Source organism: Seriola dumerili, unplaced genomic scaffold, assembly GCF_002260705.1.
Source record: "Seriola dumerili isolate Sdu_G_001 unplaced genomic scaffold, Sdu_1.0 BDQW01000129.1, whole genome shotgun sequence".
Lineage (NCBI taxonomy): Eukaryota > Metazoa > Chordata > Actinopteri > Carangiformes > Carangidae > Seriola > Seriola dumerili.
Window position 1 is genome coordinate 542,924 of NW_019174384.1, and position 70,294 is coordinate 613,217.

Below are 70,294 nucleotides of genomic sequence, written 5' to 3' on the forward strand. Positions count from 1 at the left end.
GGGCCAGCCCTATAATCTGGAACGTCCCTGACAGATTGACTGACTGACTGAGTGATCATAGTTTCACCACTGGTCAGTGAATGCCTCGTCATTGAGTTGGAGTTTCTGGTGCGAACAAACTCAGTTGGGGGGGGTATTCACAGCCTGTGGTGTTGCCAACTTAGCGCATCGTCGCTAGATTTAGAGACTTTTTTTTCAAACAGAAGCAGAGGAACGCTTCCAATACACTGAGCCTCTCTTCCATTACAGCATATGACCTACTTTCACTACACGTATCATTATTACTAATTGAGGCAGAGGATTAACTAAACATAAGACACACTGAGCAGAGAGAGCAGGAGAGAGGGAGGGAGAGAGAGGAGTCATCGCTAACTGCTAAAGAAACTAGCTGATCTGAATAGCATGTAAACAACAGAAACACCTGCAACCAGAAATGAGACAATACGCTTACTGCAGCACAGCAATAAAAGTCCGGTTCAGACATGAAGGGTTTCTGTCCACTGAAACGCTAGAGGGCTTTTAATTTGAAATGTTGAGTTTGTATGATCATGTAATGTAGTAACTTTAACATGAATGACCGCTATGGCTGATTATGGCCCCTGAGTAAAGTCTGTTATGTTCTGGAGTTGAGGTAAATAAAGACTGAACCATGAGAGACAAAATAAGAAAGATATTCTGTCTCTTCTAACCTTCTCTCCGAGTGATCATTTTATAAGTAGATGCAGCTGAAATCACAGCTCAGTCTTTAATAGATGTGTTTGGTGATTTTATCAGACGACGTCGCAGTTATAAAATCCGGGTTTGACCAAAGGCGATTCAGACATGTACTAGGTTTTGACCTCGTCATGTTATTTAAATGAATAGTTCAACATTTTGGGAAATGTTAGATGAGAAGATCGATACCTCTTTCATGTCAGTATATAAAATATGAAACTGTAAGCTGAGTGGTATCGATCTTCTCATCTGACTGGAGGGTATTTCCCAAAACATCCAACCACCGTATTCATTTCGTGCACTTTCCCAAAATGCCCATCTGTATCCTTACATCATGTTTCTTTGTCGTCAAATTTAAAGGCTGAGATCTACAAGGAAGACTTTTTGACGGAGCGGAAGGACAGGGAGAAGCTTAAAGACAAGTATTTGGAGCTAGAGAATCGGTTCAGGAAAGCTCGCAGCGAGCTGCATGTCCTTAAATCACAGGTATGTAAGAATTCATGTTCTTCTATTCTGGCATGTTTGCTACTATAAATGACAATTTATAGACATTACTATATTTTCTCTGTTTTTACAGGTGACTCGGACTCAGCCTCCACAACCGGTGCTCGAATGTGTCTGCACTGCTCATCCACACTGGGAGGTCCAGCCAGTTAAACAGCACCGCATGCAGACACAGAGGCGATACACTCTTGATAACAAACTGTGAAATGAGCGTGTGTGTTATAATATTTTGCTGCACTTTATGGAAGTCTCTCTTCGAGTACGACGGCCGGATGAGAGCTCATCGTTCGCAGGGTGAGACTACAAAAGAACATCTGCGACTGTCTGCTGCACGCTCGTCTTCAGGTAGTTTTCATCATGACCGGAACGAGGTCGCCCCCCAGTCTGGGCCTGTTCGGTGACCTGCAGCGGGGACAGAAAGAAACCTCGTGAATCTCTGTATGCACATTTCCCAAGAGGACAAAAAGCAGCAAAGACTGACATAAAATACTCTACCTAGTGTTTACCAAGTTTGTTCTGTGCACCATGCACCAGTGTACTCACTTCCTGCTCCTGTGACACTGGTCCTGAGGGAGATATCAGTTATTGCACAACCCAAATAAAATTGACATGGATCATATTTATCAATGGTGCAAAAAGGTGTTTTGTTGCAGGTATTCCTTCAGTTTTAGCTCATCTGCACCTGAGGCATGTCAGAGGGGAAGTCAGGGGGAAAGTATACAGGAACTTTTATTTTGACAGTATATTTATGAATGTGTATTTTTCCTGTTTTCTTGTTTATTTATCATGAATAAAAACACTTGAATGGCACATGTGTTGAGTCTTTTGTACGGTTGAGTGAGTACAGAGTAAAACAGATGTGCTGTGAATTGTACTCTACTAAAAGAAGGAAACCGGGAATAAAATCAGCAATAGAGACAGAAACAAGCTGTAAAAAACAAAAACAAAAAAGAAGCTGATTGTGATTATTACTATCAGTACATGTTGAGCCATAGCCAGTGGGTTGCTGGTGTGCAGGGCTTCCACTCCACTCATGGCGACTGGACAAAGGACCTACAAAAGAAACATGTGCACAAGTCTTTATTCAATATCCTGGTTTAAACAGCTTCATCAGATCAGTATTTACAATCTACATTCTTTTCCCCTTCGTACTCACCATCATACACACACTGATGTGCTGATTGTGAGTTTGGATCTCCATTAAAGGGACTGACTGGAGACGGATATGATCTGATCCAGGAGGCCTCAGCTGCCAGGTGCATGTTCATCTCCAGTTCTTGTTAAAAACAGGAAGGGATGGTAGAAATCTAAGACCTCTAGTGACCTCTACTGGTGACCACGAGGAAGTGCAATAACTGACTTTTTTTTAGTTCTTAGATTTGTTCTCCATAACTAACATTAAATAAAAAAGTCTATAGACATAAAGACATTTTATTCACTTATTTCATGTTGTAAATTGTATTTTATCTCTTCTTTTATTATCAGTTTTCTTATGTTTGTTTTTGTTTGCTATAGCTTTTTAAATCTATTTGATTGTATCTTGCTGTTGATCTTTCTCACTTGATTGGTCCTTTTCTTGTGAACTTTGACCTGCAGTAACCTGTGTGAATAAATAAATAAAGTTTGATCGATTGATCGACAGCTCCACATCAGAACTTTCAACTGGCTCGTCTCTATATGATATATAAATAAAGTTCTGTTACTATAATTAATAAAACATGCTGAGTGTATTCAGGGGTTAATCCAAACGTGTTTGCTTATCCAGGGACGGATTATTCTTCCTGTTTTTCATTGATCAGTTACGGTTACAGTCGTCACACCGTGCAGCTGATCAATACCACCATAGTTTTCCACTGTCAGCTATTTAGCTGAATCACTGTGCGTGTGTCCTGATGTCTCCTGCAGGTATAACGTTTATACCATGTGCACCGTCTTCAGTTGAGCGTGTCCAGCTGAGGCTCGGGGGGGAATGTTATTAGTCAGAGCCAAAGAGAAACTGATGTTTGTAATAAATTAAACAACTGAAGAAAAAAAAAAATCCAGGCTTGGAACACAGCCTCTCTCAACAGTTCGCGTTATTGATAACCTACACCTGAATATTTTTTAATTATCCCCCCAAAAATTTGCCAAACTCAATCACAGGCACAACAACACCAGAGATGCAAAAACTGCAGCTTTAAGAAAAGTGTTTTCGCACCAAGCATGTGATACAGCATCAATCCTTTTGACTCCAGCACTGATACTCATAACAGGACTTTGTATTGGTGATGTTGTAACTAAGCATCATTTGCCAAACCAACGGCTGGAACAAGTTCAGTCCATTTTTAAATGGGTATCCAACGCTGCAGCTGATTCACACCAAAAGGAAAAAAGACCCGTCTCCGACTAGCACCAGTGTATACTCACATTTCAGGCATTTTTGTAGCAAACCGCAGAAGGCCCCTGTGGTGGCTGAGCAAACGAGATGCCTAAATACTCTTCCACCTGCCGCTCTGCAGCCTTCCACCCCTGTCCTCACACAATGCCAGTTTTTAGAGTCACTACAGGTCAACAACTCTCTGACACGAAGAGGCCCAGAGTGTTTTCAGCTCCACTTTCAAAATCCTAAACGTATGTATTAGCAGATCTGTGCGGAGATGTTCTAGTTTGAGTTTCATGTACCTGCCTGCTTGAGCACAGAAACACTACAGGAGAAGGTTTCCCACAGCAGCTGCTTCAGAGTCACATTCACCAGTATCTGTATTGTTATACAGAAACAGGAAGTACAACTGCAGCAGTGTTGACTCAGAAACAATCTTCAACCTCTCTCCCAAACATCTGCACGTTTCACCGCCAAAGAACAAACTACATACCTACCGTTTATGGAGAACAGGTTGATTTAAGCAAATAGCATGAAAGCAGGAAGTACTTTTTCCCTCTTTGTGCAGACTGCCCTCTGAACCGAGTCCTTAAAGGGGAACACAACCTTTTAAAAATCCATATATGGTATTTCTAGATATTCTCAGTTGCCTTTCTTGTGCAAACCTAAATCCTTTAAGACGGTAATGAGGGGTTGAGTAAAACACTCGCAGTTGTGGAAGCGGATTTTAGAAGAATTTTATTGGCACAGTTATAGCAGCAATGTGTTCTTGTTTATTTTCAACAATGGTCCCATAACAGTTTGTTTTCTATTCGGCTTCGGCTATCAGTAACCTTTACTTAAGAGAAATACTATGGACAAAATCTAAAACACGACGCTTTGAGCTCAGTTGAAGTGATTGTCAGTACAATTGCATAAAGTGCATATGCACACAACGTAAAGAAAGTGAAACCGAGTATATTCTAAATCACCAGATCTGCTGTGTTTGCTGCTCTGTAGCTACATTCTTAGTGGTTTAGTCTGAAGATACTTGCTGTTTATAAATAGATGCAGTAATGTATGGTTATGATTATGATTCAGGGCCTTAAGGTGATGATGAACTTTAAAATAAAATATATTACAATGCTTTAAAATGGTAACACAACTGTACCCAGTGCTCAGTGTTGTAGCATGTTGTTACGTTGCAAATTGTGATGTTGGCAAAAAAAAAAAAAAAAGAAAAAAAAAGAAGTAATATATTGAAATACTGTACTTCTCTGCCTTTTTACAGATAAATATGTTAAATACATTCTACTGAAGTATTTTCAAAGGACAGCATTAACAGTCACAAAGCGGATTTAAAAGAGACAAATTCTGGCCAGTATTGCACACCAGTTTTCAGCCGCCAAAACTCTGCCAACACCATAGCAGGAATATTAGAACATCCACTTGTCAGAGGACCAGTTCCAAGGACTCCACGCCTCAGTAGAAAGCGGGGTTCGTATGCTCGATGACACAGCGCCGGCAGTGGCGTCTGACAAACCGCAGAGCCTCTGGCGACACCTCGCAGTCCTGCACGTTGAGAAGCTGCAGCTCGCAGCAGTTGGCGGCGAGAGCTTTGAGTCCTCTGCCCGTTACGCTCTCGCAGGCTCTGAGACTCACTCGCCTCAGGCCTTGGCAGTACATAGCCAGCTGCTCCAGCCCGCTGTCGGACACCAGCGGGCATTTACCCACATCCAGAGACTTGAGTTTGGGGCAGCTCCTGGCCAAGTGGCTCAGGCCGTGGTCTGTCAGCCCCTCACAGCCCCTTGCGTTCAAGTAGCGCAGTCTCGGGCAGTAGCGAGCCACGTAGCGCATGCCCACGTCTGTAATGCGGGTGCAGTGGGCTACGCTCAGGTAGCGCAGGCAGCCCTCCAGTCGGGCGACTTCCCGCAGGCCGAAGTCCCCTACCAAGCGGCAGTCACTGAGACTAAGCTCCCTTATTGAAGGGCAGTGGAGAGCCAGGTGGCGCAAGGCTTCGTCTGTCAGTCTGGTGCAGCGGCGCAAATACAGATGCGTCAGGCGGGGGCAGTGGGAGGCGATAGTTCGCAAGCCCTCGTCCTCGAGGGAAAAGCAGTCGGTCATGTCTAGGTAGTGAATGGAAATCTGCTGGCCGTGCAGAGTGGACAGCTGGAGTGAGGCCTCCTGGGTAAGGCTGATACATGTCACCTTGGAGCAGCCTGGGGGAGGAGGAAGGAAAGGTCGTCAGCTCAAGATGATTTAGAAACGAAAGGATAAGTTTACAAATGTTCAAGTCTGTCTTTAAACAGCAAACCAGGTGTCCATACGAACACTGAAATCTTCCTGGCCTTATGTGTGCCTCTAATGTCCACACTCCTTGCTCTCCAGATGTTTAGCTGAAGCTAAGTTGAGGCTTTAGCACTGTTTGCCAAAGTTACAGCCTTTTTCAGTATCTGTCCAACTCAGGAAGGAAACACTGCCTGTGTTAATTTCTTACTAAAAGAGACTGTAACTGTAAGATAGATAAATAGATAGATAGATAAATAGATAGATAGATAGATAGATAGATAGATAGATAGATAGATAAAAGCCTGATATTAGCTTCAGATAAACTTTAGAAAAGCTAAACTGTGGATTTTGTCCCCTGATACTTTCAACAGAAGGATGTTGAGGAGGCTGATTTAAGTCATCGTCGGCCACTAGAGGGCACCAGAGTAAAACCTGCTGTGTCTGGCTACGTGCTTGAAGCATGAAAACATTTTGAGAGCAAGCAACTCCAAGAAAACCAAAACCTGTGGTCGTTCATCAGGATAAAAATCAAAGGCTGATGTCCTTCTTAGTTACAAAACAGATTTGATTTCATTATTTTTGGCCTTTCAAATAAAAACCGCAACTTTTTCAAAAGACCTATTTTTGCAACAAAGGGCTTACTTCCTGGTGCTAATGGTGCAGGCATCGCTCTGCCACCGGAGCCCTGTCCAAGTCAATGTTATTTGTGTCACTTCCTTAATGAAAGCAGCAGACCAGCCCTCTTACTCATGTTGAGGTAAGTTCTGCTTTCAGCTAAAGAAAGTCTTTCTTCTCCCACATGGGAGCTTAAGGTTGGCAGAGCTTCTCCCCGCTCCTCTAATGATTTTACCAGCTTTAGAAGAAATGAGACTGGGGAGGGCTGAGAGGAGGGATTCTTTGAGGTAAATCCACACGTGCGTGATGTAAGGTAGCAGCCACTCCTCAATAAGACTGCATAAACCTGCCTTTAGCCACCAATGAAAGACGGATCTTACAGAATATGACATGTAAGAAATGCTTCCTTTCTTTTTACCTGAGAGGTTCAGGTGTTCCAGGTTGGGGCAGCGGGACACCACCTCAAACACAGCCTCATTAGAGATGTTATAACAGCCAGCGACCTCCAGGCGACGGAGCTCCGGGCAGCACTGAGCCACCACGTGCAGCCCCCGGTCGGTGAGCCTCTTGCAGCCGTTCACCACCACCGTCTCCAGGGTCAGACACACGTTGGGGGTGTCCTGGCACAGCCGGTGGGTCAGGACCCTGATGGCGCGGTCAGCGTGGAGCAGCTCCCCCGTCAGCCGGACGGTGCCCCACAGCCTCGGATCCCACGCCAGGTTGTACCAGCGGCGGCACACGCGGGCGCAGCGGCACAGCTGATTGGTGGGGAGGTGGGAGAAGATCTGCAGAAGGGTGTGGTCGGGGAGGAGGTCGATGGGGGCGTGGTGGTGGGTTTTTGACTGGCGGGAGCGAGTGTGAGTGCCGGGCTGGGGGTGGACCACGGCGACCGTCTCGGCGGGGGCAGAGGAGGACGACGAGGAGTTGGTCTCATGGCCGTTGCTGGAGAGGGCGGGTGAGGAGAGAGAGGAGGACTTGGACGGGAGAATCAGACCGGGGCTGGGGGTGCTCAGAGTCCTGGTGCTGGAGTCTAAACCTGAAGAGAAGGAGGAGAAAGAGAGAAAGAGAAAAGAGAGAGAGAGACAAAGAGAGTTAATGCCTGAAGTCAGTAATAAAAACTTTTTTTTTTAAATGACAGTGATTCCCACTTTTTTTCTGTCCTGTGACCCTTTGAACCCGACGGACGTCTGCTCGTCCCGTCACATGTTGCACACGTCAGATTTTCACAAACAGACTTTGTGTTTCAAAAATCTGAAGCTTCGGAGTCTGATCTAATCCTGGTTCGTCGAGTGTGAGGCCCAGAAGCTTTCTGAGCTACAGGCCCGGTTCCACTGTGATCTCTAAGCAGTGTTGAGACTTTTACTGCGATCTCTACGACTTTCTCAGAACAATAACTGCTGCAAATACTGAGAACCTTTTTTTTTTTGCTCAATTTCCAAATCTGGCCAATCGGAAGCCAAGATCAGCGTCGTCCTGTTTCCACTTCTGTTAATGGAAAAATCCACTCTCAGATACATTGTTTAATATCATCAATCTGTGACATGAAGTGCATTCCAAGAATAATTTTGCAATGAATACTGTAACCTGACTCATGCACTTATATTTCCACAAGTAATTTCCTCCACTTCTTAGAATGACTTCTGACAACTAAAAACAGTCCTTCAGTGACTGTATTTAAATGTGTGGGTTTCACAGAATGGGGGGGGGGGGCGCTCATGGTGACGCTGCTGGTAAGACCGAGAGTAAGTGTTTCCATGCAATAAAAAACTAGCTTAGCATCTTAAAGAGATACTACTAGATTTAGTTTGCAACTCAGCAAAGTTTGGGGACTTGCAAGAGACAGAAATCAAGACTTTTAGACCAGGCAATTTACATTTCATTGCCCTGAAAGGCAAGTGAATTTTTTATTTTTTTTTTACCTAGATAATTTTTCTAATTTTATTTTTTTTATCTGTGGAAACAAAAACATTTTTTTTTTTTTTTTTTTTTGGGAAAAAAAAAAATTTTTTTTTTTTTTTTTTTTTTTTGCGGCAAGTGTAAAAAATATTTTGAGTTTTTTGAAAAATAATTCTGGCAAAAAAAATAAAACAAATAATAAATAAAAAATAATAATAAAAATCACTTTCCTTTCAGGGCTTCTCGTAGAAAATGCTCGATATTAATCACTTACATTAATTCCATGAATCTTTGCTGCATCTGTGCTAGAAATGAGATGATGTCACATTATATTTGACAGTTATTTATGGAAGGAAGAAGAAAAATACACAAAAAAGGCCACAAAAAGAAGTGCAGGGACCGTGGTGATGGTGCCATAGCCACAGCAGCTTTTATCATCAGTGAGAGGGAGTTTCCATCGGTCTCGTTATCATGTTTTTGGGGGTGTTTGGGGGAAAAAATGTGTCACGTTTATCTTCCAGGCGTTTGGGCAGCAGTCACAGGGCCTCTTCATCGAATGAACTCTGCAGCTTCAAAGCGAGCAGCTGAGGAGTCCGGTGCCGGGGCTAACAATGTACGGTTAGCCCTGTGTAAACACTGAGGCCCTCCCGACAGATGTGCGCTGATTGCCGACCATTGGCTGAAGACGCAGCTGTGAGAAGCGGTGGCTGGATCCCATCACTGTGGCGTGAGAGGACGGAGCCTCAGCCTTCACTGGATGAAGCGTTGGATCTGATTCCCGGGGTCGACCCATCACACTGGGACACTGAGTGCTCTCCTCTGATGCTATCTGTGTCCCGCGAACCCCCCCCCCTCAAAAAAATAAAACCAGTTCTTGAGGAGTTCATTTGGATTGATAGTCATCACTAAAAGCATTTCAAGTAGTCACGCGTATGATGTCACTTACAGCTGTCAAACTGTGAGTTCATAGGCTTTATGAGGTCTTATCATCTTTCAAAATAAAAGCATCCTGTTTTGAGACAGTAATAGTTCCGCGATGATACCGGAAAATTCTCTCGAGTGAATCGTACTCACAAAACACACTTACAGATGTGTCGGAAGGAATTGTGAAAGGCGATAAATTGTGGTCAAAGATTTTCACCTGACCATGTGGCATTAATGTCACACCTTTCCAAGAACCGAGGAACCTTTATGGGAACTCAGGAACCTATACAGAACCACTAACAAAAACACCACCACAAGAACCTGTTGAGGAACCTCACTTGCCTTTTACAGGAGGAATCTACTTCCAGTGTTGGTTTCTGGGCTGCAGTTCCCACATCGGTTCCTACAGTCGACACTTGAACCAATTCATCACCGACGAGAACTTTCCTAGGAACTCAGGAGCTTTACCTGCATCTCGACCGCAGGAACATTGTTCCAGTGGTTCCTGGATCTTGTCCAATCTTGGTTTTTAAGGGCTGAACTGGATTTTTAATTCCTGATTTTGTTCCATATTTCGAGAAATACTTGCAATTTAAAAGCCTGAGTCAACTTCAGGGTTTATTATCAGCTTGCATGGTTGTATTTTAATACATTATATTGTCATCTGGACTTTTGCAACCTGCGATTTCCATATTAACAGTGTATTAACTTACATTTCTAGTTGCAGTCATGTAGATTGAACCGTAATTGAATTGTGTTGGCTTCGGGGGCCAACAGGCAGCTGCTTCTACACAAGCGTATGTCAACATCTGCATGACAAATTGACAGCATCCTGCCTGTCATGTGGATTTGTGTGCTGAGACAGACAGCTGGGCAGCGACACCGTCCTTTTCCTTGCGGCCGTCCTGCAGGATCTGTATTCCAGACCTTCGGCTCAGTCCGCCTCTGATGACATCCACAGGCTCATCCTCCCGGGAACATGTCCTCCGATTCGCAGCTACTTTAAAAACGGCCTCCTGTGTGCCCTAAAAGTCTCACTCGCGTCCAAACTCGAGCAAAAATAAGGAAAGGCCGCTCGTCCAAGACGCAGCGAATCTGCAGCAAAACACATTTTATTCAGCTTTCGTGAGGTTGTGGGATTTAATCGTTCTTGTGGGAAACGATTGACCTCAGGTTTAATGCATCACATTCTTGTGGGTGGTCCGTCTATGATTAGTTCAACTATAAATGTGTAGGGTTCATTTCCTTGAGGTCATCTAGCTTATCTTGGCCCGCGTTACTCTCATTTGGATTTCTCTCATGATAATGCATTTTTTTTTTTTTTTTTTTTTTAGCTTAATACAAAGGATTTTATGGTCTGAGGCCATTATAAACACCTCATCTATTTCAAATTTCACACACCTGTGCAAATATGCCATGACAGTAGTGCTCCTTGGGTTTTTATGTTTATTCAAGTACATTATAAATATTGCAAGATTCCTGAGTTAATACCTAGTGTTTGTAGATTTATCCAACATGGCTGGAACCACACACTATGTGACGTAGAGCTATACAAACAAGTGGAAATCAGTATATTTCTGGCATCTGGTGCATGCAACTCCATTTTATTTAAGAAAAAAGATGATGTAACGGTTTTAAATTATGGCCAAAAGTCACTAATCAGCGATCAATCCTGCAGCATCACAACAACAACAACAAAAAAAAAAGGTTTACACAAGCGCCGCGTTGCCAAAATCACAACATCCAGCAGAAGATCAGATTTTCCACAGAGTGCAGGCGTGACACAGACACACTTCTTGAGTCATTAGTTTTGATGGATGAATGAGGTCCGAGCTATCATGCCACTGGCCAAGGAGACGTTTCCAAATTGCGTAATTACATGTGTCGCTGATCAACAGAGTGATCCAAGCCGTGGAGAAAAACAGTGCTACTACTTAAGACTACATCCAGTCACCCCCCCCCCCCCCCCCTCCCCCCCCCCCCCCCCCCCCCCCCCCCCCGGAAACCAGGACACACTGTCACACAGCTGGTGGGGAAAGTTAAATGAAGACAGATTCACAGACGCTTAGTTAAGGTGGATTTTGGATAAAGATAAGACGTGGATCACTCTGAGGACATCCAGGTGTTATCTATCTTGTTTCTGGCTGCATGAGACGTCTGTTTATCCAATCACAATTAACGACTGCTTGACAATAAGCAATGAGGAAGTTGTTGACAACGATCTTACGAGTGAAATATTCGCAATATTACTATTATAGTAAAGCTGCCTATCCCCTTAAAAATCAAACAAAAACAGTTTTCAACTCTATTGTTCAGCCTGGAAGCTGAGTCTTGACCCTGACCTCACTCAAGCTCCAGTGACTACATTTTAATGGAACTTTCACGAGTAAGAAAACCTTGAGTCAGGATTGTTAATGTCAAAAAACCCCCCCCCAAAAAACGAAGTTTTCTAGGATTAATAATGAAATTCAGGCTCAATTTATAAGCCATCGTGGATGAGAAGTCCTAGAAGTGCTATGAAATCATAAGAGCTACCGAGCTTGCATGTCGCCATGGCAACTAAGCAAACTTTATCCGCTAATAAGGACCATCTGATGCAAGTGAAAGCTCCATACAAAAAAAAAGCTAGTAAGTGGACCTCGGGTTAGGACTGTTGGGAACTGTGGGCCACTTCAGAGCAATTTTACCTGCAGCTCCAAACTCCAAAGCATGAAAAGAATTCACTTTTCTTTAAGTACTAGTTCCTGCTGAAAACTGAGCAAAGTGAAGCAGAGGTGTTGTGTTTTATATCTCCGTATCACCGTGAACCTATCATTAACCGAACAAATACCGTACAGCTGTTAAACGTCTCTCGGAGGCACGGCGAGAGCAGATGGTGGAAGACTCAGCTTGGTTTAGGAAATCAGAGGAGAAACAGTGGAACATCTGGTCTTTGCTCTGGACAAAGAACAACAAGAGCAGTGGTGAAATGAAAGAGAAACTCATGCATTTTGAATGCGCATATAGCCACAGCAAGGCATACTTGGCTGAAATCATTTGCCACTAATACCCAAATCTAAGCTGATCCGCAGCAGCGCCGCAGCAGGATCCCATTAACATCAGCTACGGCCTGACTTCTGAGACACATCTGGATCGTGCTTTGATACCAGAAGTTTAACGTAAATCAATTGGAGTGATCACTGGATAGACAAGTTGCCTGCCTGCCTAATGAAGAAGTGTTGTGTGAATGTTCGGTGTTATGTCGCCTTAATGACAAAGACCTGATGAATTAAAAAAAATAAAAGAAATAAAAAGTAACGCACAAAAACAGATTTTTAAGGGGAAGCAAAAGAAAATAGAGAAAAGAAAGAGGGAAGATAAATTGGCAAAAGCGCCTGCAGACTTTAGCAGAGACAGAGACAAGTGCACAGGCAGGGTCAACCCAGACTTTGACGCAGTCTGGTCATAAAGTAAAGCTACAGGGATTCCTCTCAGGATCTTGCAGTGCTGTGAAGCTCTGCTAAGACCCTGTCTGGAGCTTGTAGGATTATTACCGCTGCATCTGGCAGGACAGACCAATCCATTACCTCAATGCCATTAGGCCTGTGACATGTTCCCCCGCTCTGCACTGTGACTCCTCTCCGCCAAGAGATGCTCATTTTCTTCCCATGAGTCAGAGAGTCAAATCCGGAATCAACACAGAAATGAGGGGGAAGTGTTAAAGGTGAAGTATCAGCTAATAAAATAAAAAAAAAAAAAACAACAACCAGGCAGTGGGGATTTGACTGAAAGAGAATCAGAAACACAATTGATTTATCAGCGATAAACGGTTACGTGGAAGGGAAACATCTGACAGAGAGAGAGAGAGAGAGAGAGAGAGAGAGAGAACTCCAGGGATAAAAAACATCTGGGTCTGTCTCAGGTTTTATTGAATACATGGAAGTTGATATTACCGTACAGTGTGGCGGCTGGGCTATCAGCAAAGCCTTCACTACAGGAAGGTCTTGCGTCACAACACAACCCAGAAAGACAATAGGGGCCTGCTGGTTCCTTTACAATGTGCACACTCGGACAGGAAACAGACTCCTTAGCTCCACACAACCCCCACACAACTGCTCTACTTCTGGACTGCAGAGACTCTCACACTCACTCAGTCCACGAGATTCTTTTTTCTTTTTCTTTTTCTTTTTTTTTTGAAGCTCGCGCAGCAACAGATCTGACTCATGCATTCGCCAGGAACTATAACACTCTTTCCCCACATCACGACTAATTTCCTTGTGGGAGTTTTCCGCCTCTTAAAGCCCTCCTGTCTGCTCGGAAGACACAAAAACGTCTCCACACTCTGCCCTCGTCACTTTATAAATCCTCAGCTGAGGAGGACAGCAGACGCTCCGATATCCTAAAGGCAAATTTAAAAGGTGGAGTCGCTCAAAAACGAGCCTTTTGCATTTGTCCATTCATTACAGCACAAAATTTCCAGGATGGAGATGACAGTTAAGGCTCCACGAGCAATTTTGGCATCAGTCAAAATTGATCTGACCTTTGGCAAATTACTGAAAATTCAAGATGATGTCATCTTTTTTTTTTTTTTGTCAAGTTGTTAAATCAAGATGTCAAAGATGGGACGAATCATGTGCATGAGGTGCCTCGCTGTACAGTTTATCCTTTTTGGCAGTGGTGTGTGAGAAGGGTTAGAGTGTGGAGTGACAGTCATGTTGAATGACTGAGGGTAACACACACACACACACACACACACAAGCACACGCACACGCACAGCACCAAGATGAACTGCACATCAGAAAGGAATGGAAAAGTAAGCGCTGGCCCAAACGGTTGATTTGGTTGTGATGAGGAGCAAATGTAATGATCTCATGTGGTTAAAGCAACAGAACAAGAGAAGTGCTGGAACTCTTGCAGTTATAAACTCCTGACAGAAAAGGGTTCACTTTAACTCCAGAGGGAGGTTATAATTTTGTCATATACGTTAGAAGTGCAGTTTATAGAGGGACGAGTGCGGGACCGTCATGGCAGCTACACATGATGACTCTAAAACTCCAGCAACGCTTCCACTGCAGCATGCAAAAGAAAAAGAAATGTATAAAACAAGTGACTTTAGGCCCAACCCATCATTGCAGAGAAGCCCCATTGGCAGATATGTATGTGTTTGGATATGATGCATGATGAGGGCCACAAGCCGAAACGCATCAGTCTAATAACAAAGTTCTCCTGTTTACTTTAAGTGTTGCCGGAGTTTCGACCTCCTTAGACATTTTTCCTTCCTCTGTGCACGTTGGGAGCAGGCGAAGTTGTGCCAGAAACCTTACACCAGCTGCACATCACAGTCCTCTCACCAGGCTACCCGTTTCCCCCAGCTTCTTGTTGTTATGCTAAGCTAAACGGCTGCAGGTACTCGTCTTCATATTTAGGATATTTCATCTCATCGAATTTTCAACAAGAAGGTGAACAAGTGTATTTCTTAAAATGTCAAACTGTTCCTTTAATAGAAGATCCTTTTGTGTCTTTGTCATTTTAATTTTAATTCAATTAAAATCAGAGTTATATGTCTATATATATAATAAAATATTTTTTCCCTTTTATGAACATTCATACAACTAGTTATCGAGGACCTGAGTCATCAAAAAGGTTTTAACAGCAGCCAAAACAAATGTTTCCTCTTTCTACTGCAGTTAAAGTCAAACTTGCTCTATATGAAAAGAGCCAAGTTATACACAACCACAAATGTTCTTAAAATAATATGACTAAGTGTACAGCCATGCTAGCAGCTGTATGAGGCTGCATGCTACACGCTAACGGCAGGAGGTTCACGGGCTCAACATGACGGTGCTCGATGGAAAGTGAAAGGATCAACAAAGTTACGACAGCTCAGATTAATGTGTGTACCAAACTGCGTGGCAACAGTTGTTGAGATGTTTCAGCTTGGACCAAAGGTGTCGACTGACACTGACATCCCCCAGAGTCATACCGTTATAGCATGGCTAAAAAGAGCGGGTTGCTCTTTAAAGACATGGTTCTATAAAACAGAACTGATAGAACCGAGACTCCCTGAGGAACAACATCCGCAGAGAAATTTTCCTCTCATTTTTGTACCATTGCAGCTTCAGCCACAACTGACACTTCCCTCGTTACGTAATGAAGCAAACCACAGTATGCAAAGAGGGGAGGGGGGAAGTCCAATGTGTCGGTTCAGCCTGTCCTCTATAGTGTGGTCGTACTGCCACATAAAAGCCCCGAAAAACCCAGGTGTGTCACAGTGAAAACATTAACCGGCGAGCCAAAATCTTACAGGAAGCAGGAGTGTGTGTGTGTTTTTTTTTTTTTTCCCCGGCCCCGGTGGCACCTTTCCCAACTCCTGTCAAACAACGCTGCTGTAGTAGAACTGAAAAATGTGACCCTGTGCATTGAAAACAACGAGGCCAGCGCTTCCTCTCTCTGAGACAGAGGACGAGAAGAACCTGGGCAGTAATCAGAGAAGAGTTATGAGATGGAGAGCTCAGCTTTCTGACCCCCTCCCACCCCCCCCACCACCCCCAAACTCCTTTAGTAAACTGCTTTCACTTGTTTTCTTTTTTCTTTCACCGCCTTGTTCTGCGCTTTTTCTTTTTTTTTTTTTTTCTTTTGCTGAGATTTCCTGGCTCTCTGAGAAGCGGTAGAAAGGAAGGGGGAGGAGCGAGGACAGCTGATGGAGAAAATCTGGGGGAAATAGCATTGGCATTCTTTACTTCTCTGTCTTCTCTCTTTACGTAGACAATTTCCAACGAGGATTAGAAGTAAACCGCTGATATTTCTCATTACAATTGCTACAGGCTTGTTGAAAAAAAAAAAAAAGTCCTAAAATAACTGCAGGCTGCTGCTCTGTGTCCCGAGTCAAAGCGGTGAAAAGGGACAGATTCTTTTTTTCCAGCAGTGCGGCCTGCAGTTTATGAGCAGAAACTTCTCGAGGCTGTGAATTTATGTGCATAGAACCAAGAACAATCTCCGACATTATTTCCCCTAATCCTCCATAAGATAGCCAATCACCTGCCAAACATTTCCCCCCCTGAAACAGATGTCTCTTCATCTAAACAAACGCCTCCTGCCTGTTTGAGAACTTCCAACGCAGCTGTAGCGCAGCAGAACAAATGCAGCATTAAGTTTCGCCGAGGCCTCAGAAAGATAAATTTGTCACACCAGCTCCAAGTTTGCCCTGAGTTGTTTAGCTCAGAAGAAATGCTGCGGTAATGACTACAGATGAATGATAAAAAATTTTTTTTAAAAAGTTATATTTACAACTCAAAAGTGGAGGAGAACAGCTTAAATCTTCTCTCTGCAAAGGGGGAAAATGTCCCGGCAATGACACGCACAAACACCTCACTGCAGCCTCTTTCATGTTTGGCACGGCGAGGATCAACAGTGAAACACTATATATCCGGTTGAGTAAACACAAGTAAATGGGTCATCGGCGTGCGAGGTCTCGTTTGCAGATGAAGTGTGAGGGATTTGTTGCCCTTGGGAGGGCAAAAATATTAACATGATGGAGACAGGGGGGGGTTTTCTGGTGGGGCTGTTTAGACTGGACAGCTGACCCTCACACCGTCTTCATGGACAGCGATGTGGGAATTCTGGGAACGCAAAGCGATTAATATTGGGAGTATTTATTGTTAGAATTAATGTGTGTCCTTTCGGGAACGCCCTGCTGTAGCCCATAGCTCGTTTGTGCAGCAAGTTATTGCGATGATGTGGCGTTTTGTTGCTAGGCGACACCTAGTGGTCGTGGTAACTATGACAGGAGCGAAGGGAAAAAGTGTCGGTGACGTACAAAGAGAGACAAAGTGCGTGTTGGGAGGAGGTTGTGGTGGATGGATGGGTCAAACAAAACACAGGAGAGCGGCGTCCGATTCCCATGCGAAACCTTATATCGTAACCATGACGACAAAGACCGTCTAATGTTGAGGAAGCACTTTTTTTTTTTTTTTTTTAACCGAAAACACGATCTTTTCCAAAACCTGACCAAGCCGTGACTGTTATTACAGTAACCACTGGCGACAACGGTAGGTTGTAGTATCGTAACCATGACAACCGAGGTCCGGTGCGGCGAGCTTCTCAAATGTGAGGATTTGCTGCTTCTTCCCTTTTCATATATGATAGTAAATGAAAAATCTTTAGCTTTCAGACTGTTTTAAATGTTTTTTTTCCCCACAGATTCTTAAACATTTGATGGATTAAATAATTAATCAGCTGTATATGAAATAATCAGCAGATTAATTGACAGTGGAAATAATTGTTGTAATTAGTTCCAGCTCCAGTCTGTTTCTGCAGAGCTACAGAGCCGCAATGACTTTATGCAAATACAAAATATAATCTAAAGAATGCAGTGTGTCTGATAAGCATATAGAGAACTGCATATAGATCAGGGCATGTTTACAGTGTAATCGTTTACTACAGCGTTGGGGCGGGGGCGGGGGGGGTGGAACAGAAGGACAGAGCGAGCTTTTCCCCCCGTCACCGCTATCACTGTTTGGTTGGTCCTCGCCGCACAGAGAGGAAGGCGTCATGTTCATTGTTCCCACCGTCGCCTCCTGCGCCTCTGCTACCTTCCTGGTGCCATTATAAAAAACGTGTGACGGAGCCGTCCCCAAAAAGCATGGCCGCTTCGACGTGTTACTACACTAGTGGCTAAAGCTTTGGCACAAGCTCCGACTGATACAGCGGGATCAAAAACGGCCCCTCGAGAGTTACAACACACAGGCTGAGCGTCTCAGGGTGCTGTTAGTTCTGCTCCGGCCATGTCTGAGCCACATTCCTAAGGTACCCTGAGTTCGGCGGTGCCAAAGCAAACCCTTGAGGCCCAGACAGGGTCACAGCGTAACCCCTGCTGGGAGATACTCAATTTCATCCCACAAGAAGGATTTACTGTCCAGGACTGTGCCTTTCAGTCTGCAGCTAATAAGCAACTCAACTGGGTCAGGCCACCACAAGCCCGTCTAAATAATAAATGAAAACAGAGACACGTTGCAAAAACTTGCCAGATGACTGCCCAGCACAGTTTGTTTTTCAGGACCAGAATGAGTGTAACTTCCTAATGTTGATTTTGCGGCGATAGATGTTGGAGCAGTGAAAGGAAGACAAGGCGATGGCCTACTTTCCATCCTGCATACTGACATCAGGGCCCGGACAATAACTCAATGTTACGGTTTATTGACTTTGAAGCCACTAAGTCTGGAATCGTGAGGTGAATACAGCATCTCTCGGATTCTTCCGATGGCACAGGTTTTTGTTTTGAGGAAGAAGGAAAAAAAAAACAGAGCGAAACATTCCTGGAACTGGTGCCGTCTCCAGCCATTCACCGCCAGTGTCTCTGGTTTGGATCTTACACGTATGTATTTTTTTTTTTTGGAAAGAAGAAATAACACAGTTCTTCTTTTACTAATGAAAAATTGAATCCACAAGAATAAAATCCACTCTTGCTCGCCTGGTACGACCTGATGACTATGATGGTGTTCGTTAATGTTGCTGCTTGTGCCGCTGTGTTTTAAGCATTTATCATTATATCTATATATAAGTTACTAAAGTGGCTTTAAAGTGACAGTGAAACAGAAGTTCTTTAGCTTCTGTAATGTGACAGTTTTACAAGTTAAACAGAAATTGTGGGTGAAAGTCCTACAGCGATAATATGATCATTTTGGGTTTTAATTTTAACAAAGTTCTCATGTCAAAATGAACGATTTTGAGAAGATTGTAATAAAAAAGTTTTAAAAAATTAATTTTAAGTTGTATTTTATGAGTGTAAATACCTAATAATTCTGATTTTGCCTCATCTGATGGAGAAAAGTCTTATTTTTATTCAGATTAGAATTGCATCAAGTTAAATTAATAACGAAAAGAAGTGGTTTGTTCTTCAGCGTTAAAGAAAATTTAGTTTTAATTTGCCGTTTTTACTGGTAATCATGCAACATGTGCAGCTAAGTAAAAACATTAAATATGAATCATGTCACTTGGAGAAACCCTGGAGATGATCTTTTTCTTGTGTGTTTTGTTTTTTAATATTGTTAATGACTAACTAACTAACTACCTAACTAACCTTATTAATGGCGTGACATCACTGCAGCATGAGGAAACTGTAGGCCCTAACATGAATACTCCCAGTGTGTGGTGGGGAAACAGCCCAGACTGCTTCCTGATTAGTTTAGTGGACCACAGGACGAGGTGGGCAAGGACTATATGATCTGCCACTGCGTGTGTGAGTGTGTGAGTGTGTGAGTGTGTGTGTGTGTGTATTTGTGTGTGTGCACGTGTGTGTCTATGCTTTTTTAAGGAGGGGGGATTTGACTGTGGCCATGGTGGTTCCAGACCATGTAATTACTCCCACTTAGCATGGAGAAAAAAATAACAATTTCAGTCATAACACAGGAGGGAAATTATGGTTGGGAAGCCACTGGCCATGAACTATACTCTTGTCTATATATTTCTATCTTCACAGGTTGTTCTCCAAGTGGACACATTCAGGACAATTATCGATTTCCCCAAAAATACTCTGGGTGCACGTCCAGCGGTTCTTCAATGGACAGATCCAAGTGAGTCAGCATTTCCAGTGAAGCCGAGTGAAGTAACGGTAATCAGCCTTGTCCGCAGAGCACGGTGCATTCCACTCTTTATTCGTCGAGGTTAATCAGTAAATTAACCGCGCTAAAATAAACTAATTGACACACATCTTGCGTGAAACCAAAAGAGCATCAGATGACTCGTGAGGAGTTTTTTGTTTTTTTTTTCCTCTGTCTCTCTCTCTCTCTCTCTCTCTCTGAGAAACACCTTGAAATCTTGAAGCTGAGGGACAGTTATAAACACAGGCTGTAGCTGCTATTTGTTTTCTTGTGGGCAGCTCCAAGCCACAAGAATACTACATTCATCATGCCACAGCAAATTTATGATTGGTGATGACAATGCACGAGAGGATCAGGGTGAGTGTGTGTGTTTGTGTGTGTGTGTGTATGTGTGTGCATGAGCGTGCAAAACATTCGGTGACTCACCGGTCAACTCAGAGGGAGAGGGACCGTGGCACGAAGGGAGACGGGCCGTATCTATGGGGGCAGGGGGGTTGATAAGGTCTTTGATCAATAACAATGACTCAGTGTTTACTTCACCGGGTTCTGAGGTTTCATTTTCACCGTGTGACTCAATCTCTTTCGATATTTCCTGCCCAGTGGAAGTTAAACACACGGAGATAATGAAGTGCAAGATGCTTTATATTGTCATGTACCTTTTTAGTGATAAGTGACATTAGCCAAGATATATTTAGAAGGGGCTGCAAAGCTGATGAAAACAGGTCTGCTAGTTTACATTAACGCAGACAGTTCTGTGAGAGTGATCGGTGATTTAGCGCGTTCAGTGTCTCGATCGTTAAATACCCACGTCTACTGCAAGAGTCAGGATCTTTTTGACCGGAGGAAAAGGGGGTTAAAGTTAGCTGCTAGCTAGTGAACAGAGTGGAGCATTCAAGCGGCTAAACAGCTCCAGATCAAAATGAACACTTAGCCATGTCAACTTTATGAGTGGATATGGCCCCAGTGGAGTTTTCTTGTAAACAAAAAAACAAACAAAAGGGGGCCAACACATGTAAATATTTACTAATACATAGTTTTTTGTTTTTCTCAAAGATTAAAGGAAAAATATGATGGTTAAGTTTATTTATTTAAAAAAAATAAAAAATAAATCATGAGTATACAAATGTTTTTCATCCAAAAAGATTTAAGACAGTTGAGACATAGCACCTGGGGTTGAAATACTTTCATTTTCTCAGCTGATAAAAACAACTGCCAGTTTGTTAAAGACGCATGAGAGGGATCCACGTTTGGAGACAGGTGCTGACAGGAGGCTTCAGAAGGCATCCGTCAGCTGCAAAGTGTTTCTGAAGCATTACAGTGAGCCGCACAGTTTACATTCATAACACATACACTCCTGACAAAGAGGAGCGGCTCCCTGCGTTAACTTGCTGCCAGGGTTGGACGAGCGCCTGGGCCGGCAGGAGGCTGGGGAAGGCGAGAGGGAGCCAGAGAGCTGCATGGAGAGGAGCAAGAAGGGAGCATGAGCAGAAGGTGAAGCTCTCCTCCTCCTCCTCCTCCTCCTCTCGCCTTCCTATCTCCAGCACATGCACCTCCTTTCCCCTCCCTCCCTCCCTCCCTCCTTGGCAATGCTTTGAGCCTGATACGACCACAGTTTAGATAAGCATTCTTCTACAATGAGAAGCCAGAAGTGGGTTTTCTTTTCTTTCTTTTTTTTTTCTTCTTCTAAAACAAAGCCCGAAAAAATGCCTTTGCTTTCTGGGTTCTGATGGGAGCCGTGAGTTTGTTTTCAATTTAGGGTTATCCCAGGAACACACAGGTTTCTCTCCAAAAATAGGCAGCGCTGAAAGTGGATGAGGAGGAGAAAAAGAGAGGGGCGGGAGGAGGAACAGAAGAAGAAGAAGAAGAAGAAGAAGAAGAAGAAGAAGAAGAAGAGGAGGGTAAAGGAGAAGGGAGGGGAGTTTGGTTAATGAGCACCAGATGCCTTACCTTCGGTGGTAGCCACATTCTTTGGAGCTTTAGTTGGTGTGTGATCTGTGCTCGAACTTATGTCAGAAGAGATGCTTGAGCTCCCTTTACCTGCAGGGGGAAACGGGAAAGAAAAACAAGATTGCTGGGACATCGAACGGCAACTTTAAGATGACTTGTGTTGCATCACTTTTTACCGTCATATATACAGAATGTTAGCTGAAAAAAACATTAATCTTGTCACATAAAAACATAAAAACGCACTTTTTGTTTTGATGCTTAAACGCTGAAGAGCGTCTGTCTGAGATAAAGCGGAATGGGCGCTTTCACGACGGTAAGAAGGCAAGAAGTGTATGGGATTATAAAGCCCATCAGTCTCTGCTTTCATGACTTTTATGTTCCTCAATTTTGGATGAATGGTTGGCCTTGGCACATGCACAAAGTCTCTGCTGGTTCGTTTGAGTAAGTGAAGAATAAAAGTCTCTCAAAATCCCCTTTCAGCCTTCACGTCCTTGGAGGAAACACTCCTGCACAAGATACGAGCAATCACTCTATTTAATGAGTGATAAATTTCATGTATCATCGGCATACGTCTCAGCTTGTAAGTGCCACATCAAAGTGCTTTTCATGACGTTTACATGAATATAAGAACCGCTCCTTTGTTTGCATTATTGGACTGAGAAGTCGGACTTCTCCACAGTCACACACAGGAGAGCCACATTTCAAAGACATATTCTTTTCGATGCCTCTCTGAATGCCTCTGCTGCCGGAGAGCGACGGGCTCGACTGCCATGGTGACTGCAGGCAGCCCCGTGGAGCAGTTGTTTATGGCATTTTATTCCTCTGTCAGTTCATAAATGCAGCTTTGTGGCTTTCCTGAGACTTAAGTATGAGCCTTTCACCAGGCACGACAGGGCCGGAGAGGTATTCCCAAACAGTCACACCCACATGCGCATCAAGTGCAGCCACCTAAACAGACCGGACAGCTCCTGAAATAAGCAGTAAATATGAAAGCTCGTGCAACTTGTGCACGGCCACACCAAAGGCACATACGAAGCAATAATATAAAACCAGCGCGGCTCATATTGAATGAGTATGAATGACATTTTGTGGTGACATCACCGAGCCGACACATCTGCTATTGCTCCTTGAAATGACTCAGACCACTTTTCTAATATCTGAGCCCGAAAGCTGGGTCAAGTCGAGCGAGTATATTTTAATATCTAGCTGGTTACGGGATTTCTGTCCCGGGCGCGAGGATCTCTGCGGGGCTGTTTGCTTGACGCATTTTGGATCTTTCATGGAAAAAACAAGTTTCAGAAAAGCTCCTGCTTCCTGTCTTATTGCTTATATAATGTGTTGGTGGAGGGCTGCTGCATAGTTGTGACCAGTGTGTAATTAATTGTGGAATCACACTTGAAAACAGATGTGGACCGATTGACCGCAGAATTCAGCACTTGTAAATAAGCCACTGGCCTGAGACACTGTGAGGATGATGATACCTTGAATACTACGCAATATTTCCTTTCGTGAAATACATACTGTATATTGTATCTGTGCTGTACACTGTACATAATCTATAAAGTTATAATCCCTTGTGATTGTCATGAAATCAAGTGATGTCATCAGTGATGGCACCTACGCATGAGCGATTTGAATGGGAGCAACTGCAGCTGCAACAATAAATCAATTAGTCGATCAAGATAAAACTATTTGGTGACTAATTTGACAGTTGATTAATAGTTTTAAGAAACAATTTTCTCTATAATTCCAGCTTCTCCAGTGTCAATAGCTGCTGGTTTACTCTATGATTGTAAACTGAATATCTTTGGGTGTTGGTCAGAAAAAAATATTTGACTTTTGGAAATTGCGATGGACGTTTTTTCAATATTTACTGATCAGAAAATCATCAACAGTAATAGTCAGTAATGTATAAACAGTAGTTGCTGCACTAAAAACAATCTGAGATTGTTTGGTTGCACTGTAAACAGATACACCAGTTCCTGTGCTGTTGTATCTCTGACAGAGAAGAGCGATGTGAACGGGGGGAGTGAGGATTAAAGTGGAATTGATGCTTCAGAAAACTGGCTGAGATACATTATATACTGTATATATAACAGCCATGTTGCGGTGAAGTACCAGAAAATGCAACAACCTCTCATCTGATGCTCATAATTCTTACATTTTGACTGCTAAATTGTTAATTATAAAACATATCAAAGCTTTTCTGTACTCCAAAATCTCTTCACGCGTCTCTGCACTTTCAACCAGAAACTGTAAAGCTAAGACGAATGTTTTCAATCTCAAACTCATCAAATTAATCCTAGTGAGCACACTAAAGATGTTTTCACTGGGGGGAGTTTGACATCATCCCCCTAACATCTGGTGATGTCACATTAACAAAAAGCACAAAAGACTGAGTAGTTCTACTTTAGTTTAATGAGAGTAATGTGTGTCTTTGTCAAGTGCTAATTGCATAGTAAGGTATAACAGTGACCATGTGAGCCACTGGCAGTGACTATTGTGCAGCAAGAATAAAGTCTGCACAGTCTTTGTCATATTTCTCCCAGACAGGTGATTTGATTTTGGGTTTTGTGATATAATCTGTCCGTGTACCTCAACGGGCTGGATTCCTAGGTGGAGCTGGAGGTCCACATGTTATTTTTAACATCATGAGATCCAATCTTTTCTCTGCACTTATTGACTTAGGAAGAGAGCACATTGGAATGTTATTTATACAAACATTTCTGCTCCGGAGACAGAAATGATGTGTTCGGTGCAGCCGGGCCACAGTTTCTTCTGAATAACTAATGCCGAAAGATTACATCTTAGATGAAGAAGATAGTGGGCGAGAGGGGTGGAGAGAGGACAGAAGGGGTACTATGAAGGGTAATAGGCTTTGTTCTTGTTGCCTATAGCAGTGAGGGTGAGTTTGATTTTCCTGCTGAGTTGGTATTCCGGGATCATTGATGCCATGTTTGGAGATTTTTATCAATATTGTGGTACTAGAGTGAACAGATCCAGATTTTGGTCGTCATAACATCATTAGAAAAATGGCTAATATTGTCTTCCCCTGGGTTTCAGCTTCTAGCTGAGTGAGGCGGACAGTGCAGTGAATGCTCTCCCTGCTTGGCCATAATCATCACGTTATCAATTACTTTTTTTGGGGGCTGTAATCGAATATTGGCACATTATTGATATGGAGGTAACAAGCATCTGGAAACTGGCACCAGAGGAATTTGTATTTTCCTTCTGATCAGAGTGAGTTAACCTGTCCTCTCAGAGACCCTCGGCTCTTTCGCTCCGCCCACTGACAACATCCAGCAATCAGCTGCGGGAGAGACACCGAACATCACAAACACTTACTGAACAAAACCGGTCACCTTTAGGTGCAGCCTGAAAGAAACCACCTCATGGGGAGGGGGGTTAACATGAGGGGGAGGGTGTGGGGGGGGGGGGGTTGCTGCTAACACTTGTTAGCGTGTTGTTCATCATTGCAGGTATTTTACATCTTTTCAACGTGTCTCTAAAGCAAACACAGTCAGATACACAGTGATCATATGGCACTGAGGTGTACGTGTGTGTGTGTACACAAAATGGCCCCCAAATCAAACAATAGTAGGATAAGATATTGTGGACAAAAATCTCAGGAATTGGCTCTTATCAAGATAAGAATGACTAAGTGCCCACAGACCTAAACACTAGTCCTTTGACCCACCTCCACTAAACCTGCAGAAACCTTTTCTTTTCTTACTCTTTTTCTTTAAAACAAAACAAAAACATACAAGCTATAAATTAGGCTACAAGGTGCTGCCTGTTGAACCTGCCAAGTCAGCTGTTGTATGACTGATTAAAGTGACTATTACAGACTGAAGATATCTCCTCTGTTACTGACTTCAACTCAAAAAGCCTGACACTTGTGTCAAATAAGTTTTTGGACATGTTGCCTCATACAGTTTTATTATAGCACAATGTAAACTGCCTTTAACTGCAGATAAATAGACAATTAAAAGTTAAATTGTGGGTAAAAACATATTAGAGTGCCTGGAATTAAAGTTTTTCAACTTTTATGTTGTATATTATAGTTCTTTTTGTTTAAAAAAGAAAAAGAAAAAAAGGGGGGGCTTACAATATGACCACCAGATGTCTCCCTATATCTTAAGGGTTGAATATAAAACGTTGCACATCTTTAAAAGTATTTTAAAAAGTACGCAATTAACAGTCAGAAGTCGCTACGAGCTCCGTAACAGCACACACACACACACACACACACTTCAGGGTTGGGACGGGTTTTTGGAGTTGGGTGTTAAAAAAGTTTAAACTTCACTCAAGATAAGAGAAGACTCACTGTGAGAAAGTCAAAGATATAGAGGGAATGTGCTAGTTTTAAGCTAGCTAACTGATGAGTAGAGTCAACCTTCAAGGAAGCTACACACCAATATAAACTGCACATTGTTTCCTATTTTTAGTTTAGCAGGACTCAAATGAGAAACTGTCGTAAATGACGGTAAAGTAAAAGCCTCTTTTATTTTTTAGCGTGGAGGGTTTTGTTGTTTTTTTCAAAGGGGGGGAACGGTTGATACAAACTCGTTCTTCAAAAGGAGAATTCAAATAAAAAAGAAAGTAGTAATTTTCAGCACTTACCCTCGCTTCCATACTGTTTTCCATTGTTCGCACCCATTTTAAAGAATACATAATCTACGCGCAAAACTCGGGGGGGTTGTCAAAAGGAGTTAAATTCCAGAGAAAAAAAGGACAGTCTTTCCATAAAAGATATGCTAGACAGTCAAGAGCTTCTTTTTTTTTTGTGCAGGGCCGCTAGCTCTGACTCCAAATAGTTAATCCAGATGTTGAACAGAGGACGCCTCAGCATTACGCAAACCTAGAATCCAGACTTGAGCTTCCAGCGGTGCAGACTTTCTATATCTGAACATCCACAGACACAGCTATACAGAGTTATTCACACACACACACACACTCACACACACACAAAAGTCCTAGTTCGAGGAGTTTTTTTTTGTTGTTGGGGGGGTGGGGGGGGGACTTTGAGAAGTGCCCTAAATGGTAAGCAGCTGTTTATCAGGCGGAGTGCGGGCAATCACAGCGGCCAGACAAAGTTTGTGAGGACGCGCAGCTCTCCTCCACTGGATCTGGATTTAAAGAGACCGCAGACCAAGGAGGGAGATGTGGACGTTTTAAAAAAAGATAAGGCAAAAAAGACAGGCCCGAGACTGCGCCTCAGAGACAGTGGTGGAAACCCAACACATGACGACACATGGCAGTCAGAAGCAGTCATAATCCCAATCAGTTATTTCCCATTATTATATTTTAAAGTGTGAAGTCATCACATGTATATTTGACCAGATTCATCCCCCACCGATCAGAACTGAGGACACATAAGCTCTCATATATTCAGAGCATAAAGGCCTGCTGACAGGAGGGAATGGTTCAACCACACATGTTGGGGGTGTTTCTATAATTAACAGTCATACAGGTCATTGGATACCAAAGAAGTAAACACCGGTCACAACCAGTTGTCAGCTGTTGACAGTCGACTCAATATTCAAAATACATGTTAAATTCTTTTCTAAATGCACCCAGCCAATGGAGCTGCAGGCGGCTCAACATGGAGGGTAAATAGGGGTGTTTATTCTATAATGAAGGTGCATGACGGAGGTTTACGTGGGCACATTTTGATGGCAGAATATTTGCTAGTATACAGACTACTAGTCATATTTGTGCTGTAGCGGTAGACCCGTCTTGGCTGGCACCCAGGAAAAGCAGAATTGTGTGCGCAGGGTGCTCGGTGGTAATCAGGAGATTTGTTACCGTGGAATTTCCATTCCACAGAGGTATTCAACTCCCACACTTTCACACCAAATGTCATTTATTCATTGTGCAAAACTTTATTTTCTCTCTCAAAAGGAAAAAGTGACTAAGAGTGCTTAAACGCTGCTAGACTAATTATGTTGATCAGGCCGACACAATCGAGCCACATCCTTCATGTTGTTCAAGCATCCAGCAGAGTTACTCTTTTATTATTTTTAAAATGAAGTGCGTTGATGGCTACTTTATTATTATTATTATTATTATGAGCTATCAAGAATGCATTGTGTACTTTAACAATGTCTGATTGGCTCACACGGCACCAATCAAAGGGGCTCTTGGCTGTCGGAGAGAGGTCAAATGCCAAACCTCAAACCTTTACAGCCAGCAATCTCTGCCACACTGGAATGCATAGTAAAGAAGCACTTGAGCGTTCTGCAGGAGATGGAGGAGATCATACAATAAGGGATAACACAGCATCTTCAGAATAAAAAATAAAATAAAACAGAGGCTTGTTTCCTGATTTGATGTGTGAAGGAAAAACAGCTTCTTTACCAAAACATTTATTCAATTCTAAAAAAAAAAAGAAGAAGAAAAGAGGAACAAATGCACGTTTTAAAATCAGTTTGTGGTTTAGATTACCTCTGACAGTTGACCATTCAATGTGAAAACACACCCACAGCAGTGAATGGGTAAGGGTTGACAGCAGGACTTGTATTTATTTCAGGAGGAAGCTCAGAATCGGCGACAGACATGGCATAGCATGCAGAGCCGGAAACGCTGAAGCCGTCCTCTGGCACGGCTGCACCCTGGGACAACTCGGTCGAGGCGCTGCGAGCGTCTGTCACCGCGGTACTCGAGGGAGTCGAGCGGTCGTTTTCGGCCTCTGTGGCGGCCGGGCGGGCAGGGGGAGAAAGTGGGGCACAGGTGATTTCCTCGAGCTTACTGTATAATGTCCTCAGGGTCACAGGAACGGACATGCACCTGAGTCATAAACACACACACAGCAGAGTGATCCAATTAAGACTGGAAGGGAAAGATGGCACAGTGTTCACACAATTCAATTAGGTTAAAGTTACATCTTTCAAAACTATTGATCTCTTCAGACATCACTCTGAAATCACTTCATTTTTAAACTTGCTGCAGTTGCTGCAGTATTGATCCAACTGAGAAGGGAGGCCCCAGAGCCATCAATTATACATATGCATCCTCATAGAGCTGTGGAGCGAGGAGGGAAAGTTACCTACCTCTTCATTACAGTGGAGATGTATTCACCCATGGACGGATCACATCCTCCTGCTCCGAACAAGCTGCAGGTAATCTGATGAGAATCCAACACGTTCACCAGCACTGTGGACAGAAACGCACCATTAAGACATAACATTGTTTATGTCATATTTGCCATTTGGTCTGGCCTTGAATTACTAACAAAATATGGATTAAAAGAAATAAAAAAAAAAATGAAAATGCTTATTATAATTTGCCACATTCCTATCTGATGAAGCTGGGACCAGGGAATGTTTTGCTTTTTGGTTTGAAAAATTACTAAAATAAAAATAAACCGGAGGCTCTCACACAACTATATTGACACTTTAACTTTTCGTTTGGTGCATTTGGTGGTAAATGCTCACACACAGCGAGGGAGTCGGTGTTGGGTTGGTGGAAGGTCACAGAGAAGCTGGTGTCCGACTCCGGGAGGACTTCGAAGTGCAGGTCACAAACCGAACCTGATATCGAGACTCATCAATGAGACATTGCACAACTTTGCAGGGACGACCGTCTCTGCTTGGTGATTTCTGCAATATGAAACCCCCTCCCACCTGGACCGGCACACTGAGACGAGACGCAGCTCCTCAGCAGGGTGTTAATGACACACTGATGGCGCAGCAGGTCCAGTATAGCCGGGACATGTGCGGGGCGAGTGAAGGGAACACTGTCCATCACAGTCCCCCTCTGCGCAGGCGCCTCCCATGCAGCTCCGGGGAAAATATAACTGTGCATCACGCCACCAGGAAGAGGCTGGAGAGAAAAATGTGTCATTATTACACCTACGTTTTGTACAATAACTTAGCTTGAATCAAATTGTCTTTTGTTTTGAGCTCAACACCAACATACATACATACATACATACCACTGTAAAAATAGTGTCCTGCTCATCTGATGTCTCCCCATGGCTGTTTGCACTCTGTGAACCTCTCATCAGAAGCTTGGGTAAGGGTGCCCACTGCAGGTCATCATCTGGTATGGTCACATCTGTGAAATATCACAGAGGAAGACCAGGTGAGCATGTGATAGAGCGCCTTCTTCTTCTAAAAAAAAAAAATATAATAAAAATAAAAATAAAGATATATTCTTTTTAAGCATCATCTTTACAGCAGGCGTGAAAAGAAAAAGTGTGCATGTTATGTAATATTTCCCGTGAACAGTTACCTCACCTGTAATTTGGCTCAGCTTGTTGACAAAAGACAGAATCACTGGTACAGCTGGCTGCAGTTTGAGGAGAAAGCAGGCGGGCAGCGTCTCGTTTGGCACCTCATTCGGCGGCAGGAACACAGGATAACTGCCACAGGACACAATTTCACCATATTAATACCACTGGCACCGACATCCGCATTCACTGTGGGATGTAAAACTAAATGCTATCCCGATGAGAGAGAGATTAAACAATAACACGTTACCCCCGGGGATCCAGCTGTTGAGGCTGCGGGATCACAGATGCCATCTGGAGCTTGTGAGTAACATCGCTGACGCCAACAGTCACCTGGGCTGCCTGGACACCTGCCTTCATATCTGTTGTTTCTTCAGAAACAAGAGCTTTTCAGGAAAATGTTCAAATTTGTAACGGCCTTTCCGAGGCTTCGCGTGCAAACACTGCGTTCAGAGGGAAAATCAACAGGTCTACGAGTAAACGACTTTAATTTACCACCGAGCCGAGACTGTATTTGTTTCCCTGCTGTGTTGTGGCGTCTTACGTGAATCTGTTTTCTTTACATCAGTGGGGGCGATAAAGAACTGGATAGTCAGGGGGCAATCTGGAATGAGAAACTTTGGTCACTTTAAAACTGAAATAATTAGAGAAAATGAAAACTGATATTTTTGCTTTTCTACCTTCTTTTCCGGCTATTAGGCTCCCAATACTTCCGTTGTTAATCATGTCTATTTGGGGGTCACCGTCCTTTGGTGCCCTGAAAGCAGAACAACTTTAATGACTCCAATTTACAGCTAATGACTGAAAGAAAAAAAAAAAAGAAAAGAAGAGTGCCTCATGGTTGAGAAGCTGAAGCCAGGAAATATTCAGAATCTTATGCTTGAAAAACGACTGAAACAATTGATTAAATCGACAAATCGTTATCGACTAATCGCCTGAGCTCTAATACTCACAACAAGATTTTAGGCATTTGTGTTTCTTGTTGCTCACCTTGGCAATTGAGATATTTGCTGCAAATCCTTCCAGAGGTATTGAAGAGATGTAAACAGTTTTAATTTGATTTCACTGGGGGGGGGGGTAGAAAGAAATAGATATGTGACTACAAGTGGCCCAAAGATAAATGCAAGATAAAAAGGTTGTTAGGAGGAGTGGCTACTTGTCTCCAGGCATGTTGTACTGGGTGAAGAGGGCCGCCAAGCTCATGGAGAAGTCTGCAAACTTCTTTAACCTGTGTGGATGACCAGAGAATAATTCATCTTTAGGTAATCATTTAAAATCGCTTCTGTCATCTTCATCTCTAGTTCAGCACTGGTGGCTACAAGTGAAATGTCAAAGTCTAAATTTACCATCGCGCTTCTTCTTACCTCAGCAGCTGCAGAAGGGACTCGCTGGACTGCAAAACAATTTCATTTTATTAACACACACACACACACACACACACACAGTAAAAAGGGGGAGTGCTGCGAGTGGCTCACTGGAGACAGCACTTACAACAGGGGCTCCTCCCTGTGGGGCCACCTTCACCTCCTCCACCCCACCGTGCGGCTCCAACACCACCTCCAGGTAGAATAAGTCGGCTGTGAGGTAGCATGTGGCCTCAGTGACGTGGAAGCCCATTCTAGACAGAAAACGGGAACATGGGAGAAAATGGGTGTCACCACAATGTATCAGTAGAACAACAGGTGACAGGAGAAACGTTATTTTTTATTGCTGCACTGATAGGTCGACTATTTACCCTTGTTGTTTGGCAATCATTTCCAGACGAGACCTCATGGTATTCATAGAGGACACTGAAACACATGCAGCCCGACTTATTCACAGGTAAAGTCGAATACATATACTGAATTACCTACAGAAATCACCAGTATATTGTTTATTCATTTACCATTGAACTCTTCCTGGAGTCTTTCTAGGGATCGAACCAGTGGCTCACAGGGTTTGGATTCATCTCTGGATTTCTCCTATAAAAGAAGACAAAGAGAAGAAAAAAAAAAAAAAAAACACAACAATGAACCAGTTGTGTGGCAATGTCATCCTCATGTAAACACTCTTTGGTCCTGTCGGCCCATCCCACCATGTAACACGCAAATTGCATGACACCGTGGCAAAGACAAGTGTTAACATTTGGTTGCTTTGCATTTTGGGATGGGTTAAGAGCCTGGCTCCTGTCCAAATACACTTTGCTTTGCCCTGAGACTGGTTCTACAAGACTCCTTTTTTAACATCAGTGCTGGCAGGAAGCTGTATGACTAACCCCAGCTGCCTTATCCTTTTGGACCACACATCCCTTCAGACCACCAAGTAATCAAGTTTCTTTACTAGACTCCAGAGACTGACCACTGCCAAGCTCCACTTTGTATTAATCCAGAAGTATTATGTACCCTGCTACTCCACCCATGACAAATCTAAAGAAAACTAACCCACCCTCTCCTCAAACGCCCCAGCATATAGCACAGCTTTAGAGCACTTTGCAAACTTTCTGTTGGGTGTAAAACACATTGGAATCTATTAAGCTTTGCATGTTCGGACCCCGAAACCCAAAGCTAAATAATACACATCTACAAGTGGAGCATATTCAAACCAGTGGAGCATAATGGTAGATCTGTGTAAAGAAAGACATTGCAAATGCAAATGACTGAAACCAACAGATAGTAAATATCTTGCCAAAACAGGAAGCCTAACCAAGCCAAGGCCATAAAGAAGACTAATTAAAATGAGAGAAAACCAGTCAAGCAACTTTGCTTTGTTCCAAAAGGCTCAGGCTGACAACGCACACTGTGCCATGTGGTTAATAAGTAGTGAATCCAACGAAAGACGTGATAACCGTCGATGCACAGACTGCTGATCACACAACAAAGACTCGAGTGTTCCAGGATACATGATCTCATTCTTAGTGCATCACCACACCAGTTCCTGATTCACAGTGCATCATCATGTTATAGAGAAGCCATCGCTTTTCTCCACAAGACACAAATAAGGGGATAGTCTCAAATAACCCTGCTGATAAGAATTTTAGGTGATCTCCATCATTTGCATAAAGGAGGGGGGGTTTAAAATGAACTAATGAGTCAAAGATGAGATGAAAATAAAGCATGCTAGAAGTCGACCAAAGGTAGTGAAATGACTATAATTTGTCTCACCATGCATCTCCGGACAAGCTGAAAAGTGTCTTTCCAGGTCCTCTCTGCAAACTTCAGGTGCAGGTCAGAAATTATGGACTTTGCTTTCATCTCTGAAGGAAAAGAAAAAAGAAACTACAGCATCCACACCCTTAGATTTGTATAAGCCATGTGGAGAATCTTTAAAGTGCAATTTTTTGAATTAAAGATAAACAGTTAATGTTGTGTTTGCAGTCAGTCATGCTCATTTTGCAGCAAAACACTTTAAACCAACATTACCTGGCTCGTGAAAGTGTCTTTCAGTGTTTCTGACTTGACAAAGAGTCTCCTCCTGAGCAAACGTGACGACATTTAACTGCGGATTAGCCAATTAATCAATTATCTGGCAACCGCTGCCCTTAATCTGTATTGTATTTAACGCAATGTTCAACCACGCGGAAAAACAAATATGAGTCAGAAATGATACGGTATCTAGGAAATGTTGGCAACATGTTTTTGATAAATAGGAAAATTGGTGTTACATTCAAAGAAAAAGTAAAAATGAGTGTTATCTGGTTCTCCCAGGCGGGCGGGCGTTGTCAGACGGAGCCAAGCCCACAGGACGTGCAGTCAGTCTGCTGCTAACAGCTACCAGCCAGCCAACCCTCTGGAGTTAGCCACGGAGCTAGCCATGAGCTAACAAGTAGCTAGCTGAGTCTTTTGCATTTTGCCTCCATAATTCAGCCTTCACCAAACGCCGTGCCAAGGTGAACACTGTTAAATCTACCGGTAGGTGATGTTGTGCACACAGATGCCGTTGTTGTAACGGTCGCCGCTGGTCGCGTTTCGTCCGTTTCCGCGTCGCATCATTTTAGTTGTGATTAGCTGCTTGTTATCCGCCTGCTAGCCTTTTCCCTGTGTAGCTGGCCACCCTAGCTCGCTAGCGAGGAGGGAGAGCTGCTGAGTTTGAAAGCGTCGACTCGAACATCTGTTGCTGGGTATCTTGTTTTATGAATTTGTGTTGATTTTTAATGTGTCGTTTTAGCCGCTGCCTTCATTTTGAACTTCCGCAGGTGGTAATTACCGGCTAGCAGACGATCAGGTGAACCTGCTTGGTAGGTTAGTTAGCTTGTTAGCCACATCGCCCACTGTAGTCAATCTGGCATGTCAGCAGCTAACTTGCTAATAAGTTAACCTGATTATTAGAGTATTGTACACTTGTTATTTATCAGTATTTGTTATTATGATAATAAAATTGTCACTTTCTCAGCTAATATTTTCACCTCATCTTATTATTTTCTTGACGTGCCCGTGTTATTAGCGTTATTTAGCCGTTAGTTGCCAAATAATGATCCGCTGATAGATTTGCTAAGCGTGTATCATGACATTACACCTATTATTGTGGCTGCAATTGTAACTTAAATACCGGCTATTGTCATTGTATATCTTTAACTGTCTTGCACAAGTAACTTTGTTAAGAAATAGTTTCATTACAAACGTTTCTTCTGGACTTAAAAGCCTTGAGTTGCTGTTTTCACTCACTTTATATTGATTATAAAGTTGCACTCAGGTTAATATATCCTTAAAGTCATTTGTCAGGAGATTTATTTCAATACTGTGGGTGTTTAAATGGTTAAAGTAAAAGGACATTGTCTTCTGTACTAAATCCTAATATTGACTTTCAGTGTGCAGACCTTTTGGTTAATTTGTATAATGACCTATTGGCTGTATTCCCATATTTATCCCTGATCCTCAGAAGTCTGTGTTGGCCTGTGTTGGCCTCATGTCATTTCCATAGTCTTCTTGGACAGTCCAGTATGGGAAACCGATCACTAAATCGCTGTGGCATGTCAGATCTTAACCACTCCTGTCAGAATTTAGAAAATACTGCCAGTTCTTACCCAGAAGCTTTTTTTTTTTTTTTTTTTTTCTTTTCAAAGTTTTATTTCTTTGCCATATGGCTTTCACAAGTTCCTCTAGGGTTAGTGGAATTTGTAGTATTTATGCTTGCTTATCTGCATGTCATCCATCTTAGTAGGTTTTCTCAAATGATGCCAAAAGCAGTGTTTTCCCACAGATTGCAATCACAAGACGGCTTCTGATTTTGTATTTTTTATAAATACATATATATTGATCTTGAATGTACTTTTCTGGCAGACAGTTTTTCTCTCCTCAAATTTCACATTCATGCAGATATTTTAAAGGAAGAATTAATTTTTCAGCAATGAAATTATTTCTGTGACTTTTTTGTTGCCAATTAAATATGAAGTAGAAGGACGGTGTTCACTGCTATCACATTAAGGAACATGGCTACAGCGAAGGATTGATAATGACAAATGCTGATTATAAAGCAGTTTCTGATACATCAATCATTTGTCATTGTCCTTCTGTGTCTGCTGTAGTCTTGACAAGGGACAGACAATAATCCCCTGCACTACATTTTTAGTGTAATGGCTGTTTCTACTGGTTGAATTTTTATTGTGGAGGGATTTATTGCCATGAGACACACTGATGGCTGTGCAATCTAACTGCTGAAATGGAATCTGGAGCCCCAGAAGTGATGATGAAACATCTTACGATTGTTTTCTCTCTCTTCCTTTTTCTGTCTCCCCAGGAATTATCTTTCAGCTCATTGTTGCAGCTGCAGTTTGGACTGATTTTTTTTTTTTTTTTTACCCTCTTCGTTTCACAATCCTTCCCTCCACCTTGAACTTTCTCCCTTTCGCACTCTGATCTCTCAGCACACAGAGCCATGGCAGCTGCTAAGCCAAAGGGGCAGAATTCACTAGCCCTTCATAAAGTGATTATGGTGGGCAGTGGAGGAGTGGGGAAATCGGCCCTCACTCTCCAGTTCATGTATGATGAGGTGAGTAACTTACACCTCAGCTGTCCAGTTACAATCCACTACACTACAATTTTTTTGAGGTGAAAAAAAGGTCTCATGAATCTTTTTATTTCCCCCCACCTAGTTTGTGGAAGACTATGAGCCAACCAAAGCAGACAGTTACAGGAAGAAAGTGGTGCTGGACGGAGAGGAGGTACAGATTGACATCCTTGACACAGCTGGACAAGAGGACTATGCAGCCATTCGGGATAACTACTTCCGCAGCGGCGAGGGTTTCCTCTGTGTATTCTCCATCACAGAACTGGAATCGTTTGCTGCAACAGTAGACTTCAGGTGCAGTGGCATGCTTTGATTTTAATGCCAAACTTTGTCATCCATTAGACTTCAATACATTTTACTGTTTTTTATATTTCTCTACATTAAAATGCTTGGCTTTTTTGACATTTTTTAACCTTGTGAAAAGACCTGTAATTTGGACTTTTTGATCCGTGATGGGCACAATGCTGTGAGTCAGTATTTTTACTTACATAATTTGTGGCTGAATGGCATTTCCTGTTTTGCAGAGAGCAGATTCTGCGAGTGAAGGAGGATGAGAACGTGCCCTTTCTCTTGGTTGGTAACAAGTCCGACTTGGACGACCGACGGCAGGTTAGCGCAGACGAGGCGAAGGCTCGCGCCGAGCAGTGGGGCGTGTGCTATGTGGAGACTTCTGCCAAAACCCGTGCCAATGTTGACAAGGTTAGTCTCACAATCTTCCACTTGGTAAAGGTTGAGTTAACTTATTTGATCTTTATCAGAGAAATGTGAGCCCTTGTTTTTTTTTTGTTTTGTTTTTGTTTGTTTGTTTGTTTGTTTTTTTTAACAGGTGTTCTTTGACCTGATGAGAGAGATCCGGGCAAGGAAAATGGAGGACAGCAAAGAGAAGAACGGGAAGAAGAAAAGTAAAAGTCTGGCCAAGAGAATTAGAGAGAGATGCTGTATTTTATAGTGGTAACAGAGAGCAGGATATCTGCTTATGTACATATACATTTCTCAGACTTTTGCATTTATTTTGTGCCCACACCTGACCATGACTTTCTGTTCCTGGCTAACAGGACATCTGACCGTGTGTCAGGGAGTAGTAAGGTGGCACTCCATACACCATTTATAGCTCTAACTTTTTATGTGCTGACACTCCAAATAACTTATGTACTCTCTCTCTCTTACTCTGGCCACATTGCAGAGTGTAATAAATGGATGGTGTTTTAATTTAGGCCTAAGCTTGACAAGAGGCTAAGCCATGAAATGTTACAAAAACCTTTCATTGTAAAGTTTGATGTGTATAATATATTCAGACAACTGTGCAGTGCAAGTTCAGAAGAAAAGATAAAATGAAAGTGTCAGAGCCAAGGTTTAAATGGGAGGGGGGGGGATATAACTGGAGCTCAATACTGGAAAGCCCCACTTCATATAATTAGTCCACGGTCTTTGGTAGGAAATGTAAATGAACAGACTCAGCAGTGTAGTGTCAACCCAGAATTCATCAAGTGCCACCAAGGAGATGTACATTGCACTGGTGAATCTCGGAAGCATTTTAATTGAAGGTTCATTGCGTTAAACTAAGCCAGAGCTGAAATTTGATGCCATTCCTCTTTGTCGTTTTACACCTCAATTTTACTACATGGTATGGTTATCAACACTTTTTTTGTTTTGTATGTGTAAAGTCAAACTTTCTTTCTTTTGTTTTCTTCTCCTCTATCATATCAACCAGCGTAAGCTAAGGGCACTAATTTTCTTTCCCCTTCCAGTCACTTTGTTGAGTCTTCTCAAAATGCACAAACAACATTGATCATTACCCTTAAACCTGTGAGGGATTTTACAACACTTGAACTTTTTTCAATTCTAACATTTCAGAAGTTTTACCTCACTCGGCTAATGACTTCCATTGCCTTTTTATTTTGCGATGACGGAATCCCTGGTGCTCTGATAAAAGGCGATTCCATAAACACTACATCCTTTACATGCCGTCTTTAACACATGCTGATGAAATGATTTGCTTCCAGACATGTAAAGATTTATTTTGCCAGTTTTTACTTTTCCTGGCTCAGACTTTAAATCCCCCTCTTTTATCTTTTTTTTTAATTTAAATGTACTCATTAAAATTGGAACTAAAGTGGGAATAAATTGATGGCTAGAATAATTTTAAGGTAGAAAATGTCAAAAATGAATGCAGGCTTGATAGACGTAAAGTGGTACCTATCCAAAAGAAAAAGTTGCTCTCAGTCACCAAAGAAATACGCTAGCTAGTACAAACAAGTGCCCACTTTTTAATTGAAGTGTACAACATCTTAACGTGGCAAGCATCAGAAGTAAAGCACCGTGTTGTTGGTGCAAAAACTGTCTTTGTGAAACTGACGGCGGCTGAGGTTGAAAGTGCGTCAGGGGAAGTGAAAGGATTATATTCGAAATGGCTTAGGGAAGAAATGCAAGGTTACGAGGGCTTTGGTAATTCATGTACAGTGCATCACTGTTGCCTCTCTGTCCGTTGTGAATGTGAATAATCCCCACACGCTCATCCTGTTTGCCTGTAATCTTCGGCTGCCAATGATGTGCAGAGTTTAGAGGTCACTGACATTCTACTTTGTTTACCTTTTTGTTACATTTTGTGCAAGCCTACCTAATGTTACAATGCTGTAGCGGCATCTTAATGAAATACCTGACATGTTCCTTTGGTCTTGCTCTTGTAGTTGAATCATTTCACAAAGAAAGTGAAGATTAATGCAGTGTAAGAATTGGCAAAATGAGAATGCAGCACATGATTAACAGCTAAATTGCATCGACCAAAACACACCATGAAATCTGCCGCTCTTAGTTTCCCTTCATGACTGAGCCCATCTTTCTTTATCCACCACTTTTAACTTATTTAAAATAACTTATTTTATTTGTTTTTCAAAATTTTTTCCACATTTCACACTGATCCAGTTTTCGGTTATTAACATAAGAGTGAATGTGTGTGTGTGTATGTGTCTGTGTGTCTGTGTGTGTGTGTGTGTCTGTCTGCATTGCCAACAGCAACAGCTCAACATTTACATTAAAGGAGTCCAGCGACCAGTAGAATGCCCAACAATGGAGTCTATGCAAAAGTAATTGGTGTATTTGCAAAGAGGACGAGAAACTTTGGAAACGGTTCAAAACATTGTCACTGTGCTCAAACTACTTTTAATAAGACTTGGTGAAGTAGAAGCACTTGAACTTGAATGCGGTTAAGAGATCTGACCACAGCTTAGAAAATCCAACAATCATCCAAAAGTTGTCAAGCGTGAAGAAGAATGTCTCATTGATTTCCTGAGCTAATAGATAAACACGTTAGAATCCATGTCTTTTGATTACAGGCTTTGTTTGTCGTGTATTTTGTGTGTTGATTGTACAGAAAGATAGTAATGCTTAAGAATGTCTGTGGGATTAAATGTTTACTGAAAAGCACACAGTAGAGAGAGTTTGAGTTTTAAAAAATGGAGGGTGAGACTGGATATATGACCCGATTTTAAGGCAAAATATTAGGAACCCATGGCATCAGAATGTTTGGAAAGTAGTCTGGTTTAATATATTCTAAGGGCTAACCTCCAGCGCACCGTGATTGAAACGCCCCTGAAAATTAAAGTGACAGGCACAAAAACGGACATGCAGCGCAAGAATCACAGTCTTGTTATGGCACACCTTCCTTAGCTTACGGCCACTGCATTAATCAAGTGCTCTGTGTTTTACATTGTTGAGGATGGCAGAAGCTACTATACTTACATTGACCACTGTAGTGCTTGCTTACTCAAACATTGGCTTAACACAGTCTCATTCATGTTTCAGTGCTTTTCCAGGAGCAAACATAATTCATAATCATTCTCTCTCTTTGTCCTCATGAATAGTTTAATAGACTCGATGGTCCAAATATTTTCAGCTGGATACTAAAACAGATGTTTGTGTGAAAGCTATGAGCAAATTGTCCTACTGGGTATTCAAATAACTTGTTTTGCCTTTTATATAAATACCCTTGGAATAAAAAAAAAAATAAAATAGATATCCATGTCTTTGATTGGATGGTTGTATGTATGCCATCAGTTAAATGTTACCTTCATGTTTACTTATTTTAAACATAACCACTAATGTAGCCTATCTGTTTGTGAATGCAAGAGGTGAAGCTTACATTTCAATTCATTTTTTTGTGAGGTATTTGGAAATGGCAAATAAAGTGGATATTACTAATAATATTTTCCCGATGTACTTAGTATTCTTTGTGTGAGGATTTATGTCTTGAATTATTGCGGCGAGGAGACAGACTGTTAGTAGTTTATTAAGGTGGAATGTGACATTGCTAAATTGTCCTTGTAGTGCTGTATTATGTTTTCAAGCACAGACAGCTTGGTGTCGCCCATATCTGTTTACACATTCACACTGATTCTTTGTGCTGCATATAGGTTTTTTCCTAATGCTCGACTATGCCAATGTCATGGAGGACAGGAGGGGTAAGTATTGATTTACCATAGAACAGACATGGCTACTTTGCAGTTTGTGAATGTTCTCGTATAACAATGATTGATAGAAAGTGATTTGAAAGACCTGCATTTCCCTTTGAAGACAATTCTAACATATCGTATGAACATACCAGTATTTTTCAGATAACGAGTTACTCAAAATCTATTACAGCTTATGAAAAATGATCTAGTAGTGCATCCATGCGCATGGAAAAGAAGACGCTTTTTATATGCATTTGTTAACATAGCATTTTATTGGTTTATATTATTATTAAGTTATATTTTCAGCTTACTGTTTTAAATTTCATTTATCAATTTGTACATGATAAAATATATAGACATCTAAATATGTAAAGGCCATACATTAAGTAAGACACATAATATCCTTAAGTAAATCTCTAGTAAAATATAGATAAGTGAAAAAAAATAAGTAGGCTAAATATATATATATATATATATATATATATATATATTGAAAATAATTATTTTTAAAAAAGAATTCTAAATGAAACATCAAATAAAGGAAAAAAACTCAGCAAAGCGTGAAAACAAAAACATTAGCGGTGTACATGTTACGTAAGATTTTTACACCTATTTTCTAACTTTATTAGGTGTACAGAATTTCTGTGGTAAAACCAAGTTCCGAGATCCTCAATTAACTGGAAAAACGGGGGTTATATTTTGAGGGTAGGGGTCAGGGGTTTCCCGTAGTGGTGACGTAACCACTGAGTTTGATGACGCACACGCGTATCATTGGTCCACACCGACGCACAAGGCCTGTAGTTTGAAAGCTGTCTGGGCCCAGGCGAGCTGCAACGTTAGCCACATTCGAACAAAGTTACAGTATTTTGAAATAAATTAAAGGGATTTTTGAGCCATTTTGCCCGGAACGACGTGTGCTACTTGTGGACAATGCGGTTGTCAGAGGGGGCAACGACCCGGCAGGATACGTGGGAGTAGACGTCTTTTTGAATGGCATTGTTTTAATGCATCTTGACTGAGTTGCCTTGAACTCCACGCAAGGAGAAAAGAAAGCTAACTGGCTAAGTTGCTAGCGGCGGCTATCCAGCAACTCGCGTGCTATTCACTTCCTTGTTGCACACTGGAGTGCGATGGAAGGCGAGAAGAAGTTTGTGAGGAGGAGACGGAGTTTTTTACCTCCACTTTAACACTATCCAGTGAATGGATCTACATGCTTGAATGAACTGCAACATTTCAGAAGAACTGGATTTTCAATTCGGATGGGCTCTGGGCCTGTGCTTTGACCATGAAATGGAATGCGACTGTGTAGCTGGACACAGCTAGTGGAGGCTAGCTGGCTAAACCGACTAGCATTAGCTAGCATATCTGGGAGATGTCCGTCCTGGAGTACAATGGTTGAGTATCGACTGTCTCTATAACTAAGCACCATATTGTGGATTTTATGTGACGGAATTTGCTAGCACTAATTTTCATTAATAATAGTCTGGTGTAACTCACTTTATCTGGAACCTCGATCGTGCTAGCTTTTAAATGCTAATGTTAAGCTCGTGATTTAGCTAGCTAGCTGGCTGGCTGTCTAATTGTGAAATAGCTGTAGCGTTAGCTGACTAGCCTGTTACACAGCTAGCCCAATGTTTTGTTTCACGACACAACAAGGGACATAGCTTAGGTAAAGTACATAATATTAACATTATTCCCAACGTGGCTATAGCGTTTATTTCGTAGATAAATGCCTAATTCAGACGTGCTTCGCGAGGGTCGGGGACGGAGCCCCTCTGCACAGAGAAATGCTAACAGGCAGGATAGGCGTAGTAAACCAGGGAGCGGTGCTGCTCAGCGAGAGAGACACCGTGAGAAGAGGCGGTCATCGGCTTCTAGGAGAAAGAAACGCAGGCAGGCCAAGGAAAGAGACTTGTGGCATAGTGGTACAGCGGAAGACCATGACAATGATCGAAAAAGCACTTTTGAAAAAGAGGTTGAACTTCGGACATTGGTAGAGTATGACGACGTGAGCTCCCAGTCAGAGCGATTTTCTGGGAGCCCCTCTCCTAAACTTGACCCCCATGCTGACCGTCTCTCAGTAGACCGACTCAGTGATGTTGAGTTTGGTGACTATAATGGACCAGCATCCCCAGACAGAAGTCAGCCGAGAGACCGGGAGGCAGTGTGCCTCAGCAAAGACGAACAAACAAGAGGACCATCTGAAAGGAGCAAGCAAGAGAAGGAGCTCGGGAAGAAAAAAGACCGCCAGAGTCGTGAGAGAGACTCCTCAAAAGCTCGGAGTGGAGGAAGCCTGAGTGGCTCTAAAAATCACAGAGACACTACAAGGAGCAATGACAGAAATGGTAAGAGAACATCTACATCTCAGCCCTCACAATCTGCAGATAAAAGGGATTCAAAAAGCCACAGAAGTAAAACAAGATCCGACAAAGAGCCCCCATCTGCATACAGAGATGCTCCACAATCGTACAGAGATGACCGTGAAGACCTCAGGGCATACAGGAGAAGTCCTGGTTTCAAAGCAGAAAGTCCCTATGGGACATCATACTCATATAGCTACCAATCTCCTGGTGGTTATAACCAGCTGATTTCTAGAAGAAGTCCAACTTATGGGAGCAAAAGACTCTCTCCCAGTTCCACATATTACAGCCGGGATGTAGATGTGTATGGGGCCTATGGCATGCCAAAGTCACCCAGTTCATACTCCAGCAACAAAAGGAAGCGATCCCCTGTGAGCCCAGCGAACTGGCGGAGGTCACCTAGTTATGGCCGACACAGTCCGTATGAACAAGGAGAGTTTGGTTCAAGTCCTTATGGAAACCGCAGGAGATCACGAAGTCCATACAGGAAGTCCCTGAGCCCAAGTCCAGATGTCAGGTGAGTTCTTACAAAGCAGCTAATAGAATGAAGTGTGTTTAGTGTTTGCTGCCTGTACTCTAATAGTGTGGTGTATTCATTTGATTTGTTCTAATAAGCAAGCACTGCTTCACATTTAACAGAGAGTGATTTAGGATTATGCCAGAATTTTGCCTCTCAGTGAAGCCTTTCTTTACCCAATCTTAGCTCTTAGCATTAATCCTTCACAACAGCTGTTGTAAATTTCGAGTTTAAAATGATCGTGCTCTCCAATGAGAACAAAGTTAGAACTTTAAAATCTATTGAGGGCCTGTGTTTTCTTTCATTATTTGATGGCATACCTGTGAAACTGCAAAAAACTTTGATCAGCCTTGTGTGATATTGCACAATTGGCAGAATGGCTGTAATAACGTGCTTGATATGTTTCTGTACGTGGCACAACACTCAGACTTAGATATCCACCAGATTTTGTTCATCTTGTGCAAGTAAATGAAGCAGTCATGTGGAAAAGTTTTTAATGAAGGAGCAAAATATGCAAAGGTGTCTTTTTCATTTCCTTTCCAGGCGATCTGCTAGATCACGTAGCAGAAGTCCATATTCATCTTCAAGGCATTCACGTTCTCGCAGTCGTCACCGCCACTCTCGCTCCCGCAGTCGCCCCTCTAGCCTCTCGCCAAGCACGCTCACCTTCAAAACCAGTCTTGCTGCTGAACTCAGTAAGCAGAAAAAGGTGAAAGCTGCTGAAGCCGCTGCCAAAGCCAAGAACTCCAGCAACACATCTACTCCAACCAAGGGTTCCTCATCTGCTCACCAACCGAGTCCCAAGTCTAACCACACATCCAGGAAGGGCCGCCCTCCTTCTCCACCTCAGCCAGAGAAAGGTCCCAGAACTCCAACGTCCAGCCAGCCCCAGTCTCCCTCTGACAGGTCATCCAAGAGGACCACCGAGCACCAGACCAGCAGGGACAGAGACGGGAAGGGGAAGGATGACTCTGTGCATCGGGACAAGAGGAAAGCACCAGCATCTGGACAGAGCAAAGACAAGGAACGAGCCACTGGTCCTGTCGTCTCTACTCTGCCATCCATATCATTGCCCCAAACGGTTCTTGAGCACATGAATAAAGGAGAAGGGTATGTGTGTGTTGTTGGGACAGTTGACCTTGAATTTTTATGCACCTTTTTATACTTGATTGTTGAGACTTACTCGCACACTCACCATCTCTTTATCTCCTGCATTTTCTTGCTATCAGCTTGAAGGACAGCTCGCTCTCAGGGAAGAAGAAGTCAGAGAGAAAGGCCCGTCAGCTTCTGAGCGACTTGCCCCTCCCCCCTGAACTTCCTGGTGGCACATCCTCCCCACACAGCCCACCTGAGGACAAAAAGTCCCAAACAGTTCGCCGAAGACCTAAGTATGTTATGGTGCATTTAATGCTCTCTCGTCTTTTCTTTTGCTACTCTTTGTTGTATAGTCTCTTTGCTTCCTTTGAAATGTTTTCATGTAAATTCGCAGAATTTGTGGCCCAAGATACGGTGAGATTAAGGAAACGGAGATTGATTGGGGCAAACGCTGCGTGGACAAGTTTGAGATCATTGGAATCACAGGGGAAGGCACCTATGGGCAGGTGTACAAAGCTAAAGACAAAGACACTGGTAAGTGTTCTGAACATATGTGTTCATTCGTAAACGCATCGTAAGTGTGGATCCACTGTCCCTGTTCTTTTCAGGTAAAATAATGGATAGATCTGTTGAGGGTGAGACCAGCTTGTGATCTCGTTTTGTGATGCAGTTCTTCCCTCTGTTTCACAGCTGAAATGGTGGCTTTGAAGAAGGTTCGACTGGACAATGAAAAGGAGGGCTTCCCCATCACAGCCATCAGAGAGATTAAAATTTTGCGACAACTCAACCACAAGAGCATCATAAACATGAAGGAGATTGTCACGGACAAGGAGGATGCTCTGGATTTTAAAAATGATAAAGGTATAATCGTGGTTACTCTACGATCCTATAGCTTTCTCTTAATGTGTGGCCATTTTTTGATGATTAAATCTTGTGTTTTTTTTTTCTCCCTCCATCTCAGGTGCTTTCTATCTTGTATTTGAATACATGGACCACGACCTAATGGGTTTGCTCGAGTCCGGCCTGGTTCATTTCAACGAGAGCCACATCAAGTCTTTCATGCGACAGCTGCTGGAGGGTCTCGATTACTGCCACAAGAAGAACTTTCTGCACAGAGACATCAAGTGCTCCAATATTCTGCTCAATAACAAGTGGGTCTCCGCAGTCAACCAGAATGAACACCCTCGCTATGTTGTATTGCATTGTCAAGCATGTTTTCCAGATAAGTTTAATCAATATTGTTTGTTTCCTCCTAATCAGAGGTCAAATAAAGCTCGCAGACTTTGGTCTTGCTCGGCTGTACAACTCTGAAGAGAGGTGGGCCTCCTATATTATTGGATACAGCTTTCTTGCCGCATCTAAGTTTCATCTTCCATCTTTTTATTTCCATCCTCGTGTGTGATTCAAGATAATAATCTGTGTTCTCCTTTCCAGTCGACCATACACCAACAAAGTGATCACACTGTGGTACCGCCCCCCGGAGCTGCTCCTGGGGGAAGAGAGGTACACGCCTGCTATTGATGTGTGGAGCTGCGGGTAAGAGCAGGACTCATCTGGACTTAAGTTTACATGTGTTTATTGATTGTCTCCCGGCTCAGTGTCACTGTTTTGTTCTCATAATCATAAATCATGTCTTGTTTTGCGTGTCACAGATGCATTCTCGGAGAACTTTTCACAAAGAAACCCATCTTTCAAGCTAATCAGGAGCTTGCCCAGCTAGAGCTTATCAGGTAAGTGTAGATGTACATTAAAAATGTTAATGTCATACTTGTAGGTTTTAGTTCCCATGTAGTGGTGCACCCACATCTAAAACAGGAAGAGGAAGCGGTGCTACTGATGGTCTCAGCTGACCATAACGCCGTGCAGCCATGAGAAGTGTTTTGATTAACAGGCCTCACTTGTTTTTGTCGCACCCACATTAGAGAAGAAGTGAAGGCAGTGAAAGTAAAAATCCTGAAAGTTTGCAAAGTTATAAGCGCGACTGTATCGTTTTTTACTTGCTCGCCCGTTGACTTCCTCATTTTGCGGGGTACAACACTGGTGACACAGAGAAAATAAACTCTAGTGAACGCAAAACATGATGCCGTTTCTAAAGCAACAAGTCAGGCCAGTTCTCTGGGTGTTGACAGATATTCTTAAATACTGCTGTATTATTATTATTATTATTATTATTATTATCGCTGTATTCTGCTTCAACAAATACATTTCTGTACTTCTGCCCTCTAGCCGAATATGTGGCAGCCCCTGTCCTGCTGTCTGGCCAGATGTAATAAAGCTTCCCTTCTTCAACACCATGAAACCAAAGAAACAGTACAGGAGACGCTTACGAGAGGAGTTTGCTTTGTAAGTCAGTGTCCTTGACCTCTAATCATATATTTGTGGCCTGAGCCTTCCAGCAGTGCATTTTACCGCGACCTTGTGCTTCTGTTGTTGCTCAGCATCCCTCCGTCTGCCTTGGATCTGTTTGACCACATGTTAAACCTGGACCCCAGCAAACGCTGCACAGCTGAACAAGCCTTAGGCAGCGAGTTCCTCAAGGATGTGGACCCAGACAAGATGCCCCCACCAGAGTATGTTTTCATGTTGTCAGCGCGTTGATCCTACTGTGTGTAACCATGGCTCCCAAATCCTTAACATTTCCTCCCCTTTGTCAACTGTTTCCCATCTCTCCAGTCTTCCACTGTGGCAGGACTGCCACGAGCTGTGGAGTAAGAAACGTCGGCGACAGAAGCAGATGCCAGAGGAGCTGGCCGCCCCTAAGGCGCCTCGTAAAGAGCTGGGCCTTGACGACAGCCGCAGCAACACTCCCCAGGGCTTCCCTGCTCCTGGAGGTATCAAAGCTCAGAATGCTGCAGCTTCTGCACTGCTCGGTGAGTCTGACTGTTATTTATATTTGCGCTGTCTAATTATTTGAGTTGCCAAAGGTGCTATGCAAATAGATATGATTTGAGAATGATGGAATTTACTGGTGCACATAATAAACGGGTAACTTCATGTATGTGGCTTTGGGAAATATGGATGAAAATACTCAAATTTAGATGAACTTGCCAGTTTCACTTTGTTGCTTTGCAAAGTAAATGGTTTTTAAATAAAGAACTTGTTTGATCCAGAGACGTAATTCACTCATTCACTTACTCACTTAGTTAATCTGTCTTTCCTGTGTCTTCTGAAGGTCATGTGTATAAACCACACACTGAACCAAGCTCATTCAGTCAGGTCACGCAGACCTGTAGTCTGATTTGTTAAACTTGTTTTTATTTTCACATTCATTACACTTGTGAGTGATATTGCCATTTAAATGGGAATTATAAGGTCTTAAAAATGTGCACAACCTGACAGACTGGGTTATAATATTCACTATGATTTACAGCACATTTCCTGTATTAATATTTGAAACAGTCTGACAGCTCTTAATAAAGCTGGTGAATGAACCTTGAGTTTAGAGTATTTCATCCCAGATATGTGTCCCAAAGGTTAAGAATGAACCCCCATGCTTAGCTTATTTTTCTGTCTTCTTAAAGACCCAAAGGGTCCAAACTCCCAGTTGACACAGGAGCAGCTGGCCGTCCTCCTGAACTTCCTCGGCCAGCCCAAGAGCTCAGTCAACACGGCCCAGTTTGTCCAGTCCATGAGCACAAAGGTCAACCAGGAGACGTTACAGCAGCTCTCCAAAGCCCTAGCTCCCACTGACCCAGCTGAGCCTCCTGCTCAGCCTACACCCGCCAAGCCTCCCCAGCCTGCTGCTCCTGCAGGAGTGCCGCGCACACCCCCGATGCCCAAGCCTCCTTCACCCCCCATGTCCGCACCGTCGGGTATTCCAGAAGGCGAGGCTGCAGCTGCTACTCAGACAGCCATGACGATGCTGCTGGCTCAACTCCTCCAAGCTCAACAGGCTCAGAGGCCGGAGCCAGGTGACGGTGTAGAAGGAGGAGAGAGCACAAACCCTGCAGGAGCAGCACCAGGGGGACCTCTTCTACCTCCAGAGGTCAAACAGCCTCCAGAGCCCAGCCCAGTCTCTCCAGGTAACCCCTTCATCTGTTAATCATGTCTTTCTACTTATTTTTTTCCCTTCATTTGTTTTAAAAAAGGTTTTCACCATATGTCAGTGATAGAACATTGGTTTACCAGATGAAATCGTGTATAATGAAAACAGATTAGACCACGAATGGTTTCCAGGGAAAGTGGTCAGCAGATGGAGAATATCAAGTATGTACAAAACCACTAGAGTATATCAGCAGAAGGATCAAGGTTTGTCAATTAACATTAGTGTGAAACAAGAAATCTACTTCTTCCAAACCATTTATTAAGATCAGACTGAGATAAGAAGCAAGGACATTCACGTCAGAGCAACACAAGAAATAGTTTAAGGAGGTTGGAGATGGATAAATAAAATATAAAAAAGACATTGAATTAATAAAACTAAGAAATTATTTTCCAGCGCAATACTTAGTATAATGTTATAATTTCATTTTCTAGTGTCTGAAGTAGGTGGAGTGTCGATCCTGCCCCCAGACCAGAGACCACCTGAACCTCCAGAACCACCTCCACATGCTGACCTGGACTACAGGCAGCCTCCACCTGAGCCCAAGACAGGCCACGCTCCTCCCATTGCATCTGCGGGTGGAGGTGACGGTGGGAGACCTCCAGAACCGGACTACCCTCCCCTCCCTACCGCAGAAGGGCCTGGATACGGGGGTGAGTACAGCCACCCACCGCCGCCACCCTTCACCCCTGCAGGGTTTGGGGACAGTTACATGGGTCACATGCTAGGTGGCGGCCTGCCTCCTCACACACTGAGAGAAGTGTTTAGCGGACCCGGCCAGGCCGCGGGCTCCTCGTCTGGCGCAGGGGTTCTGGCCCCAGCCCACCCAGACCCCTTCCCCCCAGGCGCCGGAGCCACTGGACCCAGCAGCATGGTGTTCACCGGGGACAAGGACCACCGCTTTGAGTACAATCACAGCCCCTTACCTGTGGAGGGACAGCCCAACCCCAGCGCTATCCACCTGTACAACCACGCCATGGCTAGAAAGGATGGTGTACCTCCTCCCCCACCCATCCCTGCACCGGGACAACCCTGGGGTTCCCCTTCTCAAGTCGGTGCTCCACCACTACCCCTAGGCTTTGTCCCACACGTGAACTCGACAGCAACAATCAGAGGACGAGGACTGCCTTTCTGAAAGACTGGAAATCTGACGTGACAATGGACAAAAGGCTACAGGACTCTGTTTGGAGCCTGAAGCCTCTCAGGCCAGACCAGAGGGATCTGGAGATGCACACTCAGTTTGTAATAACTTAAATCTGTGTAAGGCATTGTATTCCTCCTCAGTCTGGAATGTGGAGTACGTTGCAGAAGGACAGCTGAATAACCCCCGGAGGAGCTTTTCTTGCTCATACCATTTTCATATTTTTTTGTAATCTATTCTGCTGTCTTTTAAATTAAACTTTTACCTTTTTTGAGTGTACATTTATCAGACAGGTAAATTTTAAATCTCTACCTTTAGCCTGTCTGTAATTGCTCCAGGGCAGACTAGTATTAATGTTTTGCACTACTGATTGAAGTAGGCGGAAACAGTTTTAGCTACGAGAGGAAATGGATGATGTGCTTTACCTGTACAATTAGGAATATGAGCAGTAATGTAGTGTCCTTTTTTTTTTTTTTTTCTTTTTCTTTTTTTTTAATGGTGGTGATTATGTTGAAACGATGACGGCTCAGTTGATTGGGTTGATGGCGGTAGGTATCAGCACAGGGAGCTCTATGAGGAAAAGGACTGTTAGTTCCAGAGAGACTGATAGCACTTGGACAACTGCGGCAAATCTGATCCGACTGTAATGGAGAAAAGGCTATTTTCACTTTGGATTCCACTTGCCTTTTTGCCAATAGGTGTTGTAAATCATGAGCAAAACAAAACACACACACACACACACACACACACATAACCCGAGCTCAAAAAGGAAACGATGTCTTTTTTTTTTTCTTTTTTTTTTTTTTGTACTAAAATGATTTTGTCCCCCTCCCCCCCTCCTTTGGCAAATGTTTATTAAAGAAATGCCAACAACACATCATCGTCTCTTTAATTAATACACAGATTGTCATTGAACGCCTCACAGTTTACTTGTGTTGTGTGTGTGTAAATAGTGACTTCATAGATCACACCACTAGATGGCAGCACTGTCAAACATCACCACACACACACACACACACACACACACACACACACACTCACTCACCTGCAGTGTGTGCTCATTGCAACATGAGTATTGTCTCTGTGATTCAGATTGGCATTCAGCGCCGCATCTGTAGGCAAATGTACTCGCTTGTCAGTCTCACTCAAAACCAACAGACCTTACCCGGCAACCGCGATTTCACTGGCGCTAAATCTTAACACTTGAAGCGTACACACCATTCACAAGAGGACAAGCCCCTAGAGTGAGTCAGTATAATGCAAATACACACACCCCTTTTTTTTTTTTTCCCCTCTTTTCTTCAGAAGACAGCCAGGTTAGCACCACTGAGACTCGGGAGGGAGGGAGGCATATGGCTAAGGAGAGAGCAGCACACATCAAGTTTCAGACAACATAATGCACAACGTCAAACTAAGATACAGAGCCGGGAAGAAAGAAAACGTTCCACTAGATGACGGCTCCCGGTGGGCTTCATCTTTTAAGCACCTTAACTCGTGGTTTGAACCTGGTGTAAAAAAAACGGTTTCTTAAAGATCGCAAAACCAGTTCTCCTGCCTGCCGCCTTTGCCGTTTCAACCTTCCAATTAACCAAGGAGTGGCTCTGAAATCCAAAGAGTTTTCAAACACTGTCCTGCTCCAGAGAAAATTAGAGATAGCTATCAAATAGGGATGAATTTATGGAACAGGAAGTGTATCGTCAGATAAATAATCCAGTCGGAACGGTTCATAATGTGCATCGGTCCACATACTTAAATACAGTTCTTTTCCTACTCCAATTGTAAGACTTGCACTAGAAAACTAAATAGATGTTGAAGGCCAAACTGACATTAGATGCAATAACAGCAGCACATTAATAATAAGACCTGATGCACAAAACCATACTGAAGCCACAGCTGAACATAGAGACACACTCCACACACACACACACATACATCTGTCCTTTGTTTTACCCGTCACGTCCACATCTGCATTTGTCACACGTCACATCGCCGGTGATGAAAAAGTGATTATCTCAGAGGGGGTTCCGTTCTGCAAAGCTAATTCAGAACGTGGATGGCAGCTAGTCTGTGATTAATACGCCGTGGATGATGGATTGCTGAAAATCTACGGTAGCTTCAGTGGGACTGGCAGCATCATATTTTTTGTGTGATTGATTGAAACAACAGTGAGTGTGATTTAAAGAGAAGATGAGTTGAAGGAGCAGAGTGAGGCAGAAGAGCATAGATTCTTTTTCTTTTTTTTTTAACCAAAGCATCACTCTTCATATTTTGCTGAGTTTATTCAAACAAGGTTGTAATCTATTAAAAAAAGAAAACATCAAGAGGCCTCCTCACCAGATATGACATTAATTTAGTTTAATTTTTTTCTACTTATCCCCTTTGTGTTTGTGTTAACTTGATGAATAAACACAGTAAAACTCACCAGCTCTTACTTGTGTCCAAATATTGGATGTGTAGGTTCAGAAGTTGCACGAACGTGACCAAAACTCCTGCATCTCTTCTCAGGTCCAAACATTTCAGCACACCATCCAACACCATACAGGTGAGCTGATTACCCAGTCACATGACTTCCTGTCAGGTAACCAAAAAAAAAGGAAACTTAAAGGAATCCCCACCTTCAAAATCTAAGGAATAAAAGCAACATTAACGCGTTAATGTCGTGTTCCCCTTGATTCCTACTGAAGTATGTAAACATTACAAAATACGTTTCAGTGTCTGTTTGTTCCAACTCTTCGAGGAACACTTTGACATTTAGCCCCAAGGATTTTTAAGAAGGAAGCCAATTTGTTTTGAAAGGCTTCAAAAAGAGGAAGAGATTTTAAAAGAATCTACATCCGTCCCCTGAAAGCATTCCTCAACCTTTTAAGAAATGTCAGACAAGATTAAAATAACAAATATAGACGGGATTGATTTTTTTATTTGTTTTTTTTTTTGTGTGTTTTTTTTCGAGGTGGATGGTAAATGTGGTCGTGGAGAAGGGCACACAACAACCATGCTGACAGGAAAATTGGTAAAAAATGGAGGAAAGGGAAAAAAAACCCCCCCAGATGTCTCATCACAGAAATGGTCACAGCATGGTCTCACTTTTCTGGTGTTTGACACTGTTTCCTGGCACTTCTTCTGATTCTCCCGCCCTTTACTCACACAAACATTTCTTCACCTACACTTGAGAAGGACTTAAGTTTGATTCACTGATCATGTGCCTGACCTTAAGCCTCTGACAACAGCCTCAGCAACATCCTTAACTTCACATACGTGCACGTTGCATGTCAGGTCTTTGCTGTGCACTGCCCATGTTCCCTCTAACCTCTGCACTTCCCGGTTGAGGCACCGAGTGGTGCTAAAGGACTGGAAAGGAAGCTGAAAATCACAAGCATCTCAGTCCATCAGCCAGATTTAATAAACCTTGCAAAACTGAAAATCACAACCAAGATATACCTTTCACCCTTGAGCCAAAATCCATAAATATGGACACATGTCCGTTAACAGTGACGTCTGACGAGCAGAGCCGACAGAATTAATTCATCTTCACTTCGGTGGCTCCCAACGTCTGCAGGAGCCGGCAGAGGGCTGGAGACTTTCTTCAACTTCGTTACCTGCCGGCTCTTGTTGAAAATGGAATAGAGCCAATTTCATTATGATCCACAAGCTCATCATATTGGGCTAATCAGAGACTTGCCTGGACTTGAGCTTGTTAACTCATTACTGTTCCAAGGTGGCTCGAGGACAGGACGAGGAGCTTACCTTCGCTGACTGTTGACAGTCTAATGTGGAAGGGAAATAATTAGGAGCTAAGGATGATTTACTAAAGAATTAATGTGCTGACTTTGAATTAACCTTTGAGATTTTGCAGTAACTGAACCTTTACGTGACCTGCAGTGCATCACTGTGCCCTGGGCCGTCCTGCTCCTTGACGAGGTGAGTCAGCTGAAGTAATGGCTGTTTAATGGCCCCTGGGTCAAACCTTGTTTCATTTTGCGTGTGTGTACGTGTGTGTGTGTGTGTGTGTGTGTGTTTAAAGAGAGCAAGACAGGCGGAGAGGGAAAATGCATGCTGCTGTCATTTTTAGATAATGTTTTGTTTACAATTTTTTGGATTTTCTCTCTGAGTGATTCCCTCCTGGGGCTGTGTTCAAAGTAGTTTTTAATTAAAATGTGAAATCTAAAAGTAGTGGCAGTCAAACAATGGTTGCTCAGTCTTCCACATGCATGCACAGCAAAACTTTCATGGTGTCAGTAATTACGCTTGCTGCATATTATTTAAGCTTAGGTAGAATGCCAACCATTATCGTGACTACATTACAGGGTGTTAATCTCTCCTAATGAGTGGTTTCTTTTTAAAGACACTACATTAACTGTGTAATTTCAGAGATAGCGGTTTAGTTAATATTCACTGAATGAGAAGACTGGGGAAAATCTTCAGAGCAGATCAATCATGATGGAGTGTTAAAGGGCAATTTTTCCATCCAGACACAGGTCCTGTGTGTTCAGCAGCAAGGTGACACTCTGCACAAAGGTCACGCCACACTGACCTTTATTGTGCCATTGCTACACTTGGTGGCAGCGGCGGCCATTGTTTAGGGAAACCATCACGTTACCGAAAGGTCGCGTATTTTATCTCCCCCGAGTGTCAATATGACTATTGATGACCACAAGTGGTGCTAAACTGCTGATTCCCTTTTCTTCTGTCTCTCTGAAGCCTCTCTGAGGAGGACGAGCGGCTAAATTTAAAGTATAATTCCCTCCGTATGCACATGTTCGTCTCTGTGTTTTCTCTCTCTGCCTCTCCACAGTGAGACACGGCCCCGCCTTCTCCCTGACACCCCCATTAACTCTCCCCATGAAGACAAAGGGCGCTCCAATCATTTACGGCAGATATGACCCATAAATGTCATGCTCAGCTTCACTTCGCACCTTACCTTTGACACGTAAGGTCAGGCTTCGGTAAGTGATTATTATAAAAGTGAGTCTGGGCCCTGGCAATCTGCACCAAGCATCTTGACCCACGGGCTTCTTTTTTTAGAAGGGCACATCAGAGCGTAAAGTTGTTGGAGAGCATTAATTCAAAAAAGTTAGAAAAGTGTGAAGGCAGCATGAAACTTAGACAAACCCGTCTGCAGCTTGGACCCAGTTGTTGCGTGTTTGCACTGGAGAGCTGTTTGAGCTTTACAAGAGCGTGTCAGGAATATTAATGAACACGGAAGGACGGTCTTGTTGAGATACTGTATGAGATGCAGAAACTTTTACTCATTCAGTAGCTCAACAAGAACAGTGGCCACAAGTGTTAAAATTTGAAAGTGCCTACATTTCCCATGATTCTCCAGTCAGTTGCTTTAAAGACATCGTTATTAGATCATCTGAACAAGATAAAAAAGGAAGATTGTTGCAGGAAAACCTGTGAGTGAACTGATTTGAGCAAGTGTGCGATTCATTACTGATAGATTCACTTTTCAGGTTCAAGAGGAAGATTGTGTTGTTTCCTTTTACAATTATGACATTTTCTGGCTTTAATCTGGATTTGAGTTGGATTTTGGCATTTATTGTTTGTCAGTTTTCATGACTTTTCCTTGACAATTTTAATAATTTTTTGGGTAAAAAGTTATTTTCCATCACATTTTCTGCACGGCTTTTACTTCTCTCCACTTCCATACTTCCGTCATCACTTCATCCCACTGAAAACACAATTATTCAGTCGTGTTTTTGTTACGGCCCTGGTCTAGCAGCTGCGGTTCTATCTGCAGAAGAGATTGGTTGGTGATCTGCTGCTGTCGGATGATCCGGATCAATAATGGTCTGACTAAGAATGGACAGAAGCAGTGACAGCAGCAGTAATAGTAGCAGTGGTTGGTTCTTCAAAATGTAAAGTCTGCGCATTCACTCATCACCGTGTAATGACATGCTTTTAAAAGGCTTAGGGTACATAATGTTTGCAGAGTGGACACTGCAATGCTTTTATGTCGATAAATCCTTTGCTCTATGCCATCTGAAATCACAAATCTCCAAGGTGAAGCAAAGCTAGATGGTCTGTAACAAAGGGCTTTTATAAAGAAACTTCCAACATATTACAGCTGTCCAAACCGTAGCAAAAACAATCTCCAGAGCCATTAGTGTAAATTGCGTAGGAAAACACAACTGCTTTTCCATAAATGTGGAGAGAAATATGAAATCAAGCGTGAAATGTGAGAGTTGCAATCCAGAGAATTATTGTGGCTGAAATTGAAATGGAGTGGGGGGATGGATACAAAACTGGCAACCACTTTGACGCGTGTAAAGGTCGATAAGTCAATAAGACATCTTGTTTATGATTCATTGCCTGTTCTGTAGATTAAGCCGTACTCAAATACTGCATGGTCTGTGCTCAGCAGTTCTATTTGCCGTACTGTAAAACCTTGACGCTGCACTGGAAGATAAAATTATACAGTAAGTGTACAGTACATCTTGTTCTGCAGCTTGTTTCTCCAACAGCTCCTGCAGCTACGCACTGTTCCCACATTGGGTTTTAAGTGTTGTTTCAAAGCGAATACGCCGCTGACATCTTCTTGAGCAAACAACCTGTCAGAGATAAACATACTACCTCACACCCAGGACGCATATTTACCTGGAGGGAAAAGTCACCCCACAGACTCTTGAACCCGTCTGAACGGAGAAAGAAAAGCTGTTTGTGTGTGGTTGTTTATGATGAGGAGGAAAAAAATGAAACAGAGGCGATGACTGACACTGTTTATGGAATATTCCACCTCGCTGTCAGAAGGAATTTAAACACATGCATATTTTAAGGATGTATGCGTTAAAATAATAATACAGCTTATTTAAAATGAACCAACAGACAAGACATGACAAAACAGCAATGTGGTAATTAATAGAAAATATAACTAAACAACATTTTATCATGATGTGGGAAACATATTTACATGTGTAGATAATGAGGGAGGTTTTAGTTGCCAGTAAGAAAATATGAAACTGTCTGCACAGCAGTGTGATTCAGTTGGGTGCTGATCAAATTCAGGCAATGCAAATAATTCAAAAATGAGGAAGGGTTTGCCAAACTAAAAACTAGACTCTGGAAAAGCTTAAATCTTTGAGGTGTGCTGTGGATTATGTGTAGTTTTGGCTGAAATTGTATGAGTAATGAAATTTTCCTCATATATATATATATATGTATATAATACAGCCTCTTCATGTAGTCATCTTTGAAATCAGTTTCAATTAATATATATATCGAAATATTTGTTGTGTTTATTTGTATTGTGAGATTTTATGCTCACAATGTGGCCGAAATTCTGTTTTCCACACAATAATGTATCTGGAGCTTCTGATTATGAGATTAAAGTGCTCTATGTCACACAGTAACAAGCGAGCTGAAGCATATTCTGAACACGTAGCTCACTCTTCCACTTCCAGAAAATATTTAAAGGTCCCATATAGTCTAAAGGTAGATGTCAATGTGTAGTGTGATTATAGATCAGCTCTAGGTTCTTTATTAAAACTGTGAAAGTATCAAAGCGCTTAGTCCACAGAGAGATGCACACAGCCTGTATTCAGAAACTGAGCCTTAAAATGAGCCGTCAGGACTTCCTGTAACTTAGTGATGTCACAACAAAGCAAGTCAGGAGATGTAAAACTACACTAAGATGGTTTCTGGTTCTTAAAACCAAAAATATATCTTCTTATGGATCAACATAGGAAAAGTGTAAAATATAAGACTTTTAAATACAATACATTCTAGTCAAAAAAGTGAAAAGCACTTTTTTAAAAATATTTTTAAGGTTTTAGTTGTGTGGAAGAATCACCATCAGCACATTAAAGGGGCACTCTGGCGATTCAGTATCGCAGTCCGATGAAGTTGAGGGACCCTCAAGAGACAGATTAAAAACCGAATGGTTAAAATCGTCGCAGCAGAGGCCGAATTATTTGGACGTTTATGCCCAAAAACAATGGATTCTACGCTTCCCAGTCTGCAACTCAATTTTCTTGTTTGTTAAATCCTTCCTGCTCAGTATATGTCCCCATGTTTCCCCAGTTTGTTGTGCAGGTTTTTTTTTTTCTGGTAATGTAACTTGAGTCCCCAAAGCCCCAGAAGACATTATTCAAGTGTTTTCAGAGGCTATGCACTCCACATGACAAGTAAATTGACTTTGACATGTAAAATCGATGGAGAGCCCCGTAAAGGGTCACAATTCCCAGATTTCCCTGTAGAAATGAGTCACACTCTTTTCCCTTTCCCCCGAGAGACTGGGGTGAATCTTTAAGGCAGAATTGTTATCTAATTTAAGCTCACACCTGCACTCGTTGTAGAAGATGTATTTATTTTTCAAGGGATAATTGGTGTAGGGTGACGCATTGCAGTTTCTGCAGATTTGTCAAAGAGCAGAACATTTGATGCTAAAAATGCAAAACAATCCACATCCACACACTTAGCTGGTAAATTCTGAGACAGAAAACAATATCTAAAAGCGAAGGTTTGTTTTGGATGCCATTAGAGAAGCGAATGCTGCAACCTCGTTATGTTTGCCTGTGAATCATGCAGCAATAATGGCTCATGAGTTTAGCTTGCTGGTAAATGACTTCTCTCGGGTTGGTCTTTGAAGGTGGGTGCCCATCTAAAGCAGAATAATCAGAGAAAGGGGAATATAAAAAAGTTTCCCTGTTCTTCTTACCGATACCCTTGAAGTTGCAGGACGTGCTTCTTTTGGGTGCAACTTGTCCTCCTCCCAGGAGGCCTGATTTGTCTCGGCGTGTGAGCGGTTAAATACATCAGTCGTATGTGTTGGCAGTCTGTTAACTGATGTACATTCTCTTCTGAATCACAAATATCCTCCTTCGTTTTTGAAACTGTCGAAAATTATTAGCACTGAGACAACAGGGGAGAGCGCTGTCTGCCCTTATTACCACAGAAGCTGTTTTTTCTTGGTATGAAAGTGTCTCCATTTGCATTCTCTGTAACTTCAGGGTTCGAAAGGTTCATTTATTACACTGAAGGTTTAACTTTGGGTTGATATTGGTAGAGTTTTTTTTCTGTGAAGATGAGAAATCAAGTCCTGAAAACAGAGCTGTTTCATTTCTTTCAGACAGGAGAGAGCTAAATATATATTGTAGCTTCGCTTTCAAAGTTCAAATAGAGAATTGCATTAGCAGGCACACAGTTTGAGAACAGCGCGAAATAACAGAGTTTTAAGTCTTGAGGCAATTTCAATACAAGCTTGAAGCAAGAGGGCAAGAGCAAGAGAGATGAGATCGAAACCGCCAGCAGCCAGTTAACTGAACTTCACTCATGGGCCAGTACCAGCAACTGTCCTTACAAAAAGTCACTACATTTGGTGCATTCTCCAAAAAGAAAAGTTATGTATGTTATGTAATTTATCTAGAGATAAATAGTTGCTAAGTTGGTTCAAGGAACAGTAAAAGTGCTATCCCGCTAACATTGCTAACTGCTAACATAATTTGAATAGCCTTACTTAGCTAGTTTTTGGGACATTTGTTTCATTTCCTGTTTTATTTTATATTATACTTCCCTTGTGTGTCTTGTGGTTATTTTACTTCCTGTCTTTGTCCTGATTCCCTCCTTTGTGATCGTCTGCCCCGCCCTAATGTGTTTCACCTGTGTTCAATCACCCTTGCTTCCCTTGTGTCTATTTAGTCTCTGCGCTCCTCTTTGTCTTTGTCACTTCGTCCTGTTTGCTGTGACGGTCCTGTTTGTTCTCAGTGAGGATTTCTGAACTTTCTCTTTCTCCATTGTTTAGATTTTCTGTTTTACTTCGGCGTGAGTATTCTTGGTTCTCCTTGTGTTTCGGTTTTTGGACTTTGGTTTCCCGGTTGGACGCTCATTTTTTTTCTTCGTTTTATAAATCACATTTTTCTCATACTCCCTTGGATTGTCTGCATTTGGGTCCTTTTAAGCTACAAAACCTGAGTCTTATTTACAACACAGGGCCAGGAGATTTGCTGTCTGGCTTCATGATTTGAGATAATATAAATAAATATATGTATATGCATGTATTTATTATGGAAAGTAATATCAGTTGTTTTCTGTATATTTTAGTCATTTAAAGTGTAGTTGTTGTTTCCACTGTGACAATATTGTAATTCAATTGTCATGTACACGAAACCATTTGCGGTTGTTCTCCAATGATGGAAGCAAGACTTTACATAAATACTCGTCTCGCATTGGTAGGGTTACTATAACGAGTGCTGGCCAACCTGTAGCCCTGTCTATGAGTCATTTATGACCGTGTGTGGTTTTCTGCTGTAATGGCACTTTGTGTGGAGTGCTGAGATGAGGACAAACTGTATATTTAGTGCTCAGCCCAGTCTCTCGCAGTGTGATTAATGAGCGAGCAGACAGACAACCAGGGTGCATTCTAATCACCCACAAGGACAAAGAGTGATAGAGAGAGACAGAGGGTGTGAAGAAGGGAAAAAACGCTCCTTGCTAATGGCTCCTGCAGCCTGCAATTTACAGGACTTTTACCAGCATCTGTAAAGGGAAATCCACCATAATGATCATACAAATGACATGACACATCATGCATTTACTCTATAATCTGACTAGTCTAGTTTTTCTTGGAGAATAAACAGATGGGTTAAGAGGAAGTTGTACTGTGGCTGTGTGACACCCCTCGTCATACAGTTGTAAGGTTCATTCTCGACCTCGGCAATAGTTTGACATTTGAATAGAAAAAAAAATATATACATTTAAGGTGCATTTACTAGCTTTTTCTGGAGCTTTCAGCCACATTTTATAGTCTTCACCAGTTGATGGATTTTTATATATATATATATATATATATATATGCGTCTAACCCTTCTTGTATTTGATGTGTACACTGAATAGGTATGTGTGGTCCCCTGTATGAGATTGGTTCCAGCTGCTGAGGCGTCGCCCCTCCTCATCTCCCGCTTCCTGTCTTGACGAGCCGAGGATCCTGACTGGAGCGGCACCCGCTCCAGCTCTCCAATAACGGAGGATGCAAATGGGGACTGAAGTCACAAAAGCTTGTCCGGCTTGACAGTTGGCACGACTGGGACTTCGAGCTCGCCAGCGCGCCTCTCGTTGTCGTTTCAGCCTGGTAGATGGAACTCTGTGAAATTCATATCTTCTTGGTTTCTTTCAGGAAAAGTTATTTGAGGCTCTTATTTTAAGAGTCCTCTTTTGGTTATATTTATTTCCTGGATTTGAACAGCTTTCACAAGCCCCCTTTTCTTTCCTTTTCAGTTTGCTCCATGTGTTAATATTCTCAGCTCCTTGCAAATGGAAAACTTTTTTTTATCCAAGCACACTTGGTTTTATGCTGCCTCCCTTTCGTAATATAAATGGGATAATAGATGTCCCTTTCCTGATTTGTAACAGCCGGTTCCTTGTACTTTCATTTATACTTTGCACCATGCATATACTTGTATGTTGATTTCATTTATTTTTTTTGGCCACTTTGGGGCAGTGAACAGTTTATACATCCACCAGACATGGAGCAACATTAGCACTCATTTGGGGTCGTGCTTTGAGTCCAATATTCAAATTGGATTGGTTTTGGTCTCTACCAATTCCTGAGAAAAACATCTGTCTCTTCAGCTGCTAAATGCTGCGCTGTGTTCAGCAGCTGGTGTCGAGGTCTGTCTGTGCTGTTAGATGCTGGGCAGTCAGTCGGTTTAGCAGAACATTTTCACTGAAAACAGCCACAGAAATAAGGTGGATGAGAGCGGTGACCAAAACAGTAAAGTTGTAAACCAAAACCTGATATTTTCTCTGTGGGATCATCACTATGAGCGACATCTTTTACATTTCACATAGTATTTATTTTATTCTTTTTTTTTTTTATTAAATTGATTTTTACATAAAATATTGATTAATGCAGCTTTAAACTGTTTTAGTTATTTTTCTATACTGAATATCTTGTGCACAGAAATTTCTTTGGAGACGACTAAAGTTCTGTTTCCCCTCTTTTTAAAATCTTATCTTACTTTTCATCCCTCAATACTTAATTTTGTTCATATATACTGTGTGTGTGTGTGTGTGTGTGCGCACAATATTTTCAAATCATTTTTGCCACACTTGCCCAGTTTGTTTCTCTGGCTCGTTCACTCTCAGCGACTTCAACGTGGCACAGAAAACAGCAAGAACTGTCATCAATCACATTTTGCAAAGCTGCAGCAGAGCGCCAACATCAGATTATAAATTTGAACATTTTGAAAAAAAAATTGCTTCAAATTAATGTGAACGTTGAGGAACACAGGGAGAGCAAAAAGCATCCGAGTTCCAGTTTCTATGTCCCTTGATTTCCCAGATTTTTGCTCCAAGATAAATATTCATCTGCCACAACCAAGTGAAGCCAACCGACAAATCAAAGCAAGATGCTTCCATTAGCTGTAATCTGAGAGATAAATGCAAAAGAAAGTGTGAGTGTATGAAATCAGCTCAAAATTGGTAGCCTCTTTCTTACTGCCTGAAACTCTTATTTTAAGATATTTACTGTGAAATACAATTGAAGTGAAGGACATGTTGTGTGATAAAAGCAGTGAAAAACATTCCACAGCAGGGAAAATTAGGATGTGAGTACGAGTACGGTGGCCCTGAGAGCTCAACGCCCTGCAACTTGAGAAAACAAATAGACAAAAACGCAAACACATTCAGAACATCTTGGTCAATTTGACAAAACGTGCTGCAAATACTCACAACACAATGGAAGTGTCTCCAGCGGACACAAAGGAACGTGGCGTGTTGTGGGTATCTGCGGCACATGTTTTGTCAAATTGAGGATGTTTTCTAAATTTGTTTGTGTTTTGTTTTTTTCTATTTGCATGTTTTGAGCTCTCAGGGCCACCGTATGTGAGGACATAACATGGAAATGTGCTTTAACGAAGATGGAAATACAAGTATCGTGTCCAGTATCGACATGTATGATTATGTTTCAGTGGCTGTATTCACAACTAAATAAAAAATAAAGCTAAAATGAACACGTGTGGTCACCGTCTGTGTTTAAATCAGCAAAATTAAGACGAATTTAATGGCAAATAAACGGAGTCTTCTTTGTTTTTATATGAATCATATTAGAAACAATGACTTCCCTCTCCTCTGTTTATCTCATTAAAAATGCTTAACAATTAATAAGAAAATCCTTCCAAGCCAAGAAGAAACCTTGTGTGTTTCCAGATTGTGAATCTCTCTCATCACTCCTGTTTTCTCCCAATGAAAATTGAGTGTCCATGTGTGGGATGTATTGCCAAAAGTCACCATAGATTTAGGTGATGTATCTCCTGTCACTTTGTGCATTAACGCTCTGACCTTTTCTTCCTATTTCAGAAGCAATGTGGCCCAAGCTGGTAAGAAAGATGGATACGAAGAGGATGAAATCTGTCACCAGGAAAGAAATTGAGGAGGCTCACTCGCCACTGTGGTGGTACCACATATAAACCGCTGCAAATAACTCGGAGATGTGAAGGTAGCACACACGTTATCAAGCAAAACTGTGATATACTGAAAGTTGGGGAAAATGGACTTTAAGTGATCTGGAGGATGAAGAGCAGAGAGAGGAAGGAAGCATTAAGAAATGAGAGAGGACAGAAAGAAAGAGTGGAAGGATGATGGGTTTTGCAGCAGGGGAGAAATCAACTTCTTTTCTTCACTTGTGCTCTTTTGTCTGAGCTGTTACACAATAGATCAAGGCGAAATGTGGATTGATTACACTGTCACTGCCAGTGTTATCCCCTTTTGAATGAATTTAATATTTGATTCAGTTTGTTATTCATGCTCCTGATTCGTCGCGATGTCATTTGGCTCCATTGTCGCTGTCAATTCATCTTGTAGTGTCCTCACTGTCATTAACTGAATGCAATACTGAAGAACATGTTTTTTTTCGGAGACTGATGCTGTCTCCATGTTTCTTTCTTTTTTTTTGATGTGCTATCTTCATATATTTTCATCTTCAAATGAAAACATTCTTCTGCACTTCTTCCTGTGGAAAATAACTTTTAAATTCATTTCAAATACTGCACTCTGCTTCGTTATCCTTCTACTCCGTTACATTTACGTACTTACTCCACTACATTTATTTGAGCTGAGGTTACATGTTACTTTACAGATTCTGATTCAACTATTTCACAAAAAAAGCAAAAGATTAAAGAAAATTAAAAAAAAAAAGAAAGAAAGCGAAAGAACACAGATGTAGAGTATGTTTGTTTTTAGCCGCACTAGCAGCCCTAACTAGCTAGCAGACGTTCTTGGTCGCCAGAGGACGAATCCTGCTGACTTCAGTGATCTTTGTTCAGACATATATACTGAACATTTTTTATTCTGTGTCCATTTGCAACTGGTAATGTGCATCAAAGTATCCGGGTCACACCATCACTCTCTACAACACTGTGTTTATATGTGAGCTAATCGTCTCGCGACCCCTCAGATTTGTTCAACGACCTGCTGGAGGGGACCCGACCCCGAGGTTGGGAACCGATGCACTAAACCGCCTTATTGTAACTGTACGTAAAGTAATTACAAATCAGCTCCACCTCAACCATCTGCAGTGGTAAATAGCTAATTATGCAATGATGCATGACTATTAATAATTGATAGTCATGTAAATAATATATCAGTAACCTGCCATTTTTCTGTAGAGCCACTCGCTCGCTTTTACTTCTGATGGTTGATGCGCATTTTTAGCGGAAACACATCTGCACTTAACCCGGCGTTTGAATGCAGGACTTGTGTGTTACCTTGTTTTCACCTGGATCTGGGTTCTTCTTCACAGAGTAGACTCCACCTCAAACAGCAAAGCTGTAATCAGTTATTCTTATGTGAAGCAGTCAAATGCCAGCGACCTGATTTTACTACAACCTGCCAGAAGAAGCCCCGAGTACATCTGTTGTTTTACACCTTTTTCTCTTCTCTATACATCAACTACAGGCTCATCCTGCTTTCTGTCCATCCTCCCTAACTGCAGGAGGCTGTGCTGTATTCTTCTTTTCTTTCATCACACCCTTTCCAATCACAGTTATTTACTGCCCTAGCATCAGACATGGAGCCACATCACGACATGAAGTAGCTGAGACAAGCACCATCGACACTGAAAGAGAAGATTATTCATGTAAGAGCAACACGAGGTCTTGTCTGGTTCACTTCAGCAGTAAGATGATTTGTTTCCTATCTCAGATCTCGCGTTACACAGGCAGACAGATGTACAACCGAAAAGAAAATCCACGCAGGGATTGCGCAAAGAAAACACGCACAAGTAAATCCTAAAATTCTGCCAGTAACTTTGTGGATTTTGGTGGAATCAGGAAAAGAAACTAGATCTTCAAGCATCCAGTTGATGCACACACACATCAGAGATATGGAATCTTTACTTTGTGATGAATCATTAATGTGTTTTGATCATTTCATGCTGTGGGCTACTTGCCAAGGGGGAAGTTCTGAACTCATTCGCTGCTGCAGCTTCTTGTGGATTTCTACAGCGAGCTGGAGGGACTTGGATGTGTAAAACCCCAAGGACTTGGATGTGGAAGAGATGCGAGCACATGCTGCGCTAGTCTCTCGGCGCCTGAATTCCTCAGCATGAGCAGTGTGCACGTTGGAACGGATGCATGGCTGCAGCCGACCGAGAGGTGAACTGAATGCTGGGAGGGCTGAGGGCTGGGGGAGAGTCTGCGTAGCCATGGCAGCGGTGACGGTGGAGGTAAGAGGTAAGGGGGTGTTGTCTCTACAAATGACCCCCATTTGCCGCGGTGCAAGGCGCTGATGCCAGCCGTCGTCATGGTATCCGGCAGGGAAACTCTCCCCGGCGAGTTAACAGCCGGAGGGGAGGAACCGTTCAACAACATGAGCCGCAATGAGAGGCTGAGGAGTTGCTGTGAACCTTTCTACCAAAACACACACACACACACACACACACACACACACACACACACACACACACACACACACACACACACTGCATCGGGCTGCTTAAACAAGATATGACACATGCCTCATTCCCTTATGCCAGCCCATGACAAGTGATCAGGCAATCTCATAACTCATGCAGCGCTGTGGTAGCTGATGCACACATTTAAATACATCTCCATATACAGTAGCTCCGCTTCATTATTTCACATTTAAAACCGTGATAGCTTTGTTTGCCACAGTCTACCTTTCTACCTTCTCTTGATGTGAAGAAACTCATTTGTAAGCTGCTTCTATCAGCTGGGCGCGCTGGGCTCCAGAAATAGACCCCGGCGATGTTACCAAAAGTATTTGGGAATGCATGAGCTGTGACCTGGAATTTCAAATGTGATCTTATAAACTGCAATTCATATTTGATGGGGTAATAGAACATGAATTTTTCACTCGGCTGAGAGAGACAGGGGGAGAAGGAGAGCCGTGTGGTTTAAATTTGTTTCACTCTGCATTTCACATTCGGATTTCAAGGCTCTGTAGCACCCAGACACACAGGTGTATGCGCAGAAACCAATCCTCTCACACACAAACACACACACACACACACACACACACACACACACACACACACACATGCCTGGTGGGTATGTGGCTCATAGTAGCTGTATAAGCAGATTCTCTCTCCATTAAAGGAATAGTTTGACATTTTGGGAATTACAGTCACTGACTTTCTTGCCAGGAGTTAGACGTGAAGATTGATGCCACTTTAATGTCTCTCTCTCAGCAAATATGTAGCCTGAGCCTGCGGTCGTTCGGCTTAGCTTAGCTTAGCTTAGCATGCAAAGAGGGGGTGGGTACAGTTAGACTGGTAACATGTTAAATCTCACCATTTAACAGGGCTTATGTCTCAGGCAATTTCTTGGCCAGGGAAGATCATCAAGCTGAAGATTTGAAAAATGGCGGAAGACAAAAACAACTTTTTCCGCAAGGTCTTGTGCTCTTGATTACATCATCTTGTTGCAGCCTCTTCTTCTGCAGTGGTTTAATGGCAGCCAAGTGGAGAATTTAAACCACTACCTGTTGTGACCAGTTCCCAATATCTGCATACATTCAAATTTTTTTTTTAATCAATTTTCTGGAAAATTGGTAAAAAAAAAAAAATTATTATGCTAAGCTAAGCTAACCAGCTGCTGACTGCAGCTTCATATTGAACAGACAGACATGAGAGTCGGTATCTTATATTACCACCAAACCTAAAGCAAAAAAAAGTGTCAAACTTTCCCTTTCAAGCCACACAACACATTATAGTGACCGTATGAATCCTACCCTGGCAGACCTTCCATTATGCATTATCTTCCGTTTGTGTGGTGATGCATCTTTAAGAAGTACAGGTTACTGAGGACAGAGCATTTGTTTTCAGATACGCGTCTGTGAAGAGAAAATAGCCAGATTGTCTTCTGTGAGGAAAGCTGTGCCGAAGTGGTTTCATAAAAAGAAATATTTATACCCAGGCTGCTTATCACCCAGGAAATGTCGAGAAGTATTAATATGTAACATCCTGCAGGGCTCTCCAGGACACTTGCCATAGCTCCAAAGAGGGAGAGAGCCTGGTGTTATCGAGGCTTGGCAGTGTGACTTGGTGATGGTATCAGCCATGCTGACTGGATTCCATTAGGCAATGCCCACATCTATGTCTACCGAACATATTGGCTCACACTGCGGGGGGAAACGCAGCGAGCGATAGGCCTGCAGTCATGACACACGAGCTATCATCCACCATCCAGGAAGGCATATCAGAACATGCACATTAGTTTACTGCGGACCTGATGCTGCACTGCAAAGATTATAGGAAGCCTGTCTCTCTCATATAAATCATACTTTGATGAGAGAAAAAAAAGCAGCATTTAGGATGATGGGAATATTCTTCAGAGCCTTGTCCCTTTTCACACCCTGACTACTTCCTCAAGTGCCCAGATTTCACTACACTAACACTAATAGGATGAGTCATTTTTTCCCCCCGTTTGCCTTTGTATACACAGAGCTGCTGATTTAAGCAGCAGATTTGCATTGCAAAGACAGTAATAGAAAAATTCAAAAAACAGAACAAGGGTATAATGAGACAGCAGATAAAGGATAAGTAATGAGAGGCAGTTCCCTGTTAAACGCAGTGGTCCTTGGAGGTCAGAGATGCGAGTTTGACGGCGCTAAGCTCTGCATCTGCATTGCGCGGTTGTTTTAATGAGACCAGGACTCACAAAGTCATCAACAATTAAATGAAAATCAATGGGTTTATATTAATTCTAGTCACCTACTAAGGTATGGCTCTCTCAAAGTTGTTACATGGGCAATGAATATTAACAGAGTTTAGAGGTAAGATGTTTTATGAAGTAGCAGCTATTGATGTTTCACATTAAGGTGAAGTTTAACTTTTTAAATCTTAACAGCAACTTCAGTGTCTCTGTCTAAGATCTGACATTTTACATTGACATTTTGGAAAATATACTTATTTGAAAACAGATACCATTCTCTCATTTTTCTCTTAAATGTAAAGCTGCAGCCAATAAACAGTTAGCTTCGCCTAATTATTTAATCCATATGAAAACTGGGTTTAAAAACAGCAAGTTTTGATTTTATGTGCTGAACAATTTCTTGACTGGGAGCTGTGGCGTCCCAGATCACAATTTGTTGATTTTTGTACACTGTAAAAACTCAAAGATTCAACTTTAGGAGCAACTAGTTGTCACGGTTTGCCTTAAGGAATTTTTGTGTTTGGACTTTATCATTATATTTGGTCATTGTCATTTCCTGTTTTATTTTGAAGTAGCTTTCCTTGTACGTCTCTTGTTGATTTTACTTCCTGTCTTTGTCCTGTTTCCCCCCAGTTTGATTATCTGCCCCGCCCTGTGTTTCACCTGTGTTCTATTGCCTTTCTGTCTTCCAGTCTGCCTGTCGTCTTCATGTGGATTCCTCTGGATCTCCAGTTTTCCTTCGTGGTTCCTGTTCGTCCTTCTCCAGCGGTTTCCTGTGTTGGATTTTCTCTCTCTTTTTTTTTTTCTTTTGTTCCTTGCTCGTCTATTTTGGATTCGTGTTCTTTTTCGTAAGTTTCTCTTTTTGTTATTTCATAAAACACCTTTTTCAACTTTCCACTTTGGTTAATCTGCATTTTGGATTCAGTTCTTCCTGCAAACCTGACACTGTTCGTGTCAACTCAGTTTATGAAATTTGTGTTTTTAATAGTTCTGTCAATTGATATTTTTGTTTAGATAATGAGAAGTTTTTAAAGTTTTTAAATTAAAAATAAATGCTGGCTAAAATTAAATATAAGTTAGACAAACAACTTTTCAGTCCCAAGGCAACAAAAGACGCCCACCAGCTCCTCTAAAGCCCACTAATTAACGGGTGTTAGGTAATTTGTTTATTCTGCACAAAAACCAAAGTATAAAAAAACTGTTGCTGTCCAGGGAGTGAGTACAACTGGCCAAGAAATAGTCAAAGTATAACCCTGTGTGAAACCAGACTTTGTGGGTTTTACACTTTCTTTTTTTAACCTTTTTGAATATAGATAGCCTTGCTGTTTCCTCCTGTGTCCAGTCTTTCTGTTAAGCTAAACTAGCAGCCGACACAGACACGAGAGTGGTATCTCATCTAATTCTCAGCAAGAAAGCGAATGTGAGCGTATTTCCCAAAACGTCCTTTAGATATCACTCGTACGTAAATAAATAATTCACATGGAAGCACTATAATTCTTTCACTCTCCAAAGTTTTTTTTTTTTTTTCCCTAAACTACGACAGCTGAACAAATGCAGGGCTGACTTAACACGGAAAACTTTCAGCACAAACAGTCACCAAAGTCATGTCTGTGCTGTAGAACGGAGCCATGCTATGTGTCATCACTTGAACAGCCACCTTTCTGCCTCTGTTTTTCCCCTCTCCTGCCTCCCTCTCTTAAGGTCTGCTTTGTTGTGAATGTGGGTGTTCATTCATTTCCTTCTGTGGCAGCTTACAGGCTCAGGCTTGAGTTCACAGTTCTCCCATAGCTCAGACAAACACATTGTGTAGCCTGTTAGGATTATCTACAGAGGCAACAAGCTTTGGAGACACTGCCAAACAAAATCCTAATTACGCCGAATGCACTGTGCTCTTCAGCAACATGGTGTCTCCAAAATATTCCTGCGTGAGCAACTGGGAACTGTGAAGTGTTGTGGAAACATATATAAATCTCGGTAGATCATTTGCTGTTTTTTTAAATTATTATTATTATTCTTAACAATAGCTTGCATGAGAAAACTACAGTATGATATGAAAACAAATGGTGTACATTAGCCTAATTTAGGATTTCTGTCTCTTTACTTTGTTTATAGTTCAATGAATGTCCATTACATTAATGTGTAAACCATAAAAACCACATGGAAACTTCCAGAATCCAAAGAAAATCTTTCATCAGGTAGGTTGTCTTTTATAAAAATAAGCCTATTAATTGATCAATGAACTGTTTAAAGGGGCCATTTTTAATTTTAACTGCCGCTGAATGTGGTTTCTTGCAGGAAGTGGGTGGCGGTGATTGTTGCTTGACAAGTGCTTGCATTTACAAGACAAGAGGTTATAATATGCCCACTGAGCAGTGCTACATCATCAGGGCAGATTGGAGGCTGCAGTGACTCGGTATCGGGAAGGGACGAGATGGTCCGGGGCTAGCTGGTTAGCATGCTAAATTCAGTGGAAGAAAACACATGATAGAGATCAGAGTTAACGTTACCGTTGCTTTCTTTTAGAGGAATTAAGTTTGATGCTGAACTCGCAACATTTCTTCTAGA

The 70,294-nt window shown here is 42.3% G+C and overlaps 5 protein-coding genes across 10 annotated transcripts in view; 3 read left to right on the forward strand and 2 right to left on the reverse strand.

Annotated features, from left to right (window-relative positions):
- Positions 1-2,004, forward strand: part of LOC111224313 (TNFAIP3-interacting protein 1-like) — a 4,327-nt gene extending 2,323 nt beyond the window's left edge. Inside the window, exons 9-10 of the mRNA XM_022748751.1 lie at positions 1,075-1,200; positions 1,292-2,004. Of these exons, the coding sequence (XP_022604472.1) occupies positions 1,075-1,200; positions 1,292-1,423 (258 nt within the window). The 3' untranslated portion in view covers positions 1,424-2,004. The remainder of the gene's footprint in view (positions 1-1,074; positions 1,201-1,291) is intronic.
- A 2,299-nt stretch (positions 2,005-4,303) lies between these two features.
- On the reverse strand, positions 4,304-26,531 carry fbxl7 (F-box and leucine rich repeat protein 7). Its single transcript, XM_022748787.1, has 4 exons — positions 26,428-26,531; positions 21,805-21,894; positions 6,879-7,496; positions 4,304-5,775 (listed from the first exon to the last, which is right to left on the reverse strand). Exons 1-4 carry the CDS (start codon positions 26,462-26,464, stop codon positions 5,039-5,041), a joined length of 1,482 nt encoding a protein of 493 aa, XP_022604508.1. The 5' UTR covers positions 26,465-26,531; the 3' UTR covers positions 4,304-5,038.
- Positions 26,532-28,268: 1,737 nt separating this feature from the next.
- LOC111224355 (mediator of RNA polymerase II transcription subunit 1-like) lies at positions 28,269-33,267 on the reverse strand. The gene is made up of 16 exons (XM_022748813.1): positions 33,178-33,267; positions 31,923-31,998; positions 31,773-31,827; positions 31,529-31,655; positions 31,402-31,430; positions 31,194-31,265; positions 31,028-31,102; positions 30,718-30,794; positions 30,582-30,641; positions 30,288-30,408; positions 30,045-30,169; positions 29,741-29,862; positions 29,442-29,628; positions 29,241-29,336; positions 28,857-28,959; positions 28,269-28,593 (listed from the first exon to the last, which is right to left on the reverse strand). The coding sequence occupies exons 1-16, from the start codon at positions 33,265-33,267 to the stop codon at positions 28,269-28,271; spliced, it is 1,740 nt and encodes a 579-aa protein (XP_022604534.1).
- A 492-nt stretch (positions 33,268-33,759) lies between these two features.
- rala (RAS like proto-oncogene A) lies at positions 33,760-40,202 on the forward strand. Of its 6 annotated transcripts, XM_022748797.1 has the most exons (6): positions 33,760-33,924; positions 35,877-36,001; positions 36,105-36,313; positions 36,544-36,718; positions 36,846-36,921; positions 39,032-40,202. In XM_022748797.1, the coding sequence occupies exons 2-6, from the start codon at positions 35,888-35,890 to the stop codon at positions 39,052-39,054; spliced, it is 597 nt and encodes a 198-aa protein (XP_022604518.1). In that variant the 5' UTR covers positions 33,760-33,924; positions 35,877-35,887; the 3' UTR covers positions 39,055-40,202. The 6 variants fall into 6 exon arrangements, with proteins under 6 accessions (XP_022604518.1, XP_022604519.1, XP_022604515.1 ...); XM_022748798.1 differs by lacking the exon at positions 36,846-36,921; XM_022748794.1 differs by lacking the exon at positions 39,032-40,202 and having other exon boundaries at positions 35,750-36,001; positions 36,846-36,987.
- Positions 40,203-41,640: 1,438 nt separating this feature from the next.
- On the forward strand, positions 41,641-50,359 carry cdk13 (cyclin dependent kinase 13). Its single transcript, XM_022748792.1, has 14 exons — positions 41,641-43,344; positions 43,888-44,454; positions 44,574-44,732; positions 44,834-44,973; positions 45,130-45,300; positions 45,401-45,590; positions 45,700-45,756; positions 45,874-45,975; positions 46,092-46,169; positions 46,666-46,782; positions 46,878-47,009; positions 47,113-47,309; positions 47,961-48,461; positions 48,916-50,359. The coding sequence occupies exons 1-14, from the start codon at positions 42,197-42,199 to the stop codon at positions 49,614-49,616; spliced, it is 4,260 nt and encodes a 1,419-aa protein (XP_022604513.1). The 5' UTR covers positions 41,641-42,196; the 3' UTR covers positions 49,617-50,359.
- The last annotated feature ends 19,935 nt before the right edge of the window (positions 50,360-70,294 follow it).

What these genes read in the sequence shown, in the direction of transcription:
- cdk13 (XM_022748792.1), top strand. Translation starts at nt 42,197, where the DNA reads ATGCCTAATTCAGACGTGCTTCGCGAGGGTCGGGGACGGAGCCCCTCT. An exon ending in CTGTACAACTCTGAAGAGAG is followed by an intron (nt 45,757 to 45,873) that starts GTGGGCCTCCTA and finishes TCTCCTTTCCAG; the next exon opens with TCGACCATACACCAACAAAG. An exon ending in ATTGATGTGTGGAGCTGCGG is followed by an intron (nt 45,976 to 46,091) that starts GTAAGAGCAGGA and finishes TGCGTGTCACAG; the next exon opens with ATGCATTCTCGGAGAACTTT.
- fbxl7 (XM_022748787.1), bottom strand. Translation starts at nt 26,464, where the DNA reads ATGGGTGCGAACAATGGAAAACAGTATGGAAGCGAGG. An exon ending in GAATGTGGCTACCACCGAAG is followed by an intron (nt 7,497 to 21,804) that starts GTAAGGCATCTG and finishes CCTTCTCTTCAG; the next exon opens with GTTTAGACTCCAGCACCAGG. An exon ending in GGAACACCTGAACCTCTCAG is followed by an intron (nt 5,776 to 6,878) that starts GTAAAAAGAAAG and finishes CTCCTCCCCCAG; the next exon opens with GCTGCTCCAAGGTGACATGT.
- rala (XM_022748794.1), top strand. Translation starts at nt 35,888, where the DNA reads ATGGCAGCTGCTAAGCCAAAGGGGCAGAATTCACTAGCCCTTCATAAA. An exon ending in TCCAGTTCATGTATGATGAG is followed by an intron (nt 36,002 to 36,104) that starts GTGAGTAACTTA and finishes CCCCCCACCTAG; the next exon opens with TTTGTGGAAGACTATGAGCC. An exon ending in GCTGCAACAGTAGACTTCAG is followed by an intron (nt 36,314 to 36,543) that starts GTGCAGTGGCAT and finishes CCTGTTTTGCAG; the next exon opens with AGAGCAGATTCTGCGAGTGA.
- LOC111224355 (XM_022748813.1), bottom strand. Translation starts at nt 33,267, where the DNA reads ATGAAAGCAAAGTCCATAATTTCTGACCTGCACCTGAAGTTTGCAGAG. An exon ending in CAAATATCTCAATTGCCAAG is followed by an intron (nt 30,795 to 31,027) that starts GTGAGCAACAAG and finishes TTCTGCTTTCAG; the next exon opens with GGCACCAAAGGACGGTGACC. An exon ending in CACCGACTCCCTCGCTGTGT is followed by an intron (nt 28,960 to 29,240) that starts GTGAGCATTTAC and finishes TTCTGTCCACAG; the next exon opens with TGCTGGTGAACGTGTTGGAT.